A 63,970-nucleotide genomic window follows, 5' to 3' on the forward strand; every position below is an offset into this window, starting at 1 on the left:
AATGATTTTGATATTGCACCTTCAGTGGCAGTTCCGGCAATACCTCCCTGATTGTTCCCAATGCCACTAGTTGATCTACATATTCATAAAGAGATTAACAAGGAAATTAACATACCAACAGTTACAGTGGTACAACAATACATAAATCAAACATATATTATTCAGTATTGCAGATATGATAGATCTAAGCATGACAAGACATACTATATGACATATTGCAATGTTTGTACAGAACAGTTATGATATTGGTATATTTCCTTTGGATGCCGGATCATGTAGGTGTGGAAGGGAACAAGGAAGTGGATCAGCTGGCAAAGAAGGCCCTGAAACAGTCACAAAGTTGAATTTAAGGTATCAATAAGAAAAGCTGAAATTAAGCTACTAATAATGATATAAATAAGAAAGAAATGGCAAAATAAGTTGGGATAATGAAAGAAAAGAAGACATTTATATCAGGTTCAGGAGTATGTTGGTGCTGAAAGAATAAGCTATGGCAATAGAAGGAAGGATGTTATAAAACTGAGAATAGGGCATACAGCATTAAATTACAGTTTGCATGGGAAACACTAAATTGGTAATTGTGACAAATGTGGACTCCCAGAAACGGAGCATTATTCTTTTAAAAATGTGTTGCAAATGAAAGAGAAAGATTTCAGCTATCTCAAGAAACTGAACAGATGAGAATTAATCATATACTGTATCTCTGCAGGTGCTATTAGGAAATGGGTTAATGCAATCAAGGGTATTTGAGGAATTGTTTAAGTATCTAAAAAAGACAGGAATAATGGATAGAATATAAAAGTTATTTTTTCTTTTCTATCATTTACTATACCCCTTATCCCTTGTCATTGCTCTTAGATAGTTGTACCAATGTGCGCCCCACACTCCAGACCATGTGGTGGACATGGACCTTTTAAATTGGTTTGCCAAACCTCCAAAAATTTGAGAAGATTTTCAACTTCTGATGATCTTTATTGTAATTATTGCTTTTATGTCTATATTTTCTCTCCAATTCATGTGTGTAATGTTATTTTACTTAATGTAATGATTACATTTTCTCATTTTGTCACTTTTGAGTTATATTTTTGTCTCCTGCTAAATATGTGGAAATGAGAGCACATGGTGATGTGTACGTCATATTTATTTTATAGAGAACGTTAAGGGCAATTTACTCAGAGGCTGCTTATGTGTTCTCTATCAGAGGAGGAAAAAAAGATCCAGCGAAACTGCCACCCACTGTCCCGTTTCTAACTACAAAATAACAAAATGCAGACAACAAACCAGTTACACACATAATGCTGCACAGATTAAGAGAGAAAGGCAGAGGAGAGGAGATGAGGCTTTCTTTGTCTGTGACATTTTAGTTTTAAGTCACTAGAGGGAGCTGTTATAGACCCTCTCCAACCTAAAGTGGCATCAAACACGTGATCTGCTCAATGCCTCCCTCTGCTGTTTTCTAGGTTGAATTCTTCTATCAGGCATCACCATAATAATTTTACTTTTCTCTGGCTCTTATACCTTTCTAACCATTAACATTGGCAACATTTTACTCACCCTATTTTTTCCTATATTTCCTACATTTTATATATACTGTATATATATATATATATATATATATATACTGTATATCACTTTATATTATGGACAGATTTAATTTAGGCTTTTATTTACCTATGAACACAAAACACATAGCGCATCACATATGGTTAACATGGAAGCTTGTGTGTGTATAAATCTATTGCATCTCTTCACAAGGCTTGGATTAAACCACTCGATTGACATGGATTCATTTTACAAAATTTTTAGAGCATTTTTTAATCTTCTGAGTTTTGATTAGCCTACTTGGAGGGACAGAAACCTCACAGGTTTCATTAATCATTTGTGTTTCAAAGATGAACCAAAGTCTTATGGGTTTAGAATAGTGAGTAAAATGTATTTTCATCTGGGGTTGAACTATCACTTTAATTATCAATGTTACAGTCAGTAGGCTACCTTATTTCCAGACAAGTATAAAAGAAGTGCTTCACAGGGTTTCAAATAACTGTTAAAGTAATCTTTTTGTGGGTCGTTAGAGATAGTAAATATTTTACAATTTAGCTTATTGTGGTGTGTGGTAAATTGCCAGCAGATGGCAATCTAATCTAACCTATGAAATCGCATATCCCTAGGCTATATAGTAGGCGAAAACCGGTATGTGACAAAAGAAGTGTCTGAATTTACAGTAGCCTACTCATAAAAGATTAGGCAAAAAGTACCCGGATGATCTATTTTTTTCCGGCAAGATTCTGGAGTGTGCATATTATGGACACTTTACTATCCCATGAGGCCTCGGGAGAGGATTTGTGAATGGCTGTGAAGCGACACAAGTGACGGTGCTAGGTCACGCTATAATGACAACATGACGAATGTAGTAGGCTACGTCCAGATTGCATTCATAGCCTACTATAAGAATGTACTTTTTTATTGGTCACAAAGTAATTGCTTATTCCAAATAGGTATACCTACTCGAGAGATTTCGGATGAAGCCAGGACACAATGATGTCAATATATTTAATTTCATTATTGCATCTGCATAGAACTGACTACATGGAGAACCATAATCGGTGGTTTTAACACACAACACATACTTCAAATAAAACATGCTATTAAAATAGTTTCTGGTTTGAATATATTTGTGTTTGCACACAGAGACAAATCAAAATCAGAGATTAGGAATGGTTGAAGGAATGAAAATGAATTAATATTAGTAACTTGGCAGCTAGGCCTATAAGTAGAATTCACCCTTATTATTAGAGACACCGGTGGTCGTTGAGTGAACTGCAGCCAGCAACTTATTTATTGCTCGTGCTCGCACTCGTGCACATACAAGAGACTGAACGTGATTCAATGCACCCCGATAAACTCAAGGCGAAGTTCTTTTTCGTTCTAAGTAAAAAGAAGTTGGAAATACTTTTGCAGCTATACTGTTAAGGAACATCCTGAGGCTGTCCACGCTGCTGAGAGCGACATTTAGATAAGTAAATGTGTGCTGCGTGCTTAACTCTCAATAACAAAATAAACACAACAATAAAATGACAGCAGTGAGAAAGCAGCAGTTAAGAAAGCATCTGATCATAGCGATGTGGATATGATTGCAGCTCTGCATTTACCTGGCATCATGTCGACAGATGAGGTAATTAATATTACACTGTTATGATTGATTATAAAGTATATTTGAGAGTAGACAATAGATCTGGCAATGTGAGACTATAGTTTGAAATAATCCCTTTTCTTTATATGACGTATTGTTATTACAGCACTGCATTGCTTTTTTGGCGTTATCTTAAACATTGTAAGCATTCGTTTATGTGTCATTGAACGGAAGAGAGGCGCTCCAGAACACACGTCACATCCTTTTGATTTTTCTGGCAAAACAAGACCTTCACAAAAAATTCAGTCTACAACAGAGGTGCCAATCCTTTTCCTGGACAACTACCTAGTACCTGCATAGTTCAGCTCCATCCCTGATCAAACACATCTGAGCCAGCTAAATAAGATCATCAAACACTTGATTATCACAGACAGGTGTGTTGGATCAGGTTTGGATATGATCTCTGCAGGTAGGAACTAGGGGTGCTTCTTAATATACTCAAAATGATGTTTCCTCCCACCTCCGTCCTCCAGCCCATGATCCGGAAACTGATCAAACTCAGCCATCTTGAAGGACATCTCAGTTCTCTTGCTGCGTCCCAATTCAGAGGCTGCATCCTTCAAAGGGAGTATTTGAAACCCGATTGCACCACCCCGGCGCGATGGAGGCTGTCCCAATTCAAAGGCTCCTTCAAATGCTTGTTATTGTGATGTTGTTTATACCCATAGATTGTAGCTTTCCATTGAGTTCACCTAGGAAGTCTCGTTTTTAATGTTTTGTTACAAGCTCACACATTGGCAATACAAAAGCAATTAGTACGTGAAAATTCTTACATATCTTAATCGCATGACACAGCTGGTCATTTGATATCAATACTGATATTAAGACTGTGACTTGTGTGTTGCTAAATAAAATTACTTTGCTGTTATCTAAACAAATTACTGTCTAAAAGTCAGTTTGTAAATGTATTCGTCTAACTAGAAAGTGTTGATTTATAAAGAGTACCACACAAGCAACAGAGACTGCGAATGACACTGACTTTGTCTTGCCCCAGACATTAACAAAGATTTTATTGTTCACTGATACCTAATTCATATGGCTATAATCTACCTTAGACATACAAAAATATAGAAATACCAAAATAATCCATCCTGTTTCTACTGACACATTTCCAATACAAAAAGCACTTTTCACACAATAGTTAACCCTGGGTCATTCTAAACCCCGGGTAAACCGAATCCTGGGTTATCTTGCTTCACGTTGCTCATAATTTACCCAGGATTAACAATTAATGCGTATTTATGAATCGCTGCTTCACACTGTACATTCTTATACGCTGTGCATATATTGACTATGCTATCAAATTTATACTGAATGGACTTTTAAGACTATAAAAGTAAGAATGAAATGGTATCTTCTCCAATTGTCATGTTTTCCATGACAATGTGTCACCATTTGACATTTTTCCCTTCAGACGCTTCCATGACTGTACAAAGCAAGTGAATATGAGGCAACAGATGCGATTGGCTGTCTGCGAAGCACCTAGCAGTAACTTTCTAACACCGCTTAGTTTTACATTTGGCTGTGATGTTGCAAATAATTTTTTAGATGTAGCTTTGTATCTTTTAAACTATAATAGGAATTGTATTCCACTTGCTACTGTGTGTTAGAAATGACATCTGATGGCCTAGTTGTCGATATTCTAAGTGTAGCAGGAAGGGTTATGACCCCTCCTACTTGGTGCGTATAAGAGCATGGGTTACCGGTTCCTTAGTGTGCGTCACTATCCGGGGCCGTGACGTCACCCAGGCGCCCTGCTGCTTTTTGTTGGAGTGCAGTGTCAGGTGTTGCTCGTAAAAAGATCGCTGAAGCTGCTTATTCACTGTCAGTGCTGTTTGCCAGTCTGTGTGCTTTCTGGAGAGTTCAGTATGGACATTTGAGACAGTGTAAGATCTATCTGCGCTTTCTGCCAACGAGTTTGTCGGAGACATTTGACTCCATCTACCGCATAGTTCGGGGATAGTAATCCCGGGACAGCATGTTTTGCACGCGATAAGGACAGTAGCGGCGTCCTGCATGAGAATTATCTGCCCGTTGCTTCATCATAAACTGCTGTTTGCTCTGCTCCTCATCGGCTGCTGTTCTGTTTTATTTGTTTTGACTGTTCTGTTTTATCTGTTTTGTGTTCTGTTTTAAGTGAACTTTCAAGTGAACTGTCTTGAGTGAACTGTTTCAACTGAGTGAACTGTCTTGAGTGTTCTGTTTCGAGTGAACTGTCTTGAGTGTTCTGTTCCGAGTGTTCTGTTTCGAGTGAACCGTCTCGAGGGAACCGACTCACTCGAGTGAACTGACCCGAGTGTTCTGTTCCGAGTGTTCTCGAGTGAACCGTCTCGAGGGAACTGACTCGAGTGTTTCGAGTGAACCGTCTCGAGCAAACTGTTCCAGTGAACTGTTTATTGTGAATTTTGTTTTCAGTGATATGCTTTGAGTTTCTTTTGATTTGCTTTTTCCTGTTTATTTCTTTAATTGATTTATCTTTTTGAATTTGTATATTATTTTGGTTTGATTATTGTATTAGTGATTTATGGTTATATCATTTTGTTCTTTTTGCATATCACTGTTTGATGTCTTTTTTTTCTTTTGTTTGTTGGCAGGGCCTGGGCACCCGGGGGCAGACGAGTGACCATTTAGGTGGTGACATCCTCACTGTGTGTCGTGGTCTTCTCTGACATGAGTCGTTGAGTGTGTATTAGTGTGTGTGCACTGTGTATAGAGTAATTTTCATAAGGGTGATATCTCGAGACTGCCTCTGCGGGTAAGCCCAGGTTCCTCTGCTGCCAACGATAGAATTAAACAATTGAGATGAGTGTGATTGCTGGTCAATGCCTCTTTTAACTATGAATGTTGCTTAAATAAAATACTTTTGTACGATTACTTATGTCTCTGACTCAACGGTGATTGGGACCTGTGCGTGCCTTAGCTTAGAGGTTATATTAAATTCTTGGGGTGAAATTCCCCAGGTGGCGTAGTCGGAAATTACATCAATTTGAGTCAAACCACGCCCGCTCTGCTACATAAGGCTATTCTACGGTGGCCGAGAGAGCTCAATGCGCTGCAACTGAAGAAAGCACATGCAAATAGAAAAACACCTGCAAATTAAGAAAACATCTTCATCAGTTTCACAACACATGTGTGCGCCAAATAATCACAACACAAACAAATACAGAAATGCGCTGTAAAAGTTCACAACACAAACAAATACAAAAACGCGCTGCAAATAGAACAGAACACAACGGAAATGTTTCCGGGGAACCCAATAAGTGACGGACCCGGCTGGGACGTGCTTACAGCTGTCTACTTTTATTATTATTATTATTTATTTTTTTGCAAAACATACAGAGATGACACGTTTATAACATACAGCTTTGTATACAATATACAAAATGTATTTACAATATGTTCAATGTCATAAGAATACTAAAAAGAACAATGAGCTGAAGACTAAAATAAATAAATAAATAAAGATAGAGAAAAAGAACATGAGGGAAAGACATTATACATCAGTTACATTGTACACATTTTGTCATGTTATGTTAAAATAAGTTTCATAAGAAATGTTAGAATGCAGCTAGGGTCCAAATATGAGACGGCAAGTTTTAAAGTTGAGACACTCACACACAGATATAACGCATATTTTAAAAACTTTGTTGTATAAAATGTATATTTATTTGCAACAGTTATGTTAACAGCAATAATACTATATTTCTGGTAAGAACAGCTATTCAGCTGATGGACATGCGCTGCGTTGTCATGGGAACATCCCAGGTGAAAATAATGAGGAAATTACGTTGTCTTTCGTTGCTCCCTTCATCAACATAATGGCACACAAGTGCCCCGCTCCCTCCAAAGTGCCCAATTCAAGGGCTCTGCCGTCTGCCCTTTTAAGAGAGTAGGGCATAGGTAAAGCTCACGAGCAATAAGCACGTCCCAGCCGTCCGTCCGTCACTTATTGGGTTCCCCGGAAACATTTCTGTTGTGTTCTGTTCTATTTGCAGCGCGTTTTTGTATTTGTTTGTGTTGTGAACTTTTGCAGCGCGTTTCTGTATTTGGTTGTGTTGTGAACTTTTGCAGAGCGTTTCTGTATTTGGTTGTGTTGTGAATATTTGGAGCACACATGTGTTGTGAAACTGATTAAGATGTTTTCTTAATTTGCGGGTGTTTTTTCTATTTGCATGTGTTTTCTTCAGCTGCAGCGCGTTGAGCTCTCTCGGCCACCGTACTATTCCCATGTGACTTTGCACACATATGGTGGGGTACTTAATTTTGACATTCTGCTGTAGCAGCTCAGTGTTAGGGGTGGGGAGCAACCATGATTAAATAATGCTTAAAAACAATGTCCATATAAAAATAAAAGATAGAAACACATACACGTTTTAAACTGAATTTAATTACAGATTATCAGGAAAATTAACTGGTAAAGGCCTGACCAGGGGTGTGTTTCCCGTACAATGTCATAACTCGCTGCTTCACAAACATAGTATGATGCATCGTTGAAGAAATCAACTAGCTAGTCATGACTGTTTTCCAAAACCACATTGTCGCAAATTGGTTGTTCAACCACATTGGTTAATGATGTCTCGCAGGTGGTGGAGTAAAAACTACTTTTAATTAATATGTTTGCGATCTAATTAATGCTAGACGTTTTGCTGGAAATTACGGACTTCAAATTCAAATTTTTCTTAGTTATTTTGCTTTTGTTTATTTTTGCTATTCAATCATAGGCTTGTTTTTACGTACTAGAGCACGTTTGCACATGCACTCTTCAAAAATGGTACTTTAAATCTCTTGACAAACTAACAGACGTAAATGACATTTGTATGTATTTTAAATAAAAGATACAGAAATCAATTATATTCAATGTCAGCTTGCTTATTTTGTTTTCACACAAGGATTTATTGTCATGCAAAGAAGAAACTCTGCTTCTAACCACAGGTCGAGAGCTGTCGTTCCAACCACACAACTTTGCAATGCTCTTTGCGAATGTTTGTTGGAACTATGGTTTCGGAAAACACAGACTCGTTGAACTATGCTGATAACGACGGAACTTGCGACCATAGTTGGGTAACGATGCTTTTGGGAAACACACCCCTGAATGAACAAAGAGCTAGTTATTAGCTATGATGGATTTGATCCAGTCAGTGTATCGACACACCTCAGCATAAACCCCAGGAAAGCCTGGTTTAGCACAGCCTTCACCCCAGGAAACAACACCTTTCAGTTTCGTCTTGCACACCACAGGGCCACCAGAATCCCCCTGAGAAGAAAATTGGAAAATGAAAAGGACAAAATTGTGGTTTGTATAAAAATTTAAAATGCATATAAAAAGGAAGACTGAGTCAATAACATACCTGACACGAGTCTTTGCCTCCCTTCATGAATCCAGCGCAGAACATGTTTTCAGTTATTTTTGCACCATATGCTCCCCTACACTGCGCTCTTGAGAGTACAGGCAAATTCAAACACTGCAGGACAGAAGCAGTGTGAACTGGAAAAAGAATATGAACAGTGTTAAAAGTTGTATAATGACTGAATGCACGTTTAATATCTGACCATATATAAGTGTAAGAAGATTTTAATTATTCAGCCATCTCACCTCCAGTTTTGCCCCATCCAGAAACCAAGCACTGCTCCCCTTCAGAAGAGCAGCTGGTTGCCAGACGGATCGGCTTCACATACTTGTTGAAGATGGCAGGCTTTCTCAGCTTGATCAGCATGATATCATTGTCATGAGTCTGACGATTATAGTTTGGATGACGAATCACCTTCTCTGCATCGATCTGCTGCTCTGTGTCTTCAGTAACAGACACGTTGTGCTTTCCCAAGTAGACGTCGAGATAAAGAGGTCTATTTGACAAGGAATATTTTGCTCAACTCTAATATATTTATTCTATTAAAATATTGCCAAATTTCAGTGTACACATTTAGAAAGAGGAAGCAGTAACAACCAGTTGCTAATCGATTCCTTAAAAAAGGGACTTCATAAAGAAAAAGGAAGGTGAGGAAATAGGTTTCATGAGGAAGTAGGTTTAACATGAAACAAAAACAAAAAATACAGGTTAAAAAGGGAGGTTATATACTCACATGAAACTGCAGTGAGCTGCAGACACAACCCATCTTTTATCAATCAAAGATCCTCCACACTTGGTATGCCCATACAAGTACACTTGCCAGGGCTGGGAGTGGGGCGGACATTCATAACCTCCAATGATTTTATCACCTGTGCTGTAAACTTTATTAAAAAATGAATTGTTCTTTTATTAATGCAAAATCAATCAATCAATCAACTTTTATTTATATAGCTCAATAAAAGCAACAGTAGTTGGCCAATGTGCTGTACAACAGGATAAATATCTAAAAAACAAGAAAGACCGCAAAACAAATGATAAATGGAGTTTACACTGAAAACACCAATCAAAACATTCAACATTAAAATCAAGGACAGTTGTAAGCCTGTGAAAAGAGGCAGGAAAACAGACTCTGTGGATACTAGTCTTAGGGGTAGAGTAAGACTATTCCACAATTTTGGAAAAACAATAGAAAAAGCACGGTCACCCCTTGTCTTAAGTCTAGATCTCTGAACCATCAGCAGTCTTTGTTGAGATGACCTTAATGAGTTATTTACTTTCAAAAGATCAGAGAGATATTTTGGAGCTAATCCGTTCATGGCTTTAAAATCAAAAAGAAGAATTTTAAAATCAATTCTGTAACAAACTGGCAGCCAGTGCAACGAACGTAGTATTGGGGAAATATGATTAAATTTCCTTGTGCCTGTCAAAAGTCTGGCTGCTGCATTCTGAACCATCTGAAGACGACTAATATTGGATTGACTCATTCCAATATAAAGAGAATTACAATAGTCAAGTCTAGATGAAATGAACGAATGGATCACTCTCTCAAACTCTGCAAATGTTAAAAAAACTCTTAGCCTTAGATAAGTATCTTAATTGGAAAGAAAAACTAGATTTAACTACAACATTTATCTGTTTATCAAATTTAAGAGCAGAATCAAAAATAAGTTTTTCACAGAGTGTTTTACATAGGGGACCAAATCTCCCAGGTCGCCATCAGGAGTAACAGAAACAATAACCTCAGTTTAGCTCTCGTTTAGATGCAAAACATTTAAGGAAAACCAGGACTTAATATCAGACAAGCATGCTGATAATGAACTTAGGCCCTTTTTGTTATTTTTCTTTAGGGGCAAATAAATTTGGGTGTCATCAGCATAAAAGTGGAATGACACGCCATGTTTAGAAAGGATAGTCCCCGAAGGGAGCATATACAACGAGAACAGAGCAGGGGCCAGAATGGAGCCTTGAGGGACTCCATAATCCAAAACAGAAACAGAAGAAGAGAACCCGTCAAGACAAACAGAAAATGTTCTAGCATTCAGATTTAAACCATAGGACCAATCTCGAGTGCAACCTCCAATACCCAAGAATAAGAATTTTGTGGTCCACAGTATCAAAGGCAGCACTTAATTCTAAGAGTAAGAGTATCACCGAAGTAAGAGTCAAGACAAGAAAATATCATTAAAAACTTTTAATAAAGCTGCTTAGTACTGTGATATTTTCTAAACCCAGATTGGAATTCTTCAAAAACACTATTTAACTCGACTCTGCAGTTGTTCCAAAACAACTTTCTCTAAGATTTTAGAAATAAATGATAAATTTGAAATAGGTCTATAATTGGAAAGTATGGTTGGGTCATGCTTGGGTTTTTTAAGTAGGGGTTTAACGGTTGCATGTTTTAGGTATTTAGGAACAACACCTGTGAGAAAGGACTTATTTATTATATCTAAAATAAAGAGACTATCTATAATAAATAGTAAAACTATCTATAATAGTCTTTCTAAAGACTATCTATAATACATATAGGCTAAGTGTAGGCATAAACTAACAATTGTCATGAATCATGACTAATAAGAGATCTACATACCCACAGCCACAACCAGCAAAGTGAACACAACAGTCTTCATTGCAGTAAAGGAGAGAAGGACTGCTCACAGCTTTAGAGCACTTCTGCAAAGTTCAAGATTAGCATTCATGTTTTTAAGCGATCGATTTAACACACCTACAGAACCAGCCAATAAGATCACAACAAATGATTCGGAAGTAAAAATATGCATGTGGGACAACATTTATCTAAAGTTTATAAAAAAAAGAAGATATTGTTTTACTTTTTGTGTGACACAACTTAAGACAGTGAAGACTTTTTATTATGTACATTTATTGTTTACTTAACTGTTCAATTAATACAAGAGAAATTCTCTAATTAATAGCACATACTGATGGGCTGACTCAACAACACAAAATAACAATCTGAATAGTTAAGTAACACTTCAGTTTATAGTAAAGACAACATTAACTATTCTGTAAGAAAACAATAGACCCAAATTGAACAAACCAATATTCTCACTGAGATTTGAAGACACCAAGTAAGTGATATGAAAATGACAAGGTTATTTCTAGCTAGCTTAAAACAGTGATTAATGTTAGTAATCAGATATTAATGCCTAATAAACCAAGTCCTCTCAAATAACAATGTGTCTAAAATACACCTCTACTCCACAAGGGGTCCACAGGAAAAAAAGCCAAATCAGGCAATCCACTGATTAAACCAACATGAATCAAACTTTTGAAAAATTGTTTAAAAGTAAATCCCACACCAGTTTTGTATTTAGTAATTGTCGATGGACTGTTCTTACTGAGACAGTCTGATCTGATCACATCCTGCATCTTACTATATCATTAAAGAGTTGCTCTGTTTTGTTTATATAAGCACTTAAACAATAAATTAGCGTATAGCGTAAGGTGACAGGTCGTCGAGAGATAGTCATTTAGAAATATAGCCTAATTATGTGTCAAGTTCCATTTTGTGTAATTATGCGTTATATATGGGTGATTCTGGGCACTTTTATGTACTTTGGTCATATTTTTAAAAATACATACAATTTTGGACAAAATCCTATTTCTTTTTCAAACTAACAATAAAACCTCCTTAAAAACTTTTTACTACCTTTCTGTTATGATTTTTTCATACTTTTCAACCTCCTTATAGGTGTCAAAATCACTGTTTTATCCTTGTCGCACACCCAGACTTTTTAACTTCAACAATGAAAATATAAGTAGTCATAAAAGTATGACTTATCTGGTAACTATTAATATACCTAAATTAAGCACTAGTAAAATAATTAAAATACATTATAGTATTTAATGTGAGACCACCATCAATATGACTTTTTATACAAAATATAGCTGTCGCACAGAATTGGTGTCATTTCCACCACAACACTGTAATGTCCCTTTAAAAAGTTTGTGTGAAAGATTGTTTAGGTGGTTTCTATGGAAATGTTCAGAGACATCAGAGCACATGTTGGACATGGAGGCAATTTTAAATTTTCATCAAGAACAAAATAAGAAAAATCAAGGTAAATATTGCTTGATCAGTTAATATATTTATTCTACGTCATTTCCAAACATGCTGTACCTTCAAGGGTATTTTTAAAAAGTTAAAAAATGTAAGTTAAATAAGAGTATTTTACATACATGAAATGATAAGTATTAATTCAAAGCTAATCAGTGAAGCTATCTTCCATTTTTTCACAAAAAACTACAGAAATGTAATTTCCACCACAGTCATTTCCACCACACTGCCCTCTGTGGTGGAAATGACAGCATGTGGTGGAAACATGCTGTACTTATGGTACAGCATGTTTAAACTTTTTTTCACAGCATGTTTTGACAGCATGTTTCCACCACATGCTGTCATTTCCACCACAGAGGGCAGTGTGGTGGAAATGACTGTGGTGGAAATTACATTTCTGTAGTTTTTTGTGAAAAAATGGAAGATTTTTTTCCAAGGGTGTTTTTAAAAAGTAAAAAAAAATAAGTTAAATAAGAGTGTTTTGCATGCATGAAATGCTGAGTATTAATTCAAAGCTGATCAGTGAAGCTATCTTCCATTTTTTCACAAAAAACTACAGAAATGTAATTTCCACCACACTGCCCTCTGTGGTGGAAATGACAGCATGTGGTGGAAATGACATTTATGATTACAAAGTACAATTGATATAGATTGCAAGAGTAGATTGACTTTGTGAATTGAGTTTACTGAGTGTGATGAGTTTAAGAGTTTTTAAAAAAAATATTTCTCTAAATATTACTGTTTCTCTACATTCACGTTAATTCATTGTCATTTCCACCACCACCCTGTCATTTCCATCACCACACACATTTTTTAAAAACATTTAAAAAGTTCTCATCACACATTAAAAATGTATCCACAATTTACGAGATCATGCTCTACTTAATATAAAAATTCAAGTTATTTATTTTCTAATAAGCTCTTGCCCAAACCAATATTAAATTTCAGAGTGTGACAGGTGTACAGTTCACCATTTGGTCCTTAGGGCAGTTAATTTATCTCACTGACAAATGTATAATTATTGTACATTGTGGAAAAACTGATAAAACTAGTTACAAAAATGATCTTAGACAATTCTTGAGTGGCATAAGTTATTCTGTTTTTAAATAACAGCTGTATATAGAGATGTGGTGGAAATGACATTTGTTCATTGCAGGTCGGAAAAAATGTAAAATATTAACAATTTCTCTTGTAATCTAAGTTTGTCCTCTTACAGACCTTAAAACTAGACAAATTATTTAATCTTATGAGACTGTGTTACGTGACTTTTGAACAAGTTTTTTTTATTCAACTTCACAAGCCTAAACGTGCCCCTAGTTGAAGAAACGCCCATATACATTTTCTGATCATAGGCAGAGGGTGAACCAACTCCAGGGTAAGTATAAAAACACATTTAACTCTTTTGTCTTGTCAACATTCAATAAAAAAAAAAAATTCATCACAAGAGTTAAAAATTATTCAATCTCTTTTTTTTTTTGGTAGGCCAGGTCATTGCTTTAAGTAGACCCAAAAGTGCAGTATTATCTGAAAACTTTTGTAGTTGACGAGACAATCAGATTTAAAAAAAAGGGGAAAATATGGGCTCCTGTTTTGGTTAAGATGATACCAGACAATTTATTATTAAGTCTGACAGTGAGATTTAGATGATATAATCTGGGATCCATGCAATAGCTGAGTTGTACAATTTAAAATTCAGTAATTTATTAGCTAAAAGATGTGCTTGAATTGTATTGAAAGCACTAGAAAAAACATAATTCTTACAGAATGAAGTACACCTTACAGCTACAATGTTAGTACAGTCACAATCTGTCCCTGAAACCGCCAGTGTGGGTTACACATCGATTGCAACAAAACAACTCTTAGCTTCTGAGAAAACTTTAGTCCAATTTCTTCAGACCGTTTGGTATTTGGTGGTGTGGAGTTTAGAGAAGTGAAGAAAGAAGTAGATATGTTCACACACACACACACACACACACACACACACACATACACACACACTGTCACGGCGGCTCGCAAGCTGCAACAAAGAAGGAGACAACACGTTGGATAATGATCAAAAGGAATAACATTTATTAAAGTAATAGGAAAAAGATGAAACGAAAAGAAAACAAACAACTGAATCCGGTGTTGTGCTGAATTTCGACCCCCGCCAAATTATTACCCCCCTAGCATTGGTAGGTTTAGGATTAGTTGTGGGGGAGGGGTTAGGATTATGGGTGGGGTTAGGATTAGGAAATCAGGTACTGACTTCAAAGACAGCGGTAATAATTTGGCAGGGGGTCAAAATTCGGCACAACACCGGTACAAAACCGTCACGAGGATGGGAGAGTGTGCGCCGTCACAGCTGAAGGGAACTGCTTAAAATTGCCGGCATCAGCTCCAACACAGGTGTAACTCCTCAGTCATAATGACGTCACTCACCCTAACTCCATCCTGAAAAACAAACAACCCACAAATATGACCCATACTGGGTTCATAACACCCTCCCCCATAGAAAAGGGTGTCCATTTATGAAACCCAACCTAACCCTTCATCCGATATCCCCCCATACTGGAAAACACACACCACTCCGTATTATTCCCAATGTCAAATTAGATAGGCTAAATTAGAACAGAACATACCTTTATAATAAATGTAACCTGGGTGAATTTGAGCAATTGAATGTAGTGTAAGTAAAGTACTTAACTAGAACAAATACTCACAGCATTAGGCAGAGGAGGATCAGTCTCTTGGAAATGCTGAGAACAGTCCACTAACAGGCTTTCCTCAGCTTTCCTTGAGGCTTGTCACATTTTTTTACAGTCTATGATTCTGTCACGCAAACTGAACTGTCAATTATCTTGTCAAAGATAAAATCCTCCACATTAAATTTCCAACCTTATCGAAGAGAAATGCAGAAGCACTTTGATCTGCAGTCGCGGGTCTTTCATGCAGAGAACTCTCCGCATATTAATGCACAATGATGCATTTAAAAGTTAATAGCCAAACAGATCTTTATAAAAGTCCACATTGTTATTACAGATGAAATATGACATTAAATAAATATTTTTCTATCAGGTTAAACTTTGATTAGTCACCCAAACCTTCATCTTGATTAGTCACCCAAACCTTCATCTTCTCACCGTTGCTCGCGCATGTTTGTTCTTATATTGTTTTATGTGTTAAGATGCGAGCAGTAGCGGTTATAATGTCAACAAACATGCAACACATCTTAACGACGACGTTAGCCTGCCAGTCGTTAATGTTTCAAGGTAAACCACTCTCAGAGATCAAGCGAAACACCTCTAAACCCAGAGACCTGGATTATTGCGAAGGAGTGTGCGTGTGTGTCTTTTTATCCATGTCTTGAAACTGGATCTAAATCCGTACAATACGGACTCTCTGCAACGGATTCCTCCATAGACGTATTCTCCATGTTTATTTTCTGCCCTCCGTCTAAAACCGCGCTGCCTTCTCGTGTCATCATAAGTAGTCCTTACCCTATACCATGTGTCAAAATGATTGATGGCTTCCGGTTGACCTTGACCTTTCCGGTCGCCCTTCCGGCCTGTATTGTTATGGATTGACCTATTGACCCTACCTATTCCTTCAATCATGTGTTTTGACAGGTTGACCTTCCGGGGTCCTTCCAGCATATGTTGTTATGGTTTGCCCTATTGACCTTGCTAGTCTTTGATCATGTGGTTTTGACAGAAAGTTTTGCCCTATTTGAACCTTTTTAGCCCTAGATCATGTGATTTTGATGGGTGTTTGTATGACAGAAAGTTTGAAGTTGGTGTCAGGTTTAGTTATATGGGTTTCTGTCTGGGTATATGTTGTCACAGGCGCTCCCTCCCACCCTTTGCATGTGAGCTCTGACATCTGAAATGTGCTGTTCGGTCACTGTGATGTTGCTGATGGTTTTGAAGGCGCTGTTATATATATATATATATATATATATATATATAGGATATGTGTCAGCATATCCTCCGCATTCCAGAGCATTGTGGACCCCTTTGGAAAAGTGAGAAGACTGTTTTTCCTGAATGCCTCACCAGCCAGAGTATAGTGTGTGTGTGTGTGTGTGTGTTTGTGTTTGTCATGGGATTCCCTCTCCCAGCCTTCGCATTTGAGCTCTGACATTTGAAACGTGCTCTTCAGACAGTGTGATTAAACAATGGCATACAAAAAACATTCTATCCTTTAAAATAATTATCGTGCTAATTAAACTAAAGTTGAAAACATACTGTTCTTTAAAAGTATACATGATATGGTTATAAAATAATATCTTGCTAATTTAACTAAAGTTGAAAAACATTCTATTCTTGAAAGTATATAAATTAATTGCTTATAATATAATATAAAATCACAGAGTGGTTCTCTCTTACAGCACCACCTGACGGTCTCTGACTCCTAGGGTTTATTCAGCGATCAGAATGAGACATTGTGTTAGTGCTAAATTTATTTCAAAGTTTAAATGATATCTTTATAAAATGTTTTCTTTTATTTTTTTATATTTTTTTTAATTAAATTTAATACATTATTAGAAGTCGTAATAATGTTTATAAATTCAATACATTATTAAAAGTCTTAATAAAAAAGTCTCTCAAACAGAGGACCCCGTGACACCCCCCCCCCCCCCCCCCCCCCCCCCCTCCCCCCCCCCCCCCCCCCTTCTGCTCCTTCGCATTCCAAAGGTAACAATGAAACTGTGAAGTGTATCTCACACTAACTAAAGTTAAAAAAACATTCTGTTCTTTATAAGTATATAAATGAAATGGTTATAAAAAATATCTACTGAAACCAATTGTTTTAGATAAACAAAAATAATAAAATCCATCTTACATAAATCATTCTATTCTTTAAAAGTATATAAATTATATAATATAATATAAAATCACAGATTGGTTCTCTCTCTCTCTCTCTCTCTCTCATTTAAAAGCATAACCTTAAAAGTTTAAATTAGATCTTTTAAAATTAAAAGACTGTTTAAATTAAATCTTTAAAGTTTGAATACATTTGTATCTTCTATTTATCTTTTAGAAGACTTATGTATGATATAAATGATTTTGCTTAAATTTAACCCATTGTATTATTTTTACTAAACAATGTCTGTTCAAAAAACTGTACTTAGTCGTCTTAAATCTCATTTAATCTCATTTTTGTCCATGCGGGGTTTTAAATGTTTATGGTGGGGGCTTTCCATAGCTATAATGAATTTTGTACCGTACACCTAAACTAGGTGTACCTAAACCTAAATAAATAATTTAATATCATTTTGTGCACACACATGGTTCTAAAAAATGAACTAATCTCTATTTTAAATTACATTATTATTATTAATAACATATGTTACTAAAATGTAAACAAAGTTTTAGCTAAATAAATATATAAATAAAAACACCTTACAGCCCCAGATCCTTCAGAGATAAACCACAGTGTGATCTGAAGCTTCAGGAAACAGGGTATCAGACCAGATGAGTCTCGGGGGACAATGTCACAGTAAATCTAGTCTGCTAACGCCTTTTCAGAGTACATCCAGAGTTTATACTAAATTCATTTAAAAGCATAACCTTAAAAGTTTAAATCAAATCTTTAAAGTTTTATGAAAATCATATCTTCTATTTATCTTCTTAGAAGACTTATGTATTATTTTTACTAAACATCGTCTGTTCAAAAACTTTAGATTGTTGAAAAAGTGTACTAAGGCATCTTAAATCTTATTTATACAAAATATTTCAAACAGTATTTTTGTCCATACAACATGTTTGTCACAATGTTTTGTTGTTGTGTTGTTTTTAAGAAATCCGAGGACTCCACGTTGCTCTTATTTAGACTAAGTTGTATCATTTGAAAAATCACCACACAATTTCAGAGACGCGATGTGTGATAAGTAAAGTTGGTCTTGAGCGAATATTTCATTTTACTTGTCTTAATTCAAAGCATGATCTTACTGGTAGCTATGATCTATTACACGTATAAGATCATTTTTACTTGTATCTCCCGAACTATCCTTAATCAGTGCGGAAACATTTCTGAGAATATACTATCGGTTATCTACTCAAAATATATGTAGAGGTTTAAAATCTGTCTGGTGGCTGCATGAACAGTCTTTGGGTAGAGCTATAGCAGGAAGCATGCCCTTTGACCTCCTCAATTTTGTAGTCTTTTTTTCTTTTTTCTTTTGTTAAAGAACCTAAAAGTTAGTCCTCCCAAAAGAATTTCTCCCATCTAGCGGTGAAATTCTATTTTGCATTTAAACGAATAGTGCTCTCTAGCGCCTCGCTTTTTCAAATGCGGTAGCACATCATCGAGTTTAACTATACATGTTCTACCGTTATGCTGCCTATATAATGATTTACACAGCCAAGCAATACAAAAAAGCTTGTCATTTAGACCGTAACTTTGACTTACCTGTCGAGAAGAAAGCAGGCACCCTTTCATTAGCTCTTTCCACCTGGGAAAAGCTATCCCGATATTTATTTACATCCCGATAAATTAAATTTTTGCTTTTTGGCGACGAGGATTCCTTCTCCTGCATAACTATGATCCATCATTATATTGTACCGTGCAGTGCAGCCTTTCAAATGTGCCGGGGGCAGTATCAACGCCTCCCATATGGTCTAGCGGTTAGGATTCCTGGTTTTCACCCAGGCAGCCCGGGTTCGACTCCCGGTATGGGAAGACAATTTTTTTTTATATTGCCAATAAAATTCAAGTTATTCAAGTTCATCAATAATCATTTTTAGTTATTCATAGTCTTAGAGGCCTACACGAACTGCAGAAACAAGCAGAAGATATGTAAAAACTCAGTACTGAATCATTTTCACAAATACAATTATATTGAATTCAGAAAATTTCACTATGGAATATTTACTTTATCTATCATAATTTCATAAAATTTTCCATCTCATAATTATGACGCATAGTCATAATTTTAATTTAAACTTTTTAAGTCATAATTTCAACTGTTTAAGTCATAATTATTACTTAACTCAGAATTACAATCTTTGTCAATTACGCCTTTTTTAATGTAATACTTAAAACGTTTTTAAGTCATAATTTGGTAGTACTATTTTGATGGTCCTTTTGAACGTGCTGTTGACTATAGTAGTGTCGTACCTGCATGTCCACTAACTCGCTTATGAGAGTCAGAGTGTGTAAAGTAAACTCTCATTATTGTTAGTAGAGTATTAGTGGACTGGTAGGGTTAGAATAAGTTGAGATATAGTTGAGTTACTTATAGTCAGTAGAATATCTGTTTGGGACCATCACAATAAAGAGTTAGCAGATATTAAGCACAGTCTATTTTTTCAGATGTTTAAATGACAAAATACAATTTTTTCAACCGAGTGAATCTACACATGAGAGGCCTTCAGAAGTCATAACTTCAGGGGTAGGCCAGTTGGCGAAAACACTGCGTGTGTAAAAATCAAATACTCTATTACACTTTTCAAAGGATAATCTAGCTTTAAAGTTAGAATAAAAAGTTAAGTGTCACAAAGTCTGACACAAGGCCATTAACTGGTTCTTTTTGTTTTATAAATGTATTTTGCTTATTTCTACAAACATCAACCTGATAAATATGGACTTAATACACGATTAAACAAGATAATCATGCTACCCAATACGTCTGACACAACATTTTTAATATTTTTTTTTTTAAATACAATCAAAAATACAAAATTAAAATATTTGTACAATTTTGACAGTCCTACATAAATGCAAGTTGATGACTAAGTTTCAGTCATAGTGCAACCACGCAATGTTAGATTTCTCTAACATTGCGAGGTCTCGCTCACAACGCAAAACGTTGTGGTGGCTGATCCAGGCATACCTTTACTAAAATATTATGGAAGTCATTGTACTGTAATTGTAATTTAACCATATTTTATTTACTAATATTATGGCTTCAAGTTGATTTAAAGTTTTTGGTTGTGATTAACTACCTACTAACATCCAGCACAATCTGACCCCAACATCTGACCCCAAATAAACGAGATAATGCAATGTTCACAATCTACACTATAGTTAGATATTCTCCTACTTAGTATCTTTGGGTGTATTTTTACACGCCATAGTGATGCAAAGTTCCACACCCTATGGACTAACTTTAAAACATAATCTTTATACAGGAATCACACGTGGCCATGTAAGATTCAAAAGACCAAATCACTAAGAATTTGTGATACACAAATAAATACACAAAAGTTTCCAAATGATGATGCTGGTTTTACTCCACTAGATTTAGTCATCTTGTTGGACTGTATGTGTTTTAGGTGAAGACATTTCTTTGAGAGCCATTTATAGAAATAAATGACGATTAAGAATTTAAGCGATAGTTTGAGAACTACATTGATTTAGTGCAACTTTCCCTCTTTCTACGAATCACACAAAGTGCATGCTGTTTTACACTGTCACCCCCCTTTTTTGAGTAGACATGAAAATGCACGTCAAACTTAAATGGTTGTAATTAAATAATGCTTTGGATCATAGACGTACAATTGGTCTTGTTTTAAAGTAGACATTTGGTAGAATTTTGTAGCATTGAAAGAAATTAAGAAAGTGAAACAAAAAAAAGTTATAGAAGTTTGAGTTTATGGAAATATACAATGTAAAAAAAAATATTATTCATATTTTATATAAAATATATATTTTTAAAACCTGGGTGACTCTAAAACTGCAAAAAAAAAAAAAAAAAATCAAAGTCAAAAATCTGAACAATTTGTGTTTCAAAAATTAGGTTGATATCTCAAAAAATGAGCTTTCAGTACCAAACTTTTTCACTAGGTGACAACCAGACTCCATTACTGCCCATATAAGGGTGCCTCCATTTCCATATGTGGTTTGAGTGATCTGAACCATTATTTTCATACAATTTATGAAGTAGACATTCTATTCAGAAGTAATATGGGAAGTTTGGCAGATTTTGATATGAATTCAACCTCTAAGAAACACATAAAAAGAACATGTATGCGCGCTATAGCTCGCTGCCACATCACAAATGGTGAATCTATTATTTTTTTCTTTATATTTAAAACATTTTCAGACCCTTTTTCTAAAAATAATTGAATGGATGCTATCTTTTGAACTCTTGGCATGAAAACAAACTGAGGTTTCTACCATTCTTTCATGATTTTTTCATGTTAATTGCTATTTCAAAATAAAGGTCTGAACACGCCTTAGGAATATGAAAATATTCTTGTTGCAAATTGATAAATTACGGATCCTCTGTAATTTTATTTTGAAAATCAGTCACCAAATATGAAAACTAGATATTGTAAGCTTTCAAATGATATATAGTTTGTCAAGATTAGTTTAGGGTTAGTAGGCTATAGGATATAACCATTTTAAATATGTAAGGATTTGGGCCCCACTGGTGGGTCCCATGACACTTAACAGGTTAAACTAACCGAATCCCATCTGACTATTGCACCGAGAGAGGCATATTCATCTAAGCTTGAGGCCTTAAAGTTCCACACTAACTAAATTTCAATTGCTAGATAAATCATCTAACAATCAACAGTTATATGTGAAACAAGCTCAGTCGCATTAGAGTTGGATTCTTGTATATATCGAACATTGTTATTGAACCGCATGTTTGACTCTGAAACAAGACCAAATATTAGCACGTAACATTTTGGACACCTTTGTTTTCGTTTGCATTTCTTCTGAAACACCCCGTTTTGAAATTGTTTACCATCACCATTCTCAATCTATTGTAGCTTGTCTATTTTCCTTACACTTTGAACTTACACATTCAAGAGACTTCCTTGGAAGCTGGTAGACAAATTTCTGTTGCCTGCACCACCTAAAGAAAACGTCTCAGGTTACAAATGTAACCTTTGTTCCCTGAGAACAGGGAACGAGACAATACGTCATCGACGTTATGGGGAATCGCCTCAGCGTGACCAATGACTGAAGTACCTGTGGAATCCCGCCAATCGCATTGGCTCGCGTCAGCCGTGACGTGACGCTCTGGAGTGCCCAGGAAGTATAAATAGAGCGCCCAGAGAACATGTCATCCTCTTCGTCTGAAGGGACTGACTAGCTTGCTATTTGCATGAAGGCCTCTGCAGGATGACTCTGAAAGTAGAGGAAGCCTGAAACATGCAATATGTATATGGAGGCCTCAGCAGTACGACTCTCATATGGAGAGGAAGCCTACAACATATACTGACAAGGCTAGCTAGCTATTTGCATGAAGGCCTCTGCAGGATAACTCTGAAAGCAGAGGAAGCCTGAAACATGCAATATGTATATGGAGGCCTCAGCAATACCACTCTCATATGGAGAGGAAGCCTACTACATATACGAACACAAAACTAGCTTGCTATTTGCATGAAGGCCTCTGCAGGATAATTCTGAAAGCAGAGGAAGCCTGAAACATGCAGTATGTATATGGAGGCCTCAGCAGTACGACTCTCATATGGAGTGGAAGCCTAACACATATATCAGCAATACAATAAGTATATGGAAGCCTCAACAATACGACCCTCATATAGAGAGGAAGCCTACTACGTATACTAACACAAAACTAGCTTGCTATTTGCATGAAGGCCTCTGCAGGATGACTCTGAGAGTAGAGGAAGCCTGAAACATGCAATACCTAGCGAACATACTAACAATAACTAGCCTGCCTGAGCTCAATAAGTATATGGAGGCCTCAGCAACATGACCCTCATATGGAGAGGAAGCCTACTACATGTACCAACACAAAACTAGCTTGATATTTGCATGAAGGCCTCTGCAGGATGACTCTGAAAGTAGAGGAAGCCTGAAACATACAATATGTATATGGAGGCCTCAGCAATACGACTCTCATATGGAGAGGAAGCCTACTACATATACGAACACAAAACTAGCTTGCTATTTGCATGAAGGCCTCTGCAGGATAACTCTGAAAGCAGAGGAAGCCTGAAACATGCAGTATGTATATGGAGGCCTCAGCAGTACGACTCTCATATGGAGAGGAAGCTTAACACATATATCAGCAATACAATAAGTATATGGAAGCCTCAACAATACGACCCTCATATAGAGAGGAAGCCTACTACATACTAACACAAAACTAGCTTGCTATTTGCATGAAGGCCTCTGCAGGATGACTCTGAAAGTAGAGGAAGCCTGAAACATGCAATATGTATATGGAGGCCTCAGCAGTACGACTCTCATATGGAGAGGAAGCCTAGCACATATACTAACAATAACTAGCCTGCCTGAGCTCAATAAGTATATGGAGGCCTCAGCAACATGACCCTCATATGGAGAGGAAGCCTACTACATATACCAACACAAAACTAGCTTGCTATTTGCATGAAGGCCTCTGCAGGATGACTCTCAAAGTAGAGGAAGCCTGAAACATGCAATATGTATATGGAGGCCTCAGCAGTACGACTCTCATATGGAGAGGAAGCCTACAACATATACTGACAAAAGCTAGCTAGCTATTTGCATGAAGGCTTCTGCAGGATGACTCTGAAAGCAGAGGAAGCCTGAAACATGCAATCTGTATATGGAGGCCTCAGCAGTACGACTCTCATAGGGAGAGGAAGCCTAACACACACACTAACAATAACTAGCCCGTCCTAGGCTCAATAAGTATATGGAGGCCTCAGCAATACGACCCTCATATGGAGAGGAAGCCTACTACATATACTGATAAAAAACTAGCTTGCTATTTGCATGAAGGCCTCTGCAGGATGATTCTAAAAATAGAGGAAGCCTGAAACATGCAATATGTATATGGAGGCCTCAGCAGTACGACTCTCATAGGGAGAGGAAGCCTAACACATATACCGACAATAACTATATATACTGTTTACAAGCTAGCTTATTAAATAAAGAAACATATCTACTCTGTTCAGCTATACACCAAGCCCTGATGCAGACCGTCAGACTAATACTCCATCATCATAGGTCCGCTGGGCCTGATGTTGCTTTAAAATGGGGAAAGAGGGAAGGCGTGCTTAAAAGAGGAGGAACAAAGCCTATCTGCTCCTCCCAGGGCGATCCTCCTCACGCCTAGACTGGAAATCCTCTCTCCTTACCCCCCGCCTTTTCCTCCTGGACTCGCGCCGTCTCATGGCCTTGCTCCGCACTAGAGGAGGGGCACGAGCGGCGACCGTGTCCCGCTGGTCCTGCCTACGCTCCTCGAAGCGAGGCGGGCCAGGACCCCAGGGGCGTCTGGGTGCGGACCTGGACCGGAGCGGTATACAAGACCTATATGCCGCCGAGCGCGCCTTCGCCTCTCTAAACTTTCCGACCACCGCCTCGACGGAGGTTCCAAAAAGTTCAGAGGGCGAAACCGGAGCATCGAGGAGAAAAGTCCTCTCTTTCTCCCCAATGCCAGCCAGGTTCACCCACAGGTGCCTCTCCGTGACCACCATGGCAGCCATCGAACGACCGATGGCCGTAGCTGTCTGCTTAGTGGCCCAGAGAGCCAGGTCTGTGGTGCGGCGCAACTCGGCCACCGCATCAGGGGACAAACCCTGACCCTGATCCAGGTCCTTCAGCAGGTCAGCCTGGTACGCCTGCAACACAGCCATCGTGAGCAGTGCCCCACCAGCCTGACCTGCCGCCGCGTACGCCCTGCCATTCAACCGAGATGTGGTCTGAAGGGGTTTGGATGGCAGGGTGGGAGTCCTCAGCGTCGATGCCCCCTCCCCCGCCAAATAGCTGGCGAAAGAATCTTCGATGGGAGGCATCGATGCGTAACCATGCTCCTGCATCGCCTCCACGTTTGCATAACTCAAACGCTGGAAGCGATGAATACGCGAGGAGTATGGTTTCTTCCATGCCTTCACGACCTGAGAATGGAGGTCAGGAAGGAATGGAAGGCTCCCAGGAATCGATGGGGTGTGGCCAGAGAGGAAGCGCTCATCAAGCCTCCCACGAGCAGCTTCCTCTCTTATGCGCTGCCAGGGCAACTCGAGCCTGGCAGTGGCACGCTCCATCACCTCCATTAATTCCTCGTACGCGGGGCAGGAGGGCTGGGCAGGCTCAGGCATCTCAACATCCTCGCCCGCCTCTCGCTCCTCCTGCTCGCCCTGGCTCGACGCCAGAAGAGCACTGCCTGCTGCCCTAGAAGATGCTGAAGATGCATCATCATCGGCCAGCAGCTCACCCTCATCCCGCGCTGACGATTGAGAGAGATTCACCCCTCTCTCAAAATCGTCAGCGAGGTCTCTTTGTGATCCCCACGATCTGAGTCTTCTCTCGGCCTCGGCGCGAGAGGGACCCGATCCGCGGGGCAAAGAAGACTGTCCCTCTTCCCTCGAGAAGAGGGACAGACGAGAACGAAGCGTCCTCAAAGGAAGACGCTCGCAGTGAACGCACTCCGCCCCCTCGAGAGCAGAGCGCGCGTGCTCTTCACCCAGACACCAAACACACAGGTCGTGTGAATCACCAGGTGCAAGACACCTCTCGCACGGGTAAACACACTTCCTAAATGTCTTATTAGATTTATCCATCTTTCCAACTTACAGCACTCAGTAAACCAGTCCCTGAAGACGAAAAGAGGATGACATGTTCTCTGGGCGCTCTATTTATACTTCCTGGGCACTCCAGAGCGTCACGTCACGGCTGACGCGAGCCAATGCGATTGGCGGGATTCCACAGGTACTTCAGTCATTGGTCACGCTGAGGCGATTCCCCATAACGTCGATGACGTATTGTCGAGGTTCCCTTCGAAAGGGAACATATACAAGAGTTGCGAATGTGCGTTTTTGCGTACGTTTTGTGTGTTGAAATGTATGTTAATAAATTAAAAAATGCCGCGAAACAAAGACAAGGATCCCTCAAAATCTGTGCATAGCCTACAACAAAACAGTGCATCCGCGTACGATGATTTATCAGAAAATTACTTTCTATTGATATCACGTTTTAATCTTAACTCAATACATTTGAATGCGCTAAAGGACTACGAACTTTAATAGTTGGTCAAATTAACTAAAGCCTTTTAAGCCAAGCATACAGAATACAATGGGCTAAACGCGCATTAGACTTTATTCTCATTTAAAAGTGCTCTGTTGTGCACAGCTGGCACAAAAATTCAGCTCAGCACTTTTCTTAACAACCGCTTTTGATGATGCATGTGCAGTGGCTTATCCATGACGCGATCGCAACGCAAAGTTGATTCTGCACTCTTTTGATCTAGCTAAAGCTACAGGGATGCTAATTAACCAGTTAACCATTAACCAAGAATTTTAACCAATTAATAGCCTACTATCATTTGTTGTATGCTTAAAAAATACACTAAAAATATTCCACAACAAATCCTTTAAATTTAATGATATTCAGAACAGAACAAGAATGAAAAAAATATATCTATAAACAAGCCAAAACGAAATAATTTAAAGCGAAAGTGAAAGTAAGCAGCGTTGGGCTCACGTAACTCTCATTCGAATAAATTTATTTCCATATTCGCGATTTATTTGGATGCTAAACTATTATTTATTATAGGCTTCTAAGAATTTTTTTTTAAATGATTATCCCCCCAAATTTTTAATATTTATTAGGCTTCAAAAAATATAACAACTTTTAATTTAAGTGAACTTAAAACAAACCTTACATAAACCCATTATAAATGTCATATTTACCTGTGCCTTTCCTGTCTAACAGGTATGAAATATACATAAATTGAATAAGGTTATCAAAACATTTCGCACTGCATAAATTATAAACTAAATATAGATACATCCTTATTAAAGCTACAAGCATTCTTTAGTCAAGAGCAGTTAGTTATTTTCTCTGTTTTCTTTGTCCTTTGGTTAACTTTACTGACAGAGAGAATTAGGATAGCTGCTGCCACTTTAGGACCAGCGACGATCTCACGCATCCCATTCTCTCACTACTCTTTACTTTCATTTAAGATTTTATTTAACTCATTTAAGACTTTTTTGTGAGGATACTCGACAAAACGGACATTTTGGCATACATGCATGTTGTTCGTTCGTTCTAGCGCGAAAGAGAACTTGATACTGGCGTGTCTGTGCGATTCTGGCACGCGTTTATCGGTGGGTCGTGTGTATGTGTGTCAGGAGGACATTCACTGACAGCGCGTTCTCTTTTGTCTTGTCGCACATGAATGGTTTACCCATTGTGTTTTAAACGTACGCTATTACACTGCAAATTAAAATGTATACGCCCAATATTAATGTATCATAAAAAAATATATATGTTTGAGACGAAATATGAATGTTTTTAGACTAATGAATCCTTAACTTTGAAATACGTATGATAAAATTTATGCTTTTTACAAAGGAAAAATTACACTTGGAATAGTTAAAATTGTAATTGTTGTTGACTTTCATATTATTGTGTTTCATTAGTCACAAATTTGGGGAGAGGATAAATATTCCAAACCTTTCTGAAAATACAATATGATGATTAACTGCACAATTACTAGAAATGTTTACCTTGGATATTATAAAATTTGCTTGCATAAAAATTTGTTTAACTTTAAACCAATTCTGTAGAATGGCCCATATATCCTATTTGAACAGGATTTGTTTCCAGGTATGACTGTGGGCTTTTGACTTTCATTTATATTAGGATTATTTTGTTAACTATATGCTAAATAAATTAAAAGCAATATACTGTGTCTGTGTGTGTGTATATGTATACATTTCTTGTCAGCCGTCTTCTTAGGTGTGTCTTCTTAGCTACAATGAAGTTTTAAGAGTTTTTATCCAGTCATCAATGGCTTATTGATCATTATAGGTGTTATCAATAATTAAGTTGTTGTTGCTAGTTTGAGTCGAGAAATACACATTTCAGCATTATCATCACTAATCTGTGTGTGCATTTTCCTTGAGAACCAAGCAAGTTGACTCATGAAACCATTTGTTTATTATATCTCGATCGCATATCTCAATCACAATATTGACCTCAATAATTGCAATATGACATTTTCCCCAAATCGTGCAGCCCTTGCCAGAAGTATATAGATATCTTTACACTGTCCGCTCAGTACAACAGAGGCAGGAGCTCTGCACTGGGGTTGCTCGAGTTATATGGGCACACAACTTGCTACAAGAGCTATATCCACTATTACGAACAATAAAGTAATATTTGACAAATTTTGTCTTTCAGATTATGAAAATGTTCAAAGGCCAATCTCAAGATACTCTGGGAGGTCTTTCTCAGAGCAAAAAGTCACTTCTAAGAGGTTTGTTTAATTGATTCCAGAAAACAACAGTGTCCCATGCCCCCATTTCTTTAATCCACTCTTGGCACTCTCAACCATGCTACAGTTCCTGTAGATTACCACACATATGTAATTTCTAAATGGTGAATTTGTTTCTTCAGGCTCTTTACCAACCGGCTGATGGCAAAATTAATATGAAGGGGAAGGTGAAGAAGCAGAAACTGCCTCTGGAGACGACTAAAACTTTTGAAAGGTAAAGGTACACAGAAGCGGTACAGGAGCCTGCTCCGTTACACTACTGAACAAACTTTAAAAAAAATTGCAAATTGAAAAGCACATGCTACATGCATAAAGTTTAAAAACACAATGAACTAATTTCTTTGTTTTTTGACTTTTTTTTACATTGTTCTATTTTAATAAATTAAAAGCACTCAGATAGACAAAAGTGAGGGTAAGCATTAAGACAAATCATCAAGACAAAGTTAATCATTCAAGGGCTGTGAGTATTTTCTCTTTGCCTTTTGTTTGATTCACATTAATGGTGCAATCATCAGAAGGTTTATTAGACTGAATGCAGATCAAATAATACCAATCTCCCCTTTTCTCCAAACTATTTACACCAATTTAAGATATGAACTGTGTTTAAGTGAATACTCTCCAATCCGGTCATTTTGACATATTTTGTTGTGTATTTGATGGTTAAATGCGCGCACAAAGCCTAAAGTATAATTTGCTTGTCTAGTTGCACACATAAGCCACCTTGAAGTTGGAAACAGCGTCCCTTGCTCGGATTATTGTTCATTATTACATGGCTTGGTTGAACTAGAAAGCGGTGTGTTATTTCTTGATAACAGAACTCTGCTAAGTATAACACACCGTTGCCATGAAAAACAGGTTTGCTATAGACGCAGGATTCTAACCGTAGAGACGGAACTGAGTATTTTCTTTAGCAGAAGCAATACAATCCTTTTTAAATGAATAAACTCCTTTTTAAATCAATTTTTTATGTCAAATTATTAATTTATTTGGTGGGTAGCCATGTAATAAGCGGGATAATGTAGAGCGAGGCGGTTGTTATAGCGAATACAACCCCTTCAGGCAGATTCAAGACCCCTCCGCATCAGCCTGTCGGGGTTATATTCGCTATAACAACCGCCTTGCTTTACATTATCCCTTACTTAAATAGCTCTTTTTTATTATCAAACAAGTAACCGCAATGCAACAGTAGAGACTGCATTTTACAACAACTCTCTTCTGCATTGCAAATATCAAAAATGCATCATAGACAGATGATTTAATATGATCTCGTATAGAAACGGCTGGCAAAGATAGAATTTGCAAGATAACATCTATTTATCATTAATAAATAGTAAGTGCATTTTCTCAGTTTCTCCAGTACTGACAGCAGAACTGATAACGTTGGAGCTGGATACTTCACTGGATTACCTCTTTCTAAACTCATCTACAAGTAATCTAGTATTTGCTAAAATGGAAGTTATAGTATCCAAAAGCATTACATTTGGGCTGTGCTTGAGAAATGTTATTATATGCAGTCTCTCTCAATTCATGATTGCTATCTTAAATATCTTGTCACCCAAGGCCACTGTCTATTGCAGTCTTACACCTTCCTAACATACAGCGACGTGAGTTTACAGAACCCATTTTCAGTCATTTGTTTGCTGCCATATACCACACCAGTCACCATTGGTCACTGTAGTATTGCCACTTCAAGGATTAGTTCACCTCAAAATGAAAATTTCCTGATAATTTACTCACCCCAATGCCATCCAAGATATTCATGTCTTTCTTTCTTCAGAGGAAAATAAATTAAGTTTTTTGAGGAAAACATTCCAGGATTTTTCTCCACACAATGGACTTCAATGGTAACCAAATTGTTGAAGTCCAAATCAATGCAGTTTCACGCTGGACGTAGGCAGAAGTACCGCCCCGTTGTTTACAAAGTGAACTTGCGAAGACTAATACAAACCATTTTAAATAAACTGACAAAAATCCATAAATATGTAATTCAACATACAATAAATTTGAACAATCCTCCTCCTCCACGCTTGTAAACAATGAGCCGGTATAAAAATATTGTATGTTAACTTGCAATGTTAACAATGTAACTGGTTTTCTTTACATACTTATGGATTTTTAGCGCAATTTTCCAACGGACAAAATTGCGATTGTTAACTCATGATTTCTGTTCTGTCTGTGCGCACCAATCTTGCACTTCTATCTCCTCCTCAACCAGACCACCTAGAGACTTCGGGTTTTCGGCATTATGTTAAGGAAGGTCTAATCTCGGGAACGCACAAAAAAAAAAAAAAAAAAAAAAAAAAAAACATAAAAAGATTTACTATCTCTTAGTGTTGTGATCCCATGATGTCAGAAAATTGGGCTAAAACACTCACTGAGTTTTTATTACTTGTTTGTTTTTGTTCAACTCTTGCAGCTGCAGTCATGAAATGGGATAAAGAAGCTACAGAGGCTACAATCAAGCATCATGCAGCAGAACATCTTAAACGTGCCGTGGAGGGCATACAGGGGTGGAAATAATGAGGAATTTTACATGAGTACTGTAAGGCATGTGTGTTTATTTCTAGTTTAGGGGACTTTATGTCTCTCTCCCCCTTTCCAACCACCCTCCCCCAATCTTGGTATGGAGTAATTTGTTTTTTGTTCACTTGGCAGTTCAGTGTAACCATTAGAGTTGTTTTATTTATCAGCCTGTTCATAATTTGCTGAAAACCTCATTAAAGATGGAAAAAAATTGTCATTTCAAACTATTTTTGCTTTTTTTTTTTTTTTTATCACTAATCAGATGTCACTTATTTCCAATTGCAAAAATATAAGGCTACTAAAACGTATTTGCATGTTTTAGACAGGTGCATCAAAGGGATAGGTATTAATTTATTTACAATTTTAAAGCAGTAGTTCTGCACACTGCTTTTACTATGACTAGAATGAGTTTTATTGAATACCATGTTGTCATCCAACCTTGGAACAAAAGCCTGTTTGATGACCAAAACATGGTTTAATAAAGCTAATAGTAAAGCTAATTTCGTTTGTGCATCTTAAAAACTTTTATGAATGTTCTTTAGACGTCTGTAAGTGACGTTGAAATGACGTTGTGAAAACTTTCATTTACAACATTGTAAAGATGTCACTTGGACATCAAAAATCAACATTTAAAAGAGATGTCTAATGAACGTTCACTATGTACGTCAATAGTGAACGCTAAAAAGACGTCTAAAAAAAACGTCTAAAAAAGACGTCAAAAACTTTCATTCTGGCTCTTCAGCAGACGTCTTCTGAACGTTCACTTTTTATGTCAGTTGGACGTCAACAGTGAACGTCAAAAAGACGTCTAAAAAAGACGTCATAAAAACTTTCATTCTGGCTCTTCAGTGGACGTCTTCTGAACGTTCACTTTTTATGTCAGTTGGACGTCAACAGTGAACGTCAAAAAGACGTCTAAAAAAGACGTCATAAAAACTTTCATTCTGGCTCTTCAGCGGACGTCTTCTGAACGTTCACTTTTTATGTCAGTTGGACGTCAACAGTGAACGTCAAAAAGACGTCTAAAAAAGACGTTCAAGCTGACTCTTCATTGGACGTCTTTTGAACGTTCACTTTTTATGTCACTTGGACGTCAACATTGAACGTCAAAAAGACGTCTAAAAAAGACGTCATAAAAACTTTCATTCTGGCTCCTCAGTGGACGTCTTCTGAACGTTCACTTTTTATGTCAGTTGGACGTCAACAGTGAACGTCAAAAAGACGTCTAAAAAAGACGTTCAAGCTGACTCTTCATTGGACGTCTTTTGAACGTTCACTTTTTATGTCACTTGGACGTCAACATTGAACGTCAAAAAGACGTCTAAAAAAGACGTCATAAAAACTTTCATTCTGGCTACTCAGTGGACGTCTTCTGAACGTTCGACAAAGACGTTGTAATGACGTCATTTGGACGTGTCTGTGCTCAGTGGGTAAAAGCATTTGCATGAATAAGAGCGGGATCATATATCGACAGCTAAAGTCACCTGTTGTTGTTTCTGGCGTTTCATCGCCTGTGCCGCAACCGCGATACGGAGGAGCAGGACCTATGTCGATGCGCGCGTCCAGGAATATCGCGTGCACACTATATAAATAAATAGAAAAAGGGATTTGGGATTTTGAAAAGTGGGGGGGACATGTCCCCCTGTCCCCATATGAAATTACGCCTGTGGGCTTCTTTGTACTTCACTCACGTTCCAATATCGATCCTTCTTAAAAAAAAAAAATCACCCTCTTCACATGCGCAAAAATGTGCTTGGAAACATCAGTGTAGCGGTGCTTACGTTGAATGGCACGAATTGTAGGCTACTGACTATTTAAACAGAGCAGTGTAATGTTTATGTTAGGTTGACTATTTTATTTTGATAATGAACCGGCTGCGATGTCAAGATTGCAATGCTGGAATATGTTGTGTGTGTGTGAGGCGTCGGCGCGATGGAATCATAAAAATATACTCCGTTATTTTGTTCAGGACATGATCAAAGTATTTATTTATATTTGTGTACACTCGCAATAAAAACAACATTGTACTTTTGTAAAATAAAGAAAACAAACAAACTGCCGTCTCGGTTTCCTTTCCGTCAACTTGTTTCTGACTTTCGCCGCGCCTCACAGAAATGAAACAAACTCAGCAGCATGCTGTCAGTTTTTTCTTTTGTTTTATTAATCTATTCATTGTTTAATTAGCCATATTTTGCGTGTTTCTTATATTGGCCTATAGACAATGATTTAATGAAAACAAATTTCGTTTTTTAATTTAATTATATTAATTTAATTTAATTAGATTTATTCCTTAAATCATTCTGGCGACCCATTTTATAAGTCTAGCGACCCACCCGAGGGTCGCGACCCAGGGTTTGAAAACCGCTGGCATAGACAGACAGACATGGACATAGACAGTGAACAGACACATAGGCATGGAAGACGACACACAGCATAGACAGATAGCATGTTGACATAATTTCGGCACAAATGGAACCCCATATTGTAGCCATAGACAACAAAAGCCCACAACCGGATGGATGCGGGTCCGTCACTGATTATGGCCCCCCTGGAAACATTTCCGTTGTGTCTTTGCAGTTTGTTTCCCTATTTGCTCGTGCTGTGAATATTTGCAGCGTACGTGATGTGAAATCATAGACTGTAAAAAAATATAAAAAACTAAAGTAATCGTTAGGCGATAGGGCTAAGTAGATCTGTGTGTCGTCTGCATAGCTGTGGTAAGCAATTTGGTTCTTTCTCATTATTTGGCTCATTGGGAGCATATACAGGTTGAACAGGAGTGGCGCAAGAATTGAGCCTTGAGGGACTCTGCATGTCATGGATGTCCACTCAGACTTATGGTCTCCTATACTCACATAATAACCTCTCCCATCTAAGTATGACCTGAACCATTTTAGGACTATCCCAGAAAGCCCCACCCAGTTTTCCAGCCTGTCAAGAAGTATGTTATGATCGACAGTGTCAAATGCAGCACTGAGGTCGAGTAGTACCAGCACTGATAATTTGCCTGAATCAGTATTTAAGCGAATAACGTTTATTATCTTTATGAAAGGAAGATTTGAGAGTGGTCTATAACTTTGCTTAACAACAAGGGGCTTGACAACTGCAGTTTTCAGGAAGTTTGGAAAACTCCCAGAGAGAAGTGAGGCATTTACCACTTCTAGAAGATCTGCTTCTAAACTGTTTAACACACTTTTGAAAAAAGATGTGGGAAGTGTGTCAAGGGCGCATGTCAATGTTTTAAGGTGCTGTACGGTTTCTTCCAAAATTTTGCCATCAATTTCTTTGAAATCAGACATAGTAACTACTTTCTCAGGTAGTCTGATCTGTCTGACCCCAGTGCAACTCAAGGATGTGCTGATCACCTTTCTGATATTATTGATTTTCTCAGAGAAGAAAGAAGCAAACTCACTGCACTTGTTGTCTGAGAGCATTTCACTGGGAATCTGGCTTGGGGGGTTTGTCAGTCTCTCTACCCTTACGAAAAAGAAGTTTATTCAAGTGTTCTATTAGTATACTTCTTTTAAACTAAAAATAAGAAAGTATACTTTCAGTCTACTTTTTATATACTTCTCAGAAATATACTTTATGTACTTCTCAGAAATATACTTCAAATTGCACTTAAGTATACTTGACTTATACTGACAGAAAAGTCTAAGTATATTTAGCCTATACTTGTTGATCGAGATATACTTAAAAGTATAATTAAGTATTCTAAGTATTCTTGGCTTGTACTTGTGTTTACTATTTTGATTGAGTAGCTTATTAAATACTTTTTTAAAAACATAATATTACACACCGTCTTATAAACTAACATGTTCAGCTTTATATAGTAACAAACTTTCAGGTGGAATAGCTTAATATAGAGTAAATAAAATAAGCATGGAAAATAAGTTTATTCAAGTGTTCTATTATACTTATTTTCAACTAAAAAGAAGAAAGCATACTTTCAGTCTACATTTTATATACTTCTCAAAAATATACTTAATTACACTTAAGTGTACTTGACTTATACTGAGAGAAAAGTCCAAGTATATTTGGCCTATACTTGTACTCAATCTTTTGATCGAGATATACTTAAAATTTTAATTATTCAAAGTATACTTGGCTTGTAGTTGTGTTAACTCTTTTGATTGAGTAGCCTATTAAATATACTTTTTTTACATTGTTTTTCATATACAGTTTTATGAAACTTTGTTTGAAAATATTGATTAAAATATTGATATAAAACAGATGTGTTTCTAATTCTGCGTATCTGAATTTTTGTGTAGGCTAGTCCACTGGTAGTGTACATATTTACTTTAATTAAACTTTTCCCCACCATTGACTGAATTTTCCAGCTATCCATGTTTTCACTGTTATACGGTAGGGGGCGCTATGACACATCTTCTAGTACAGATTCTCCGGATCAAAACACAGGAGAAGAAGCTGAAACAAGTGATAGAAGATTGCTCACTCAAATGTAAAATAATGTGATATCAAACATTAAACAGCTTGTAAATCAAAACTGCTTAATGTTTCCAAATGAAATGAAGCATAGGCCTAACCCATGAAGAGAAAACGACTGTGAAGCTTTGGAGGTGTTGGACTCGATCTACTCCACCTGTGTTTTGATCATCGTTCTGGATCTGATCAAGGCGTAGTCTTCGACAAAAATGTGATTTTCTCAACTATTTTGTTTAAAATGTTGCCTTTCTTTATGAAACTTACTGACATTCAAGTGTTGATAAAAAGTATGCATGAAGCTAATAAAATGTTTTTAAAATTAAAGTAGAGTTAAAGGTATTTTTCAAGTATAAAAAATAACATTTGAACATAGTAGTATAGGCCTACTGCAACTGCAAAAATTGTATATAAATAGTAAACTATAAGTATAATGTTAAGTTCACTTAAAGAAAACTTGTAGAATAAAACTACTAAACTAGTAGTTTACTGAGAGTACACTAAAAGAGTAAAAATAATATATAAATGGTAAACTATAAGTATGATGTTAAGTTCACTTAAAGAAAACTTGTAGTATAAAACTACTAAACTAGTAGTTTACTGAGAGTATACTTCAAAGTTGCTATAAGTATTATAATAGTAAACTACTAGTATACTCATAAGTTCACTTGCAGTACAAATGAGAATCATAATTATGAACTAGTTGTGCACTTAAAGCTTACTACTGTAACACTTATAGTACACTTAAACATATACTTTTATATACTTCAAGTGGGCCAATTTAGTCCCAAGCGGTATTAAAATAGTACACTTACAAGTTTACTACTAGTACATATTGACATTAGTATACTTACTACATAAAGTATACTTAAAAATATACTTGAACATTACTCAAGTATACTTCATAAAATGAACATGAAGTATACTGTTTTTTCGTAAGGGTACTGTAGCAAAAAGAGTTTGTGTGTTGTTTAAATTGCTGTTTATAATATTTGAGAAGAAAGTCTGTCTAGCTTTGCCTATAGTTCCATATTGAAAGCATGCAGGCTGTCTTTGTAGATGTTATAATGGACTACAAGTTTTGTCTTCCGCCCCATAATTTGCACTGCTGTTGAGTTTCTCCAAGGTGCTTTTTGTCTGCCACTCTTCTTCCTGACTTTAACAGGAGCAATATCATCAATTACACTTTTAACTTTTGAGTTAAAAGAATCAAGGAGAAAATCAACAGAGTCTGCAGATATGCTTGGTGTTAAGGATATAGCCTTCATAAATAGTACACTAGTGTTCTCATTTAAGCATCTCTTCTTGACAGACACAGATCTAGCTTCAGTGGCAGGAGAGATCATTATATCAAAGAAAATACAGAAAATGATCAGACAGTGCTACTGTAATGATTTATGTTTGTGTTCCTCTGTCCTGTCCTGTGTTCAGCAGTTCCCCGTTATGTTGTTTAGTCTCCCCAGGTGTTTCTGATTAGCCACGCCCCCTTGTTATCTTGTTTAGCTTGTCTGTCTGTGTATTTAAGCCCTGTGTTTAGTTCAGTCTTTGTCAGTTCTTGTATATGGTTGCACCATGTTGGTTGTTCTGTGTCCTGAGTCTCAGTCTTGAGTTTGTGCTTGTATATGTGAAGTTTTGAGTTTATTTAATAAAAGACTACTGCACGTGGATCCTGCTTCCTCCTCTGCTTCAACCAATACGTAACAGAAGAACTGACCACACAATGGATCCAGCAGTACGCCTCATTCGACTCCGTCAAGGTAACCGACCACTCGAGGACCACACCCGAGATTTTCTAGACCTTTCACACCTCATCGACTTTCCAGATTACGCACTCATTGATTTTTTTTTTTTTATTGTTATGGGCTCAATAAATATTACCAGTCAAAACTGGTTAGTGATGGTCCTCGAGGCTCGCTAGCAGGATTTATTAACTTTGCCCTTCTTTGGAGTGATTCGTCAGTTACTGTGGGCTTTACGAATGAGGAGCCACGCAAGCTCACAGTATTACCTCAAACTGAGCCTGAAACTGAGAGCGTCATGCCCATGTTAATATTGGCAACTCTAGTGCTCACACCGCTAGCTAGTGCATTCACGCCAGAGCCTCTTCACGTCAGCCCTGCAGAGCCTGAGCTTCACGTCAGTCCTGCCAAGCCAGAGCTTCACGACGTCACATCTGCTGATCCAGAGACTGTTCACGTCACTTCTGCCGATCCAGAGACTGTTCACGTCACATCTGCTGATCCAGAGACTGTTCATGTCACTTCTGCCGATCCAGAGACTGTTCACGTCACTTCTGCTGATCCAGAGACTGTTCACGTCGCTTCTGTCGATCCAGAGACTGTTCACGTCGTTTCTGCCGATCCAGAGACTGTTCACGTTACTTCTGCCGATCCAGAGACTGTTCATGTCACGCCCGCCGAGCCAGTGTCTCCGGACAAGATGGCCGCCGCCGAGCCAGTGTCTCTGGACAAGATGGCCACCGCCGAGCCAGAGTCGGCGCTGGTCCTGCCCAGCTCAAAGCCCTCTTCGCCGCTGGTCCTGCCCAGCTCAAAGCCCTCTTCGCCGCTGGTCCCGTCCAGCCCAGAGCCGCCTTCGCCGCTGGTCCCGTCCAGCCCAGAGTCTCCTTCGCCGCTGGTCTCGTCCAGTCCAGAGCTTCCTTCGCCGCTGGTCCTATCCAGCCCAGAGCTTCCTTTGCCGCTGGTCCCGTCCAGCACAGAGACTTTTCCGCCACTGGTTCTGCCCAGTCCTGAGCCTGTCTCCATCCCAGAACCTCAGCCCTCACCAGAGATAGCCGCCGGCATGCCAGAACCTCAGCCCTCACCAGAGATCCGCCCTGGCCGCCTGAAGGGTCGTCTCCGCCCTGGCCGCCTGAAGGGTCGTCTCCGCCCTGGCCGCCTGAAGGGTCGTCTCCGCCCTGGCCGCCTGAAGGGTCGTCTCCGCCCTGGCCGCCTGAAGGGTCGTCTCCGCCCTGGCCTCCTGAACCGTCGTCTCCTCCCTGGCCGCCTGAAGGGTCGTCTTCTCCCTGGCCGCCTGAAGGGTCGTCTCCTCCCTGGCCGCCTGAAGGGTCGTCTCCTCCCTGGTCGCCTGCACGGCCTGCTCCGCCCTGGTCGCCTGCACGGCCTGCTCCGCCCTGGTCGCCTGCACGGCCTGCTCCGCCCTGGTCGCCTGCACGGCCTGCTCCGCCCTGGTCGCCTGCGCAGCCTGATCTGCCCTCGTCACCTGCGCTGCCTGATCCGCCCTGGCCTCCCGTCCTGCTACAGTCTCCAGGCCCTCTGCCGCTCCACGGGCCTGGCCCTCCATCCTGCCCCCGGGTCCGCCTCCTCTCCACCACCCTCCTGATCTATTGTTTTTGTTTTGAGGGGCGTCGGGAGCCGCCCATAGAGGGGGGGTTATGTAATGACTTATGTCTGTGTTCCTCTGTCCTGTCCTGTGTTCAGCAGTTCCCCATTATGTTTAGTCTCCCCAGGTGTTTCTGATTAGCCACGCCCCCTTGTTATCTTGTTTAGCTTGTCTGTCTGTGTATTTAAGCCCTGTTTAGTTCAGTCTTTGTCAGTTCTTGTATATGGTTGCACCATGTTGGTTGTTCTGTTCCCTGAGTCTCAGTCCTGAGTTTGTGCTTGTATATGTGAAGTTGAGTTTATTTAATAAAAGACTACTGCACGTGGATCCTGCTTCCTCTGCTTCAACCAATACGTAACAGCTACATCCTTAATAACAATCGATGAAATGTTTAGACCCTTACTGATAAGTAAATCTAGAGTGTGTCCATGATTGTGTGTGAGTCCATGTACATGCTGAGTCAGATCAAAAGTTTTTAAAACAGTTTTGATTTCTTTTGCCATGTTTTCTGCACTATCTATGTGAATGTTAATCTCCAGCAATGGCAAAACAGTCAAACTCTGAGGTAATTGTTGATAACAGTTCTGTAAAGTCCTTAGCAAAGGCTGGAGAGTATTTTGGAGGCCTGTAAATAAGTAAAATGCGTGGAGCACCTTTTAACACAGTACCCAGATATTCGAAAGACGGGTAATTCCCAAATTATATTTGCTTACATTGATAGATATCTTTAAAAAGAGCAGCTAGACCCCCACCTCTCTTAACAGCTCTGCAGGCACTCATAAAAGTAAAGTTAGGAGGGGATGTTTCATTGAGGATTGTTGCACTGCAGCTGTCTTCTAGCCAGGTTTCATTTAGAAACAAAGTCCAGGTTGTTTGTGGTTAAGTTGTTGACTAGAAGTGATTTATTTTTAAGTGAGCGAATGTTTAAAAGTGCTAACTTGAGTCTTAATTTTTGTCCTCACAGCAATCTTAGTTTGACATGTAATAGGCACCAGATTTGTTGGGTTTGCTGTACGGCTATTGAAGGTCTTAGACTTTCTATCTTGTAATAGAACAGCAATAGAGAAAGATACAGGCACACTGGGTTCCCGCTTGTCCTGTAAACATTTGAGAAAGTTACTGTTATCATAGCAGGGACCCAACACATATCACTGAGAGCTGGTATCAGTTGTTTTTGGTTCACCTCGTGCAGATGGAGGAGGGTGTGGGCCCTGGCGTTTTGGCAGAGGCCGAAGAGCTCTCACAGGAGGGGGAGGGCGAGCTTGGTACGCAGGCTTTGGTGTTTGGGGTGCCTACCGTTTTTTGGTTGGTATCTGGGGGCTTGCAGCAAAAGAGTGGGATAGTTTGGTTCCAGCATGCACCATGGTTCCAGTTCTTCCATTTTCTGTGAGAAACACAGAAGTGGGGATGCTGGAGAGAGGGATAACTTGTCTGGTGAAAGGGGCTGTTGCTCAGGTGTTATCGGAGGGTGTAATATGCTGTCCTGGCTTCCCTGGCTGTTTTCCAGGAAGTCGTCCTTGGGTGCTGAATCTTGGAGCAGTTCTAATATGTCTGTCTGTGGTGAGCTCTGTGTGCAGGGCTCAGCTGAGATTGTGTCCGTGAGCAGAGGTTGTTGTGGCGGAGTGGTGTTATCATTGTCCTTGTGTGATATGTCAACCGCATATCCATTTTGCTGCTGAAGTGAAGTCCCGTGGTCATTCATACTGGTTCCAGGTGTGTGTGAGTCGTTCAGATTGACACACACTGCAGAAGGATGATTGAGGGAGAAGTAGATATTGTCCTTTAACACTCTTGAACCAAGTTTGTTTGGGTGATGGCCATCCCGATGAAATAGTTGTCTCTGACTCCAGAAAAGATTGAAGTTGTCAATGAAGTTTACTCCTTTTATATTGCAGGTTTTTTGCAGCCATGTATTAAGCCCAAGCAGCCGTGAAAACCTGTTTGTTCCTCTTGCTGGGAGTGGTCCACTGATGAATGTTTGAACTTTCAGTCTTTTAAGTGTTTCAAAAAGTTCATTGAAATCCTTCTTAAGGAGTTCTGACCGCTCTTTATGAATATCATTCTTCCCCACATGTATGATGAGTCGATTTGCAGTCTTATGTTTCATCAGAATGTTCTGAAGTTCCCTGTTTACATCAGAAGTTGTTGCTTGTGAAAGGCAGCACGTAGTTGTATCCCTGCTGCTAATGTTTCTGATTATGGAGTCCCCCACTATCAGAGTCCTGGGCTCAGCAGCGCTCTGAGCTGAGTGCCGTTGTCTGCTCGACCTTGAGCGCCAGTTAGCATCAGTGTTAGCTACTGGCCCATTCGGTCTGTGTTCGATCAGACATTCGGTCTGTGTTCGGCCCATTCGGTCTCTTAGGTGAAGCACTGCTACTTGGGCGCAGAGATATCACGCAACACATGAAATCCCAAGACTTCCGTCAACATACCGGCGGCAATAGTAGCTGGCTATTTTTCCTACAGTACATGAATGGCAATGAACATGGCTAATTTTGTGAGAGACGAAGAGGGTGACTTCTCAGACAGTCAAGAGCCAGAGCCAGAACCATACCTGAGTTTTCAGAAGATGAGCTGCGTGCTTTGGAAATAGAATGACAGGAGGAGGAGGTTCACGATCGCTCAACAGCCTGAGGACGTGAGGATGAGAGCCAACACGAACTGGTGGTGTGAATGTGGGGGAATATGACAATCTATCCCGACTGAAATAGTGTGCTGTGGAGAGTGGGACAAGTTACTGCCATCGATGACCAGGCTCAGCGCGTCAGATCAAGATGAGCGTGTCCGCTGTTGTGTCACAGCTACCGAGGATTTCACGGCGTTGATCCATCCGGCAGTAACTTTTACTCTATTTTTTTTCCCGGTGTGATAAAGTGAACTGGAAAAAAAGCCAAGATCAGCATACCAACAGCATATGAATGTTAAGGGGATAGTTCACCCAAAAATAAAATTCTCATTTATTTTACTCACCCTCATGCTGTCCCAGATGCATTTTACTTTCTTTCTACAGATAAACACGAATTAAGATTGTAAGGAAAGTAATCCATCTCTGCGAGTCCTAAAGACGCTTAAAAACCACACACAGTGACTGTGACGGTAATCCATGCGACCTCAGTGGATGAATCCTTCTGAAGTGAAACAATAGGCTAGATAAAAGAAATAATAATAACGTAAACTGTTTTAACTATTAAAAATCACTTCCGACCAACTGTCATACCTACATGGGTTACAATCCACTTGTATTATATGGACTCACAGAGATGGATTATTTCCTTAAAAATCTTTGTTTATGTTTATGTGAAGAAGAAAGTCATATACATCTGGGATGGCATGAAGGTGAGTAAATGATGAGAGAATTCTCATTTTTTTGGGTGGACTATCCTTGTACTGCTTGTATCCAGTCACTGCTTTGTTAATTGTACTGCAACAGGAACTGTTCAAAGAATCATTGCATCATTTAAAATGTATATGAATTTTAAATATGTATACTGTATTTGTAATTGTGCATTTTGTATAGTAATGTATATCATGATAATGTGCATTACATGTATAGTATGCAGTTAATGCTTTGTGGATTCTGGTCTTTCCTGTCACAACATAATTGCATCCAAGACTTTCACTTTGATACTTGTGTATATGCTTTAATGACAATAAAGAATGTAAATGTATTTGAATTCATATTTTCAATTACATTCATTTAACTGGTTGTATAAGTCACAGTTGAAACGGTTGATGATATCATAACGGTTAAAATATATTTACAATTTTAAATGTTTGAAGATAGTATTAATTAAATGAAATAACTAAATACAATTATACATTTTAAAAAATAAATGGCAACAAGAACATTCTTTGTGTGACATATGTAATGAAATGCCTTTTGAGGTCTGTATCATCTGACAGCAGGCCACGATTGTAATTTTCATATTGTTTAAATTCCTCTTATTTAAGTGATCATTAATTTTGATGGTGTAAATGTATATCATGCTAACAATGAGTAGTGTGATGGCCATGGTTGCCAACCTTGATTACCTGAAGTGAAACTTTCTTGACGGCTGAATATATCACACTAATAAGCAACATGTAAATAACGTTATTATATTCATCACCTGAGACATCAGAGCTAGTATCTGACGACACATTAATAACCAGTTTAACCAGCAGTTGTTATACAACTGTAGTAGCCACAATTATGTAGCCTACCATTGTCTGACTACAGAGTCCATGTAATGTGCTTTGAAATCATAAACCATATAGTAGGCTATATATTTTCTAAAATAACGGCATGGTGAGTTTTTGTAATAGGAAACACACAGAGGTCACAAGTTAACACGGGCACATTGTTTTGATTCGGACAGCTGCATAAAAATCACGCCGAGAATGAAATCGTGAATTGACTCCAACATTCTGCAAGTAACAGGTATTATAATAGTGAGATAGCTCAATACGTTTATCACGGTGTTCTCACGGAGTGATCTCTTTTCTGCGCGCGTTCGAAACCCGTGGAAAGATGACCTTTTTTTCCCCTTTTTTTTTAGATCATAGCAATACTTTGTCATCTTTACAAGAATACGAAAGGCATGTAACGAGCAAGTCTGCGTTTATTAGACAGCTTAATATCGCGTCAGTTCGTGCTTTCAGAATCGACGAATCTGCTCACATCTGCAGCGGATGACCTGAACAGGAAGTATGGAGCGAATTATGTGCCATAATTATAACAAACAAATCCAGCATTTTGCAAACAAACTCAATCTACTTCGCAAAGGAAAACTCCACTCGCAAACAAACTCGATCCGCTTTGCAAAGGAAAACTCGACTCGCAAACAAACAGAAAGCAATGTGCAAGCACAAAGGTCAGTTTGAGTGAAAATGCAGTGGAGTTACAAATATGTATTGTGTTTTACAAATATAAATAAATGAGCCAAGATAATACTTCACAAATATATACAAACCATCCTTCAAATTGCATGTAACCTTTGAACAAATACCAAATCTAGTGCATACAAATGCATATCTGTCTGTTATGATTGTGTGACGCTTCGCTTTTTATGAGATCTCTCGGCTCGATTTTCTCACAAATGCGTCCAGGCAGATTTTCTCACAAATGCAGTTGAGCAACTTCCTCTTCTAAAACAGTAGATGGCGCTAAACTAGAGGCTAATTTAGCGCTAGTCTCCCAGGAGAAGCACTGATTTGAAACTTGCCTTTGCCTACAGCTGAGGAAAATGACCGGTGAACGGGTGTGTTTCTGTCTTATTTGATCTATAATTAACCTTTTTGAGGTTTTCTCTTGCAAAATGTTTATTGCCTATCTAAACAGAAATCCACATTAGCACTTAGTAGCACTTCATTCTCTCTAGGATCGGGGAATCTATAAGCTGAAAGCTCTGCCATCTTGTTGCTTTTTGTCATTTTTTTCTGCATCGGACTCATGCGAAATTACTAAATTAGTGATTATGTCTACACTGAACAAATCTGTTTCTTTTGTTCTCCATAAATGAATGAGAACATTTCATTTAATTGAGCGGCGGGTTTCATTTGTGTGTCCAAAATAATAATTTGGGCACGGCATACGTCACAGGCAAGTTAAGAAACAATTGTATATTGTTTGTTTTGTTCATTAATTATTTTATTACATTAACAGTAAAGCTGACTGAATTCCAACTAAATAAATAAATAAGTGGGACCCTCCTTTCAATTAAATGAAATGTTCTCATTCATTTATGGAGAACGAAAGAAATAGATTTGTTCAAGTGTAGACATAATCACTAATTTAGTAATTTCGCATGAGTCCGATGCAGAAAAAAATGACAAAAAGCAACAAGATGGCAGAGCTTTCAGCTTAGATTCCCCGATCCTAGAGAGAATGAAGTGCTACTAAGTGCTAATGTGGATTTCTGTCTAGATAGGCAATAAACATTTTGCAAGAGAAAACCTCAAAAAGGTTAATTATAGATCAAATAAGACAGAAACACACCCGTTCACCGGTCATTTTCCTCAGCTGTAGGCAAAGGCAAGTTTCAAATCAGCACTTCTCCTGGGAGACTAGCGCTAAATTAGCCTCTAGTTTAGCGCCATCTACTGTTTTAGAAGAGGAAGTTGCTCAACTGCATTTGTGAGAAAATCTGCCTGGACGCATTTGTGAGAAAATCTGCCTGGACGCATTTGTGAGAAAATCTGCCTGGACGCATTTGTGAGAAAATCGAGCCGAGAGATCTCATAAAAAGCGAAGCGTCACACAATCATAACAGACAGATATGCATTTGTATGCACTAGATTTGGTATTTGTTCAAAGGTTACATGCAATTTGAAGGATGGTTTGTATATATTTGTGAAGTATTATCTTGGCTCATTTATTTATATTTGTAAAACACAATACATATTTGTAACTCCACTGCATTTTCACTCAAACTGACCTTTGTGCTTGCACATTGCTTTCTGTTTGTTTGCGAGTCGAGTTTTCCTTTGCAAAGCGGATCGAGTTTGTTTGCGAGTGGAGTTTTCCTTTGCGAAGTAGATTGAGTTTGTTTGCAAAATGCTGGATTTGTTTGTTAAATTATGGCACATAATTCGCTCCATAAGGAAGTTGGTCACCAGTTAACACGGTCACCAGTTAAACCGTAACACCGGGACTGGTGAGCCGCACGGACCTAACAGCGAGTCGTGATTGCGTGAACTGATTATCGTTGCCGATTTGGATGGTAGGAAATTGAACTATTTTCACTGTTCATTCGCAAGGATTCAGTCAAGAGGAGAGACTGAGTAACCCGTTTAACGACAGTGTTTCCCCTAGGTTTACAGGTTTGGGGGGGGGGGTTGGTTGGTTGGTTGGGGAAAATTGACACAGACACTATCTATCTATCTATCTATCTATCTATCTATCTATCTATGTGTCACATTAATTGGTTGTCTGGGAGGGTAATGCTTTGTAAAAGTTAACATAAAACACAAATTTTTAACAAAAAAATGTTAACATAAGATATCTCTTAAAAAAAACAAAAACAAAAACATATTTAAATCTTTTTAAAATTGACTTTTGCAAATAACCTTTGTTAAATTTATAGAAGTATTTGTTAATATTAATGGACCAGAGCTTAAATAGTTTTATTTTTTAACTAACAACTAAAAAAAGATTTATAAATACTAACAAATATATTGCTCATTCATTGTTCGTTAATGTTAGTTAATACATTTATATGACAAACAAATTTTAAATGGGCTTTTTTTTTGTGAGAAGTTTTTATTTCTATGATGCATTTATTGGAGAGAATAATCCTGTCAGACACAGCACTGCTGTGAACGCGCGTTCACGTTTAAACACAATTTAAACAATGTATTATTCAATGCATTACTTCTATATAATTATATATTAAGTTGCTCAAGCAAGTGGTAAAATATTTAACCATGTATTTATATTAAAACCTTTTGCATTTAAATTTTAATACAATAAATCTTGCATGTCACAAAGAACTTGTTTTTCCACCTCCACGAATGTCATTATGTCGCCTTGTTGAGGTAAATTGTAGTTTTCCTTGCTTTACCCCGGTTTTAAAGTGAAAAAAAGTAGTATTTAATTAATAAATTTATGGTGAGATTACTACATTTTATTTAATTAATCGCACTTATGGTGAAATGACTACATTTTCAGGTCAATCTGTGTTCATTTTGACCACGAAACATGCGCTGTCACTTTAATTCAGCGTTTGCAGCACAGCAGAAATCATAGACAGTATATAAACGGCAAAAGTAGACTCGGTGCGGAAACGATCGCTGCACTGCTGTATACGCGCCGCAACTGGAACGGATCGATCATCGACGGACTGCATCCGCGTGCAGTGTGAAAGCTCTGTAAACATGGGTACGGAAAAAAATACTCACCGCACTCGCACTGCAAACGAAATATGTGTGAAACGGGCGTAGACTTGGAGCAGGAGAGCTACTCCGGCTGCTACTCGCAGTAGAGCGAGTGTTGCCATCTTCAGTTCAGCGACATATTTCCCGCCGCGCGCTCTCTGTCCGCTAGTGCTCATCTGTATTTGACGCAAGTGTTTGTTTGTGTGTGAGTGTGCGCGCTTGCGCACTCAGTGGGATAATTGTAAACGCGCAAACACAGACAGAAAAGACATGCCATCGTGGAAATAAGATAAATAACATATTACTTAAGGGCTATTTAGTTTTTTTAAAATAAAATAATAAATTGTAATCTGGCGCTATAAAGAAAATCAAATCAAATTTACTTGACTTCAAGGGGGGCGGGGCGCCCCCCTTGTATAATGGTATGGGAAACACTGAACGATTTCAGCCATATTCACAAGGTTGTGAATATAACTTGAGAGACTGTGAGACCGCACTCGTTTTGAAAACTGAGAGGTTAAATCCCTGTGACGGGAATTTAAAGCAGGGCTATGCAGTTTCGGGAATTTCTTCGCTGTATTCTTGCTTTTTGTTCGTATGTTTCTCTATAGAGCTCCCCCTACAACTTCGGAATAGATATTTGACAACACTGTCGAAAAACTCGTTGGCGACTCTCAGATACCACCCAGATAGCAAATAATAGTAATTGAAACGATGTTAAATCAACATCCCGCTGTCAACGATAAAGTCATTGAATCAACGTCGAACTCTGATGTTGATTCTTCATCATGTTGCACCCTCTATTATCATTGAAACAACGTTTAAATCATACCTAGAGATCAACAGAATTTCAAAGGTATTTCGATTACAATGGATATTGAAACAATGTTGAAATCCCACAACAAAACTTCAATGGTGTTTACTTCCACAGGTTTAATCTGAAGGTCTGTAATTTTAATATAATATTAAAAACATTATTATTAGGCTATAATCCTGCTTTATCGACAGCCAGGATGGGCTAGCAAAATATAGAAAATAGAAACTATACCTTTAGGCTATAACCTAGACTAGCACAAATGACACCCCACGCATTCTTTAAAAATTAAACAATCATTTTTATTGTATTATTTAATTTTTTATTTTTTTTAACGTGCTAACTCCTGCTGCGTCTGTCTTCCAGCTCCTCCCGCTCGGTCTGGGGCATAGCGCAGCCACTTCTGTACAGCTTGAGCGAAGTCATAGGTGTTTGCCGTTGTAAGACGTTGAGTCAAGGCATCTAGAATACAAGTAAAAGTATGCTACTGTGATTTAGTCAATGATTTGTTCAATCAAGCTGTCAAGGATTGGGAGCAGAACATGGCACGAACACAGTACACATAGGAAAGTCAAATACACACACACACGCTACACACACAGGGGTGGACGCAGCCACCCACACACGAAGGGTCACACACGGGGTAGAATTAAAAGGGTAATCACGCTACACTAAAACACGTACATAAACAGTAAATAAGGCATAACCTACACGAAACAACCCCAAAGTTCTCCCAGAATCCCAGCATGCATCAGCGTCAGAGCCGTAGTGCATAGGCACCGACGTTACAGTACATTTCAGTTTAACATTAGCCTATGCCTGTGAATGATATAGGCTAAACTTGATAACCTAGCCATGCAGCCTAGAAATGTAGAAAAAAGTGTGTGTGTGTGTGGCATAGCTATCCTTCCCTCAAAACGCCTCACACCCAAGTCTTAATAGCCCAAATGACTTGACTAATTTAATTTGTGCGCGCCCATGTATTTTCCGCTCATGCCCTTCAGCTGGACAAATGATGTCACGCACTGGCCCACGCGCCACTCTCTCTCTGAATCACGTTACAGGTGTGATCACTCTTTGATTGGCGCAAAATTTAACAGTCACGTGTGTGCTGGATGCTGGTCTGATATTTTTCCACTCTGGTCTGAAGAGTCACTGAGGTAATTTGTGGCAGCAGGGACACCACAACAAACTTCACATCTGGAAACATTAACTGGTAAGTCAAAGGCAACGTCTAATAGGCTAGGTGAATGTAGCCGTTTTTAACATCAATTTAGAAAAGTCTGTCAAATAGCCTGTCTTAGGATGAAATTATTTGACAAACACGTAGCCTAGGCTACAGTTTTATGACATACAGTAGGCTAAGGCTCAAATTTGTGTGGAGTGCTTCTCCCTTCTCACCAGAGGGAGAAAAATCTTTTAATTTCTTCTGTAGGCCTAATGTGTCTAGTGTTACACAATTTAGAGAAATAGCCTAGCTGAGGTAGACATCCGCCTGCCAGATGTGATTTGGCCTCAGGTTAGCCCTTTCTTCAGACAAACTCTTTTACAGTCTATGGACGAACTACTAGCGAATTGGCCGAATAGGAGCAAGCTTCACTCATTCCCATTTTTGTTTCAAGGTTCAACGCACATCGGTGTTCAGTCAAACTAGGCTACTTGTCAAATATAGACAAAATGGAAAAAATAATAAGCTAAATTAATAATAAATTTCATATTACATAGTCCAATTGGTAGTAAATTGAATAGGATGGGACAGAAGCGTGAAGCTTGAGTTTATTTACTCAATTGAGGGCATACTGTTTTACTGAAAGCACTGCTTTCATACTGCATTCAAACTTAAGCAGAATGACTTACCAAACATGCATTTGCAGAGAGCCATTTCTTTAAAGGGCCGCTTCTGTTTGCCCACATCCTTATTCTTCTTGCCTGCCCAGTTTAGGCCTGAGGCCAGCTCATTGGTCATGCTGTATGCCAGCATGCGCCGGACCCTGATCTCCAGGGTGGTCCCCCCAATAACTGTGAAGCGGGCCACCTATCAAAATAAAAAAGTAACTATTTTCAGTTTAAAAAGTAAACAATTTAAAAAAAGCTCTTTTTCAAAGATGATGTAATGTTGCTCTATGTAGGTTTGTCAATTGTCAAGTCTGAATTTAACTGAGATTGATAAAGATGTGCTAAAATATCAGACATTGTTGACTGGGACATTTTAAAGTGATATTTGTTTCTATCCTCGTCTGGGATGAGCTTAAACACAGATAGTTTAACAGATTTGTTAAACAGTTTAACAAAATTGGGCAGATCAGTGAAGGTCAATCAGAAGAATGATGTGACCACTATTTAATCATTAAATAATTACCATTGCCTTCCTAGCCTCCTGGGACTGGAGTATCACCCCTGCGTTCTCCAGCTCCTCCATGCTGTGCAGAGGCAGTTGCAGTGGCTCTTCAGTCAAGCCCACCACCCCAGCACTTTGGCCACACCTACAGGACTGGCGGAACTCTCGGAAGTCCTGCCGCAGGTCCCTCACCTCCTTCGTCAACTCTGTGACAGTGGTGAGCAGTTTCTGCAAGGTTACATCTATTGACAGGAATAACAAATAGTTTTGGGTTGAGTGCAAAACTTTGCATTCCTTTATTTTGTAATGTAAAAAAGCGTAAAGTAAAGAAATTAAGAGTTTGGTTCCAAAACGCTATATCTCCATTTTAAAAACATTAAAAAGTCATGTTATTTAATTCTGTAGTTCAGGTAATGTCAATCAAATTGCTGTTTTGTTGTTTTGATTGAGTAAAGATAAATAACAATACCCAATTGCAGTTCTACTGAAATTACTTGCGAAACAAAATGTAAAATTATTTATGAAAATTAATGAAAATGGTGGATATAGCATTTTGAAACCAAACTCTTCAAATAGTCAACCCAATTTCAAATATACACGAGGGATGTTAAATGCTATAGGTAGGGGATTCAACCCAGCACCAATCACAATATTTAGTTAGTTTTTAACTGTTCCATAGAGAATGCAAACCACTGTAAAATTTAGGTGTTTTAATGCACAAGGCTATTCCGTTCATATATAAATGGAATCCTATAATAATCCCATAAAAGGATGTATAAAAGATGTTACAGGTTAATATGCTGAATTGGCTTCTCTGCTTACTTTGTTACACAAACCACACTGTGGCCTATGTTACACCCCACCCTTAGACAGCCCTTTAGGGGCAAACAAAAACCCACCATTGACCCAAACTCCTAATAAATAACACCTTTAAAAATCACCCAACCAGTGGGATTTATTAAGATCAATGAAGAAAAATATAATGTCCGCAACACTGATTTAGACTCCCATGTTGGACTTTGTGTCATGTATTAGTTTAGTGTCTTGATCTTAATAAATGAAAAAGTTATAGTGTGCACATCCCACCTTCTGGCAGGTGCAGGACAAACTAACTCCAGTGAAGAAAAATATAATGTCTGCAACACTGATTTAGACTCCCATGTTTAATGAATGCAACGTTTTGACCCTGCTGGGTCTTCAGGCAAAATCTTCATTATATTTTTCTTCACTGGAGTTAATTGAAGAAAATTAACGAACAAACACAGGGAACACTACCGTAACACCTACTATACTGTACCTGGGAACAAAATTTTTGGAGCTTGGGGATATTTACTCCGAGGTTGATCTTCATCAGTCATCCGAATTCTTGTAGATTAGGTTTGGTCTAGAAGTGAACATGGACAAACTATAAATACACTGCATTATTTACATTTGTTCATCTGTAGTTACTGAAATATTCAAATTGTCAACTATTCCGATGTTACAGTAAACATATATTTCTCAGGATGGCCATGTGCACATACAATTCAGCAATTTCGCACTGTGAATTTGGAAATTATTACTTCTTTCTCCTCTTCTGAGGTTGTTGGCTCTCCTCCTCTGACTGGATATCAGTGGTGTCGCATTGCTGCTTCAAATACCTCTCCAGGCACCTCTCTGCTTCCTCAAAGGTATCTGCAGACACAGAGCTGTTATGAGATACTGATACAAAGGGCTATGATAAAATGTCAACCCGATTTAACAATACCCACCTCGGCTTATGAGGACCCTGACAGGCTCATAAGTCTGCCAATTTTCTTTTGGTTCCTCCCTCCTCCTGATGGCAGCACGATCCTTGCCAGCCATATGTGTGGCACAACTTCTGTTCCACCACTGTGGAACTTTACAAGGCACCACTGCTTCATACTATTTTTATGGTAAATATAATGGTTGGTTATTAACACATGAACTGATTTTTATGAACTGTTTTTTATGAACTGAACTGATTTTTATGAACTGATTTTTATGAACTGAACTGATTTTTATGAACTGATTTGTACAAAAATGATTTACTTTGTATGTATGAGGGGAATGGCTATGAACTCTTTTTTTATCGGGGAAAAGTATATATTTGTTTTTTATTATTTGGAGCTTTACAACACCAACACCGCTGCTTAAGTCCCACACTTTGTAACAGCCAATGATGGCTGATTCGAAGGGGTATTGGACATATGATTCCTTCTTTGTAAATTTCCGGAAGATCACATATGTTTCCTCAGCTACTTTGATTATGTTGTCAACAAGAGCGATGTCCTCAACTATCTGAATGCAATTATCCCCAAACCTACATGATAAGGTGGAATCTTTAGCTATACTGATCCCCATGTCCCAAATGAGGCACCAATGGACCATCATGATAGAGGTGCATGAATTTATGGCCTTTGTTGATTTGGGGTGTCTGAGGGTCTCTTTCAGAAAGCCTTTTAACTATTTGCTGTAAAGGCAAATGAGGTTTGCGCAGTACATGTTTCAGTTGGGCCAAATAGTTCTCATAAGGAAAGGCAGCAATGTTATCTAAGGGACCATAGAGATGATATTCTGCTGCCAGGTGTGTCAGCTGGTGGACATTGTAAGTTATTTCACTTCTGCCATATAGCTGCCCAAAGTGACTCACAAATGAAATTAGCAATTCGTGAGCACAGTCCACCATTTTCTCTGATGTCCCAGGAGACAAAAGGAGATGCATAGCAACAGAAAACAACATAAAGTTGTTAAACATCTCCAAAGGAATCGTATCTCTCAGCACTACAGGGCCAGCGTATAGCATAAAATACCGGAGCTCTGTTGCTTTCCACCTATCAATTTCTGCGGGTTCCCTGGGTTTGCGACTGAACTCAGTTGGAGTGTAAGGTGTCAATGCCTTCAACTTCACAGAAATCTCCCCAATTGTTTTACTGCCCAACCTAGTTGCAAGACATTTGCCCCGCATTCATATATACAGCATTTTTCTGGTTACCCCAAGACAACATAAATGCATGTAGTCCAATGGGAACATTGTCACCATTTTCACTACACTAACTAGGGGAGATGGCGTTCGACTCAAGTGGTGGTCCTCATCGATCATGGAGGCGAAGTCTGCGTCGGCTCTTAATTTAGCATTGACATCAGGAAATGTCATTTTGCCCTGCCATTCACCCACTTGAATGCATTTATCGCAACCTGAGTAACCATTGTGACCCTTGGTGTTTTTAATAAAGGCTCGTGCAGGGGCATCGCAAATGAACAAGCACACTTTTGCCATTAGCTGCTGCCCATTATAAATTAAACCCCTCTCCAGAATGGCCTTAAGGTCCTCAATAAATGGGCCCAAGAATTCCGAGGCACTTTTAGGCTTGCTAAGGCCACAGAACAGGCCAACAAGGAAGGGAGATCTGGTGTAATCAACATCTACCATTGCAAGAATTGGCCAGAACTGAAGTCTACTGCTTCTGAATAGTGGTAACCCATCTATATTGAACTGCAACTTAAGTGTGTTCAAGTTGGCAGGGAGAGTCAAAGATTTAAGCCTCGACATTAACCCATTGGTTAGGCCAAAGTGATAGTATTCCCCACCCTCCATCTTCTTAGTTATTATTTGACCTTGCGTCCTCAGAACTGTCCGAGCATCTTTAGGCAATTCTGGATGAAACACGCGCAAAATGCTCAAAAGTGCAGTTAATGCCACCAGAGAGACTGAAAATGTAGAGGCCCAAAATCTCAGACCAGTCATCAAAAACTCTGTAGTTGGAGTTTCAGTATCATCTGAATCAATATGAGTTGTGTCTATTGACTCATGGGTCTCACTGAATTCTGAACTTGGCTCATAGTTCCCTATAACTGGAAGCTCCTCTATAACTGAGTGACTAGAGGTTGAAACAATTGGATCCACTACTTCCCTTGGGCACTCTACATGTTCCGATGCTGTGTCAGTCTTGCCTTGCATATTTGTATTATTAAAGGTCTCCTCAAATTGCTGTAGTATCTCTGACTCTGTGACCTTAAGCATTGACCTACATTCGCGCCTCTTTGACCAGCATGATGCCATTGTGAGTGCATGTGGTGTGCAGAATCAGAAACAGATATTTTAAGATTCTCAGATGAGGCTTATTATACTAAAGACTTGCTTACTTGAAAAACGATGTGGATTAATGATCTGAAAAAAAAGGACAAAAAATAAATCACAGTGTCAGTAAACAGCAATTTAATTCAGAATCATCCGCTGCCCTGATTATTTCCACACAAAGCAGATGATAACATGTTCTTTTAAACTGGACTTGCAAAGGTTTTTCTAAAGACTGAACAATTTTTATTCATGAATAATGGACTCCATTCACTATATTTAAGTACAAGATACCTATATCACGTAATTTTCTGTCACATGTGCTATAATGTCTGAATGGAACATACTGTATATCCGTGACTGGTCGAGTGGCAGCTTCACCTGTCACGCAAAGATTTTACCCCCTCTCTCATCTTGCCATCTCATAGTTAGGTAAATCATTTTATATTTCTGGGTAGAAACGCATTTTTGTTGAGGCTGTATAAGACGGACTACATTCAAAGCACTTTTCAAAACTGCCCAATATGTTCATGGATGTATTTGAATTAAAGGGAGGCAAAAAGGATTAGCTTGCAGTGACATCTTTCATAAGGACAATTTATGAGGCCAAGTGACTCTAAAAAAAATCATGTTTAATATTTGATTAAATCAGAACTAATTGTTAACTCAACAAATTAAATATAAATAACTGGATACTTATAACTAATTAAATAGTAAATGTATTGATTAGAGTTACCATAGACAAAAGATTTTTCTGGTTGACTAAATTGCACATTCATTTCTGCTTAAATACTGGGTGCATGGAGGAATATGCATAAATCTCACCGCAAAAACAGGCTAATAATAAGGCTATGTCTTTAAAATTAACGAGGCATTTTAATTGTTTCTAAATGAAGTATGTGGGGCTAAGCCCCCCCTTGACGCCAGGCCTGGTTGTCAGGCGCTGTATATAACAGTGCGCTCGTGGCGCGCGCGCTTCCCCGCGCTCAGAAAAGGTGCAGATTAGAAGATCATCAAAAATCGTGATATCGCATAAGCACTAGTATAAAACGACTGTTATCATTTCTGAAAACAAACACAATGGAGTTACAAAACTGTATCGCACATCGCAGCCCTGCTCGAGGATTATTCATATTTTGGATTTGTACGCTATTACGAGATGGTCTAACCGGCATTTCCAGTTAACGTTACAACTCGAGACAGTTCTGCATTGAATAAAGTAAAGGTAAACCATGTCTTTTGTGTAATTCTGGCCCGCCGCGGTCACTGCTGTGGGTAGCGCTAGCTAGCTAGCGCTAGATAGAGCACTATGCTAGCGTTGGTTCCGCCGGTGTTCTCCGGTGGTCAGAAGAAATAGCGGTGCTGTGTTAATAGATTTCACGACACTAGCAATGGGTACAGACATGTATTTTGAGCTAGCTGTCACAAAAATAGACTGGACCAATGAGGTTTTGCTAACTTTATAACCTAGAAGAGATAAAGTACTTTTGGCAGATTTTGACACATTGGTAAAACAAAAATCTATTTCAGTGACTGCAGCACTGCGTCGGTTACTACATTAACCATCATGCTAACGATCAACCTAACAGTATTTGATTTGGTACAATTCATTCATATCGAACATTAAGCAAGCTTACCTGTACGCTTGTGCCAAGGTCCAGAAATGAGCTGTGTCCGGTGCAGTACGTTGGTGTTGATCTCCCGGTCGACCAAAAATCGATGGATTTTCAATCATATTTCCCGGTCAACTATATATCGATGCATTTTCAATCATATTTCCCGGTCAACTATATGCCGATGACTCTTCAACAACAGCGTCGTTTCCCGGTCAACTATAAATCAATGACTTTTCAACACATTCAGCGATCGGATTGAAATTTCAACATCGACCATAATGATGATTCAGATGGAAAAACAATGTTTATTCAATGCTGGCTTGCTGTCTGGGCAGAGGCTAGTAGATCAACGACATCAAAGCAGATGGGACTTTCTTTAAAACGTCTTCTTCATTCGAGTTCGAACAGCGTGAGGGAGCGCAATAATGACAGAATTTTAGCAGATTTTTTTTGCCGTAAAGCAATTCGTTACATCGTGAGACCTGATATCACGTAAGGATGGCTGAAGCGAAACAGTCGTTCCGAAGCTTTGCGAGATCCCGAAGCGCAGATGTGTCGAAACACTGATCCGAAGCGTGATTCGAAACACCCATGTCACGTGACTATGACCAAACGAAGCCTCGAAGTGTTTCACTAAGTGTTTCATCAGGTGTGGTCCGCCGAATCAGCGTTTGATTGGAACGGTCGGGAACAGACCACACAATCGCACATCTGTATAAAAGTGAAATAAACGCATTTTGACCTCGTGGGTTTTTGTGAGAGGATTTTTTCAAAGGCTGGAGAAATTATCTGTAAAAAAAGAAGTAGGCTAAGTCCTTCCACAGCAGATAAATTAATATTTTTGAATAAAAATATCTAAAAAAGTGAGACATTGTGGCTTGATTTCTTTTATTAATATTCATTTTTCATGACCAAAATAACATTATGCACAGTGAGGAGCCTATATGTTACAAGCTTCACATATTAGAACATTATAATAATAAAAAAACAACACATTTTTTTAATGGCTCGTCAAGGTTGTTTCAGATCAACACCTGCAAGTGACCACTAGGTGTCACCGTTGAGACGGGTGTCGGATTGATTCGAAGCCTCGAAACAATATGGCACATTTGGTTCAACTGTTTCATTGGTTCACGAGGCCTCGATTTTGCCATCACTAATATCACGCGATACTTCCTGACGCTGCGGCCGGCGGCCCGCCGGCTCAAAGTTGCAAGGGTGTTTTTTCCGCTCACAGGCGATGGGGGGTGAGAGACGACCACCATTCAACCCGAAAAAAGTCATATAACTATTCCAATGACTCCGAAGCTGTTCGGTTAAGGTAAAAAAGTTACTTAGTTCACCTTTAATGTGAATTTTTTTCCTTCTCTTTTTTTATTAACTGTGTTGCTTGATCAAATGTGATTGCATTTATTTATTTATTTTTCTATATTTTGTTTTGAAAATTAGAAGCAAGGTATCAAATGAGGAATTTAACTTTAATTGATTATATTCTAAATTAAGATTTTCAGCCATACGGTGAATTCAGTGTTACTAGTGGTGACTAAATTAGATTTTTTTTTTTTTTTTTTTTTCTCAAAGAAACAATGAAATTCGAGTGAAACCTAGAAGGGAACAAACAAGAGGTTAATGTATTAATTTACATAAACATTGTTTAAAAGACATGTCATTTAGGGTATTTAAAAAAAAGAGGTGTTTAAAGAATTTATTTTATTTGTTTGAGAAGTACAAATTGTATTTGTTTTTCCTTTCCTGTATTTTATTTATTTATTTTTTTGTCTTATACATTCCAGTTATTGATGTTTTTTTTGTTTTTTTTATTCAACACAAACATAATACAATCAGTTAAATATTATACCTTGTGTGAGTGGCTCATTATTGTTGTGACATCCTTATTCTCTGCAGGCGAATTTAGTCTTCTGATCGAACTGGTCCATACTCAGACATTGTGTCTGTACCAAATTGAGTGAAGGGTTACAATGTACTTATATTAAAATCGCATACATTTTTAAAACAAAATTGACAAAAACAGCAGGCTCATACCCTTTCTTTTGCTAATTTAAATCTTTATACAATAAATCTTGCATGTCACAAAGAACTTGTTTTTCCACCTCCACAAATGAGACGAGTGTTGTTCATTATCTCGCCTTGTTGAAGTAAATTGTAGTTTTCCTTGATTTACCTTAAAGTCTTAAAGTAAAAAGATGACTGTGAAAAAAAGTAGTATTTAATTAAATGCATTTATGGTGAGATTACTACATTTTATTTAATTAAATGCATTTATGATGAAATTACTACATTTTCATGTCAATCTGTGTTCGTTTTGACCACGAACCATGCGCTGTCACTTTAATTCAGCAGAATTAAATCTATGTAGCAGAAACTTGCTATGTAGCTTCTGACCAAGGCTGTATCTCTATAGTTTTTCTTGATCTTAGTGCTGCATTAAACACTATAGAGCATAAAATACTCTTAGATCGACTTCAAAATTATTACACTGGTATTCAGGCACAAGGATCTGTGTTAGGCCCTCTGCTGTTTTCAATACATATGCTGCCACTCGGGAATATTATAAGAAAACATGGAATTAGTTTCCACTGTTATGCTGATGATACTCAGTTATATATTTCATCACGACCATATGCAATCTCTAAATTATCCAAGTTGACAGAGTGTGTTAAAGATAATTTAATTTTTAATTTTATTTTATTAAATTCAGATAAGACGGGTATTACTTATTGGACCAAAAACCTGTACCTGTATTTAGAAGGATGTATTGTTACTTTATCCTCTACAGTTAAAGGCACAATATGTAACTTTTTTGCTTTAAAAATAGCAAAAATCACTATATCTATGTTATATATTTTTTTTAGTTGTTTACTTACATTATCCCGACTGTTTCCAACAACTTTCAAACCAGGAGAAATTTTAATTTAATTCGAAGACACGGCACGTTTCTTTATTTCCGTTTTGTCGCAGTCAATGGCGTCATATCCGCGTTGTCCCTGGTTTCCGCTTGTACTGCCATGGCAACCAGAGCTATGAACCAGAGCCCTCTGATAGTAACCAAGGCGACAGACGTGGACCACTGTAATTCGCAATGTCTATCTGCACGCTGTTGTTGTTTCGTTCAAACATTATGGACCATGGCAAGCAGACTTTGGATAAAAAAGGAGAACTAAAACGAGAATCAATATCAGCGCGGTGTTTTCGAGATGCCGAGAGATGCCGCTCCACGTCCGAGACTTCGACCGCTCCTACATGTACTTTATTAAACAGGTGAGCACATTTACATAAAACTAATCAATGTTATATAGTTCAACAATGATAAAATGTTAGAATATGATCTGTATGTTATTCTCATGTTGATCTAGCTTACTGCTAGTCTCATACAGACAGACTAACACATACATTTCAACACATTCAAATGCAGTTTAGTGTGATAGTGTAATGTTAGACCAAGTGAAACAGCGCTGCGTTACCTCACAAGTTTAATTTGTCTAATAAACTGACCTGTGAGTAGTAATTCTGCACTCGCGTGTAGTTCGGTAGAATGAAATGTCCATATTCCTTTTATATCCGCGGGACTCGCGTCACTTGTGGAGCTGATAGCTGTCTCTTAGCAATCCCGAACTGCTTCATATCACAGTCATGATAAAAACATTGATGTATTCAGTCATCCATAAACATTATTAGATCGGTCGGCTTGACGTTGACGACAAGATCCATAATTCTTAGCAAATGTTGCGTCATCAAACTACGCCTTTGTTATTGTAAATAGGTTAGCGACCCCTAGTGGAGAAAAAATTCCATACTGTACGTTTAAAACCTCTAGCTAAGCATTTAGATAATGCATTTCATAACCCTGTACTCCAGTTATATCAGATCCTCTTCTGGATTCAGTGTGTAATGAGACAAAGTTGTTCACCTCTGTAGAGTCCTACAAACTACCTTTGTACTCATACCTGACAAACATTGAAATAACATTGTTTGCAGTTGTTCTCTTACAAGAGGTCTCTCGTACTGCATAATATCTTACGCTAGGGGAAAATCTCTTTTCCGCGTGATAGTGAAGCCAAAAATTATCCTTAATTTTGAAATAATGTAAAACGCTTTGCGGCAGCATGCAGACATAGGCGAGACGGCTCGCGCGCCTATTGGCTGCCCTGCGGCAACTGCAGCAGTCTATCGAGAGAGGCCCCTCGTGACGTCAGATCCAATGGGGGCGCTTCGCGCCTACTGCGTCACGTCCTGCCGAAACAGGCGTGGCTTGGGCCTATAAATACAGCTCGACAGGCTGATAGAATCTGATTTTTCATCTCTTCAGCGAAGCTCTCGCATCGCTGGATCCTGAGAGGAAGAAACCGCGCCGTTAGAAAAAGCCTTCTGCGGGACGAGCCTTTGCATCTGAAGCCGCTGGTCGACAACTCGCCGCCTTCAGTCGCCGTTCCTGCTAAGCTATCCGGCGTATTATATCCTTTCTCTGCTAGTGTGTGTTCGCCGCTGCGACTCACACTCTCATTCTAAAAGAGCCGAGCGTCTTTTTAAAGATGCCTTGCACCTTCTGTGGCCCCATGTCATCTGCGTTTCCTGCCTGGGTGAGGAACACGCAGCTCTCACGCTCGCTGATGGCGGCTGCCCTCACTGCGAGCTGATGCCCATGGTGACTCTGAGGACTCGCCTGGCGTCTTTCGCCGAGACTGCACCTCCGCCCGCTGCGGTGCCGCGCCGTAAGAAGCGTCATGCTTGGCGGGTCCTGGAAGCTCTGTGGATCTCGCCCCCTCTGCTCGCGAGTCTTCTGGGAAAAGGGCCAGCATTGAAGCAGAGCTGATGCGTCTGCTCATGCAGGCCGTAGCGAGCCTCGGCCTTGAGTGGTCGGCACCCGAGGAGCCTGCGCACAACCGGCTGGATGGATGTTTCCTGCGAGGGGAACCCGTTTTGCCGTCTTCAAGACCCGTGCCTTTTCTTCCTGAGCTTCACGAAGAAGTCGTGAAGTCTTGGAACGCCCCCTTCTCAGCCAGAATGCGTACAGCAGCATTCTTCGTGGTGGACGGTGCTAAAGACAAAGGATACCATTCTCTTCCTCCTGTGGAAGAAGCTGTAGCGGCCCATCTTTGCCCGCCCTCCGCTGGACGGTGTGCCAAGATAGCGCTACCTTCTAAAGCTTGCCGCACGACTTCAGCCATGCACAGTCGCGCTTACACCGCCGCTGGACAGGCTGCATCTGCGTTGCACTCAATGGCCATCCTGCAGATCTTCCAGGCCGACCTAAACTTCTCGCTCGTTCAGTTCCAGAAAATGCGACTGTTCCAGTGTATTTTGCAGAAAACAGCCCGTTTGCCTGCACACAAACGCTGTTTTTACGGCGACCCAGATAAATCTCATAAAGAGTGTATTTTCTGCTATTCCGGCCACGGCCGATGGTGTTATGAGTGTAGTAAAAATGCCCACGGCCCAGTGCTCATTCCTACACACAAGTACAGCCCACCACATTCCAGGGCTCGCACACATAAAATCGACTCATGTCAATTGTGCATTAAATGTAGTGAATGTGCCCACGACCCAGTGCCCACAAACACTACACACTGCATGTCTCACGGTTTCTGTAAAAACGAAACCAACGCACATACAGTCAGCTCAAGCCGACGGTGTTTTCAGTGTAGTAAATGTGCCCGCTGTCCCACGCCCACATTCACTCACAGACATGTCAAGCCCCACGGGGCTCGCCCCGCTCGCTCTCTCTCAGCAAGCCACCATAGGAGAGTTGAGCGCGGGCAGGCTGCCCACTGTGATCAGCGCGCCCCCCACCTCGAACGCTGCAAGCACGGCGTCTATGTTACAGCATACCAAAGTTCTCCGGTCGCCACCATGTCGCGGCCAGAGCCCAGATCTCATTCAACCCCTAGCTATTCATGCGGCGCTTGCACCCCTGAAACTTCCGGGTATGCGAGTTTTGAACTACTTGGACGATTGGCTGATTCTAGCTCGATCACACTCAGAGCTCATAGAACACAGGACCATATTACTCGAACATCTCGAGAATCTAGGTCTCAAAGTCAATTGGGCGAAGAGTTCACTGTCTCCCAGTCAGAGAATATCTTTTCTGGGCACAGTCTATGACAGCACAACTATCGCCACAGCGCAGACTGAATATTCAGCGCATGACGAAATCCTTCCGCTGCGGCACAGAAAATTCTGGGTCTCATGGCCTCAGCATCATCAGTACTCCAGTTGGGTCTGCTTCGCATGCGCCCACTGCAGTTCTGGCTAAAAGCGCGAGTACCGCGTCGAGCGTGGGCCTCTGGTCTTTTCGCCTCAAGGTCGATCAGAAATGCGTCTCAGCTCTGAAATCTTGGAGAGCGACCGACTGGTACCGGTCAGGTGTAAGCCTGGGGACTTCCTTGAGTGTGAAGGTGGTGTCTACGGACGCCTCCACCTCGGGATGGGGAGCGCTGCTCGAGGGCAGACCGTTCATCGGACAGTGGTCAGAACGGGAAAAGCTTCTACACATAAACTGCCTGGAGATGATGGCAGTCGACAACGCGCTGAGGCGCTTTTGTTCCAGATAAAAGGACACCACATCTTGGTCCGTTCGGACAACATGTCAGTGGTGGCCTATATAAATCGCCAAGGAGGTATCAGGTCCCGAAACCTTTACAGGCTGACGGAGCCACCTGAATATGGGACCAGACAGACTGTCCAGAAACAATGTTCCGGCAGGAGAATGTCTCTACACCCGCAGACAGTCCAACTGCTGTGGAAGACATTCGGCAGAGCGAAGGTAGACCTGTTTGCGTCTCAAGAAAACGCTCACTGTCCGGAGTTTTTCTCCAAGAGCAGGGATGCGCTGGCCCACGTCCTGCCCCACTGCCCGCTCTATGCTTTTCCCCCGTCACGCTCATGCCTCAGGTATTAGAGCGAATCAGGGAAAACGGATGCTCAGTGCTACTTGTGGCTCCGTTCTGGAAGAACCAGGCTTGGTTCCCAGTTCTGATGCAGCTGACAAGCACTGCCCCATGGCCGATACCAGTGAGGAGGGACCTCCTATCTCAGGCCAAGGGCTCGATCTGGCATCCTCGCCCAGATCTGTGGTCCCGACATGCGTGGGCCATCAACGGGTACCCGCTAACCTCCCGGTGGGAGTGTTAAACACGATCACGCAGGCTAGGGCCCTATGTACTAGATGGCTCTATTCCTCAAAATGGTCTGTGTTTTCTAGCTGGTGCACATCTCGTGGCATATCACCCCCAGACTGTGGGGTGACGGAGGTTCTCTCTTTCCTGCAAGAGCTACTGGATAAGGGCAGAACCCCATCCACGCTCAAGGTTTACGTGGCGGCTATAGCAGCGTTTACTAAACCGACGCTTGGCCAGTCACTTGGGAGGAACGATTTGGTCATCCGCTTCCTTAGAGGAGCTAAGAGGCTGAATCCTCCCAGACCTCCCTCAGTCCCCATCTGGGACCTTTCTACGGTTTTGGAAGCCATGAAAGGTGCCCCATTCGAGCCAATCCAATCAATAGATATCAAACACTTGTCTTTCAAGACAGTGTTTCTTCTGGCTCTCGCTTCGGTAAAACGTATAGGAGACTTGCAAGCGCTCTCAATGAGCGCGACGTGTATGGAATTTGGGCCAAATGACTCGAAATTCATACTCAAACCAAGGCACGGGTACGTTCCTAAATCCCTCAACACACCGTTTAGGGCTCAGGTGATTTCCCTGTCGGCCCTGCCCGTCTATAATGAGGAAAAGGACACAAGCTTCCTTTGCCCGGTCAGGGCATTAAGGGCTTATGTGTCTCGCTCGACTGTCTTCAGACAGACGGAGCAGCTCTTTGTTTCGTTCAGCGGACGTTCAAAGGGACTAGCTGCGTCGAAACAGAGTCTATCCAGGTGGATAGTTGATGCTATAGCACTGGCTTACACTTCTAAGGGCCTGCAGTGCCCGTTAGGTGTCAGAGCGCACTCCACAAGAGGCATGGCCTCGTCGTGGGCTTGGTCTAGTGGGATTGCCTTGCAGGTTATCTGTATGGCGGCAGGCTGGGCCTCCCCGTCTACATTTATAAGGTTTTATAACCTAGAGGTTCCCGCCTTGCAGGCTAAGCTGCTTTCGGTATAATAAATCAGTATTGTCTGCCCTGATGCTATCGGCTCAGAATACTGAAACTGCTTGAGCGCCGCTCGCT

General features: G+C 39.4%; 1 protein-coding gene and 1 long non-coding RNA gene across 2 annotated transcripts; one reads left to right on the forward strand and one right to left on the reverse strand.

Moving 5' to 3' along the window:
- Positions 1-7,557: 7,557 nt before the first annotated feature.
- On the reverse strand, positions 7,558-11,227 carry LOC311089776 (trypsin-2-like). The gene is made up of 5 exons (XM_084124743.1): positions 11,126-11,227; positions 9,272-9,419; positions 8,784-9,034; positions 8,539-8,675; positions 7,558-8,444 (listed from the first exon to the last, which is right to left on the reverse strand). The coding sequence occupies exons 1-5, from the start codon at positions 11,163-11,165 to the stop codon at positions 8,295-8,297; spliced, it is 726 nt and encodes a 241-aa protein (XP_083980869.1). The 5' UTR covers positions 11,166-11,227; the 3' UTR covers positions 7,558-8,294.
- Positions 11,228-28,643: 17,416 nt separating this feature from the next.
- LOC311089924 lies at positions 28,644-31,543 on the forward strand. The gene is made up of 3 exons (XR_014607794.1): positions 28,644-28,763; positions 28,904-28,995; positions 31,198-31,543. It is a non-coding gene; the product is annotated as an uncharacterized lncRNA (long non-coding RNA).
- Positions 31,544-63,970: the final 32,427 nt, after the last annotated feature.

The sequence above is a fragment of the Abramis brama genome, assembly GCF_963993115.1.
Source record: "Abramis brama genome assembly, chromosome: 9".
Lineage (NCBI taxonomy): Eukaryota > Metazoa > Chordata > Actinopteri > Cypriniformes > Leuciscidae > Abramis > Abramis brama.

Bases quoted from the DNA above. Each gene is read 5' to 3' on its own strand.
- LOC311089776 (XM_084124743.1), bottom strand. From the start codon at position 11,165: ATGAAGACTGTTGTGTTCACTTTGCTGGTTGTGGCTGTGG. The intron at 9,035-9,271 runs GTGAGTATATAA...CTTGTCAAATAG, and splicing joins GCAGCTCACTGCAGTTTCAT to ACCTCTTTATCTCGACGTCT. The intron at 8,445-8,538 runs GTATGTTATTGA...TTTTCTTCTCAG, and splicing joins GAGGCAAAGACTCGTGTCAG to GGGGATTCTGGTGGCCCTGT.